At 44.2% G+C, this 67,296-nt stretch overlaps 1 protein-coding gene across 1 annotated transcript; it reads left to right on the top strand.

The window, feature by feature from the left end:
- Positions 1 to 7,161: 7,161 nt before the first annotated feature.
- On the top strand, positions 7,162 to 34,124 carry sco1 (synthesis of cytochrome C oxidase 1). The gene is made up of 7 exons (XM_078401809.1): positions 7,162 to 7,303; positions 18,507 to 18,632; positions 19,481 to 19,571; positions 21,319 to 21,516; positions 23,659 to 23,751; positions 26,927 to 27,042; positions 33,907 to 34,124. The coding sequence occupies exons 1-7, from the start codon at positions 7,172 to 7,174 to the stop codon at positions 34,036 to 34,038; spliced, it is 888 nt and encodes a 295-aa protein (XP_078257935.1). The 5' UTR covers positions 7,162 to 7,171; the 3' UTR covers positions 34,039 to 34,124.
- The last annotated feature ends 33,172 nt before the right edge of the window (positions 34,125 to 67,296 follow it).

Genomic DNA, 67,296 nt, shown 5'->3' with positions numbered 1-67,296 from the left:
TAAAGTTGTCCCATATTTTTAATTCCATAATCCTTCCATTGTGTAAAACCCCCGTCTACCCATGAAGGCTTAAACAAAGGATTATTCACAATTGGAAGAAAAAGTGATAAATTATCTAATTTTAATGTCTTTTTTAATTGTTTCCAAATTCGTATAGCACTAAATATTATAGGGTTTTCCCTATAAATTTTTTTGTTTAATTTAGACGTAGCAAATAATATCGAACCAATATCAAAAGGTAAACAATCTTCCTTTTCCATTTTTAACCAGTCTGGTTGATGATCTATTTCTTCCAACCAGAAATTCATATTTTTAATATTAACTGCCCAGAAATAAAACAAAAAATTGGGTAAAGCCAGGCCTCCATTTATTTTTGATTTACACAAGTGTCTTTTGTTTATCCTATGATTCTTATAATCCCAGATAAAATCATTAACAATAGAGTCCAATTTTTTTAAAAAGTTTTTTGTCAGATATATCGGAATTGTCTGAAAAAGGTATAATATTTGCGGTAAAAAAATCATTTTTATGGCATTAATTTTGCCAACCATTGAGATAGGGAGTGTTTTCCAATATTGAATATTCTTATGTAGTTTGTTCAGTAATGGGGGGAAATTTGCTTTAAATAATGATGTATATATCTTAGTTACATAGATACCTAGATATTTAAATTTTTCATTTACTATTTTAAATGGAAATTGTTGTATTATCTGTTTATTATGTTCCCTTATTGGCATAATTTCGCTTTTATTCCAATTTATTCTGTATCCTGAAAGTGAACCAAATTGGGTTATTAGCTTTAATAAGTTTGGAATACTAATTTCTGGTTTTGTAATGTAAATTAATACGTCATCTGCGTATAGAGAAATTTTATTCACTGTGTCCTTTGTGTTATATCCATGTATTTCCGGATGCCCCCTAACTCTTTCTGCCAGTGGCTCAATAGCAAGCGCAAATAATAATGGGGATAACGGGCATCCTTGTCTACAACCTCTAGATAGGCTAAATTTCGATGACAACCTTTGGTTTGTAAATATTCTGGCCGTGGGATTTGTATATAACAGTTTTATCCATGTACAGAATTTCTCCCCAAGCTGCATATTTTCCATCACCGAAAATAAATAAGACCATTCAACCTGATCAAGTTTACTGATGATTTTTGAGGAGGTGATGAAGGCGTGGATGAGGGTTTCTGCAGCTGTGGAGGAGAGGGATGGACGGAGACGGGCAATGTTTTTGAGGTGGAAGAAGGCTGTCTTTGTGATGTGTTTGATGTGTTTGTCGAAGGAGAGGGCTTGATCAAAGATGATTCCAAGATTCTGGATGTGAGGTGAGGTGGATACTGGGAGACCATCAATGTTGAGGATGAAGTTTTGGGTGGATTTGGTGAGCGTCTTTGGACCAATGATGATGATTTCAGATTTGTTGCAATTGAGTTTGAGGAAATTTGATTGAAGCCAAGATTTTATTTCAGTGATGCAGTTTGTCAGTGTAGAGTGTGTGGTGGGGGAGATTGACTTGGTGGAGATGAGGAGCTGGATATCATCGGCGAAGCAGTGGAAGTTGAGACCATGACGGCGGATTAATTGACCAAGGGGGAACAGGTAGAGGATGAAGAGGAGGGGGCCAAGGACTGAGCCTTGGGGGACACCTTGGGGGAGGGGAGCGGTGGGGGATTTACAGTTGTTAATGGAGATAAACTGGTGTCTGTCAGAGAGGTAAGATTTGAACCAGGATAGGGCTGTGCCGGTGATGTTAAGGGAGGTTTCAAGTCGGGTGAGGAGAATGGAGTGATTTATGGTGTCAAAGGCGGCGCTGAGGTCAAGTAGGATGAGGATGTTGAGGTTGCCAGCGTCGGAGGAGAGGAGAATGTCGTTTGTGATTTTGAGGAGCACAGTTTCAGTACAGTGGTTTGAGCGGAATCCAGATTGGAAAGTTTCATACAGGTTATTGGTAGAGAGGTGGTATTTGAGTTGGGAAGCTACAGCACGTTCCAAAACTTTGGACAGAAAGGGTAGGTTGGAGATTGGTCTGAAGTTGTTTGGGGTGTCAGGGTTTAGACCAGGTTTTTTCAGAATGGGGGTGACAGCAGCGATTTTGAGGGATGGCGGGACGATGCCAGTGGACAGGGAGGAGTAGAAAACATACAGTATACAGTAGAAAACATACTGACCGGTTGCTCATAGCCTGGTTGAGAAGCTCAAAGAACAAGAACATAGATGGGGGGTGTAGAAAGTCGTGGACATTGTCCGGTCCATCACAGGTATTGACCTCTCCTCCATCGACGAGATCTACAGGGAGCGCTACCTAAAAAAGGCAACTGGTATATCAAAGACTCACACCATCCTGGCCACGCTCTCACCCCACTGCTACGATTGGGTAGAAGATGCAGGAGCCTGCTAACTGTGACCTCCAGATTCAAGAACATCTTATAGACAATAGGTGCAGGAGGAGGCCATTTGGCCCTTTGAGCCAGCACCGCCATTCAATGTGATCATGGCTGATCATTCTCAATCAGTACCCCGTTCCTGCCTTTTCCCGATACCCCCTGACTCCGCTATCCTTAAGAGCTCTATCCAGCGCTCTCTTGAACGCATTCAGAGAATTGGCCTCCACTGCCTTCTGAGGCAGAGAATTCCACAGATTCACAACTCTCTGACTGAAAAAGTTTTTCCTCATCTCAGTTCTAAATGGCCTACCCCTTATTCTTAAACTGTGGCCCCTTGTTCTGGACTCCCCCAACATTGGGAACACGTTTCCTGCCTCTAACGTGTCCAACCCCTTAATAATCTTATACATTTCGATAAGATCTCCTCTCATCCTTCTAAATTCCAGTGTATACAAGCCTAGTCGCTCCAGTCTTTCAACATATGATAGTCCCACCATTCCGGGAATTAACCTAGTAAACCTACGCTGCACGCCCTCAATAGCAAGAATATCCTTCCTCAAGTTTGGAGACCAAAACTGCACACAGTGCTCCAGGTGCGGTCTCACTAGGGCCCTGTACAACTGCAGAAGGACCTCTTTGCTCCTATACTCAACTCCTCTTGTTATGCAGGCCAACATTCCATTGGCTTTCTTCACTGCCTGCTGTACCTGCATACGTCCCCTGTTCCTAACTTGACACCATTCAGATAATACTCTGCCTTCCTATTCTTACCACCAAAGTGGATAACCTCACACTTATCCACATTAAACTGCATCTGCCATGCATCCGCCCACTCACACAACCTGTCCAAGTCACCCTGCAACCTCAGAGCAGCTTCCTCACAGTTCACACTACCACCCAGCTTTGTATCATCTGCAAATTTGCTAATGGTACTTTTAATCCTTTCATCCAAGTCATGAATGTATATTGTAAATAGCTGCGGTCCCAGCACCGAGCCTTGCGGTACCCCACTAGTTACTGCCTGCCATTCTGAAAGGGACCCATTTATCCCCACTCTTTGCTTTCTGTCTGCCAACCAATTTTCTATCCATGTCAGTACCCTACCTCCAATACGATTTATTCACAAAATACTGGAGTAACTCAGCAGGTCAGGCAGCATCTCGGGAGAGAAGGAATGGGTGACGTTTCGGGTCGAGACCCTTCTTCAGACTGATGTCGGGGGTGGGACAAAGGAAGGATATAGGTGGAGACAGGAAGATAGAGGGAGATCTGGGAAGGAGGAGGGGAAGGGAGGGACAGAGGAGCTATCTGAAGTTGGAGAAGTCGACGTTCATACCACCGGGCCGCAAACTGCCCAGGCGAAATATGAGGTGCTGCTCCTCCAATTTCCGGCGGGCCTCACTATGGCACTGGAGGAGGCCCATGACAGAGAGGTCAGACTGGGAATGGGAGGGGGAGTTAAAGTGCTGGGCCACCGGGTGATCAGTTGCGTTAATGCGGACCGAGCGCAGGTGTTCAGCGAAGCGATCGCCGAGCCTGCGCTTGGTTTCGCCGATATAGATGAGTTGACATCTAGAGCAGCGGATGCAATAGATGAGGTTGGAGGAGGTGCAGGTGAACCTCTGTCTCACCTGGAAAGAATGTTTGGGTCCTTTGATGGAGTTGAGGGGGGAGGTAAAGGGACAGGTGTTGCATCTTGTGCGGTTGAAAGGGAAAGTTCCCGGGGTTAGGGTGGTTTGGGTAGGAAGGGACGAGTGGACCAGGGAGTTGCGGAGGGAACAGTCTCTGCGGAATGCAGAGAGGGGAGGGGATGGGAAGATATGGCCAGTGGTGGGGTCCTGTTGTCCCTACCTCCAATACCATGTGCTCTAATTTTGCCCACTAATCTCCTATGTGGAACCTTGTCAAAGGCTTTCTGAAAGTCAAGGTACACCACATCCACCGGCTCTCCCCTGTCAATTTTCCTGGTTACATCCTCCAATTCCAGAAGATTAGTCAAGCATGATTCCCCCTTCGTAAATCCATGCTGACTCGGAACGATCCTGTTACTACTATCCAAATGCTTCGCAATTTCGTCTTTTATAATTGACTCCAGCATCTTCCCCACCACTGATGTCAGACTAACTGGTGTATAATTTCCCGTTTTCTCTCTCCCTCCTTTCTTAAAAAGTGGGACAACATTAGCTACCCTTCAATCCACATGAACTGATCCTGAATCTATAGAACATTGGAAAATGATCACCAATCCGTCCACAATTTCTAGCGCCACCTCCTTAAGTACTCTGGGATGCAGACCATCAGGCCCTGGGGATTTATCAGCCTTCAGTCCCATCAGTCTACCCAACACCATTTCCTGCCTAATGTGGATTTCCTTCAATTCCTCCGTCACCCTAGGATCTCTGCCCACTAGAACATCTGGGAGATTGCTTGTATCTTCCTTAGTGAAGACAGATCCAAAGTACCGGTTCAACTCGTCTGCCATTTCCTTGTTTCCCATAATAAATTCCCCTGCTTTTGTCTTCAAGGGACCCACATTTACCTTGACTATTTTTTTCCTCTTTACATACCTAAAAAAGCTTTTACTATCCTCCTTTATATTATTGGCTAGTTTACCCTCGTACCTCATCTTTTCTCCCCGTATTGCCTTCTTAGTCATCTTCTGTTGCTCTTTAAAAGAGTCCCAATCCTCTGGCTTCCCACTCTTCTTTGCTTTGTTGTACTTCTGCTCTTTTATTTTTATGCTGTCCTTGACTTCCCTTGTCAGCCACGGGTGTCTCTTACTCCCCTTGGAATCTTTCCTCCTCTTTGGGATAAATTGATCTTGCAACTTCTGCATTATTCCCAGGAATACCTGCCATTGCTGTTCCACCGTCTTCCCTGCGAGGGCCTCCTTCCAGTCAATTCTGGCCAGCTCCTGCCTCATGCCTCTGTAATCCCCTTTGCTATACTATAATACTGACACTTCCGATTTTCCCTTCTCCCTCTCAATTTATAGATTAAAACTTATCATATTGTGATCACTGCATCCTAATGGCTCTTTTACCTCGAGTCCCCTTATCAGATCAGGTTCATTACACAACACTAAATCCAGAATTGCCTTCTCCCTAGTAGGCTCCAGTACAAGCTGTTCTAAGAATCCATCTCGGAGACACTCCACAAACTCTCTTTCCTGGAATCCATTACCAACCTGATTTTCCCAGTCTACCTGCATGTTGAAATCTCCCATAACCACCGTAGCATTACATTTGCGACATGCCAATTTTAGCTCCTCATTCAACTTGCCCCCTATGTCGAGGCTACTGTTTGGGGGCCTGTAGATAACTCCCATTAGGGTCTTTTTACCCTTACAATTCCTCATTTCTACCCATACTGATTCTACATCTCCTGATTCTATGTCACCCCTTGCAAGGGAGCGAATATCATTCCTCACCAACAGAGCGACCCCACCCCCTCTGCCCACAAGTCTGTCTTTTCTATATGTTGTTTACCCCTGAATATTCAGTTCCCAGCCCTGGTCCTCTTGTAGCCATGTCTCAGTGATTCCCACAACATCATACTTGCCAATGTCTAACTGAGCCTCAAGCTCATCCACTTTATTTCTTATACTTCGCGCATTTAAATACAACACTTTAATTTCCGTATTCACCTCCCCTCTCACACCGGTCACAATTGGCCCTGACCTTACTCTCTTATCCCTTCTAGAACTTTCCTTCCCATTCATTCGAGAGTCCTTTGCAATTTCTCCTGTATTTGCTTCCCTTTTAACTCCATCTCCATATTCCCAGTTTGTCAACCCCTCCCCCCCACTACTTAGTTTAAAGCCACACTTGTAGCACTAGCAAACCAACCTGCCAGAATGTTGGTCCCCCTGCTGTTAAGGTGTAACCCGTCCCTTTTGTACAGGGATCTTCCTTCCATCAACACTTGAATCCCACTGCCTGAGCCAAGTCACAACCCTACCCACACACTAATCTACTCTGGATTTTCTTTAGGTTACCCTACCTACTTTGGTTTGTACTATTATGGTCTGGTTACCTAGTATTACATACAATAATACAATAAATTATATTTATATCTCACAGCTGGGTCCACAAGATCAGACATGCAGGTAACTGCTGAGTAACTCCTGTTTTTTGTGCTCTATGCAAGATTCCAGCATCTGCAGTTCCTTATATTCATTTATTTGTTATGTTATTGTATTAATATGCCTGTAAAGCTGCAGTAAGTTAGAATTTGATTATTCCGTCCCAATTCATATAATAATTAAACACACACAAAATAGTTATGTTCGAAATGTGTAGGAAGGAACTGCAGATGCTGGTTTAAACAGAAGATAGACACAAAAAGCTGGAGTAACTCAGCGGGTCAGACAGGAGAAGGGTCTCGACCTGAAACGTCACCTATTCCTTTTCTCCAGAGCTGCTTCTGACCCGCTGAGTTACTCCAGCCTTTTGTGTCTATCGATAATTATATTCGGTATGGGTATATGATACAATAGAACTTTATTTATCCCAGGAGGGAAATTGATCTGCCAACAGTCATAAAAACACAAAATACATGAAACATGAAATTAAAGTGACCAGTGGAAAGAACTGGGGAGGGGAGTCAGTCTTCGTTGCTACAGTGAGCGGGGGCAGGGTATTTAAGCCTTGCTACAGGGGGCAGGGGCAGGGTATTTGAGCATTGCTACGTTGCTTGTGGCTCGGGTGTGATGAGCGTTTGCAGGAGGCGGAGTTGCTCTGTGTTACCGGATGTATTCAGGGAAGGTCAGATGCCGTTTCAATGGCGCTGCTGTTGCAGTTGTGCCGGGAGACTGTTGCAACTTTCCCCAGGGGGCTGAGCCGGGAGCTGCCGTGCGGGGCGCGGTCAATCCTCAGCCCAATCCCCGTCCGGGCGGTCACGGTCACAGCAGCGGTGAGTGGGGGGCGAGGGGTTGGGGAGTGGGGGGCGGGGGGTTGGGGAGTGGGGGGCGAGGGGTTGGGGAGTGGGGGGCGGGGGGTTGGGGAGTGGGGGGCGGGGGGCGGGGGGTTGGGGAGCGGGGGGCGAGGGGTTGGGGAGCGGGGGGCGGGGGGTTGGGGAGCGGGGGGCGGGGGGTTGGGGAGCGAGGGGTTGGGGAGCGGGGGGCGGGGGGTTGGGGAGCGGGGGGCGAGGGGTTGGGGAGCGGGGGGCGGGGGGTTGGGGAGCGGGGGGTTGGGGAGCGGGGGGCGGGGGGTTGGGGAGCGGGGGGCGGGGGGTTGGGGAGCGGGGGGCGGGGGGTTGGGGAGCGGGGGGCGGGGGGTTGGGGAGCGGGGGGCGGGGGGTTGGGGAGCGGGGGGCGGGGGGTTGGGGAGCGGGGGGCGGGGGGTTGGGGAGCGGGGGGCGGGGGGTTGGGGAGCGGGGGGCGGGGGGTTGGGGAGCGGGGGGCGGGGGGTTGGGGAGCGGGGGGCGGGGGGTTGGGGAGCGGGGGGCGGGGGGTTGGGGGGCGGGGGGTTGGGGAGCGGGGGGCGGGGGGTTGGGGAGCGGGGGGCGGGGGGTTGGGGAGCGGGGGGTTGGGGAGCGGGGGGCGGGGGGTTGGGGAGCGGGGGGCGAGGGGTTGGGGAGCGGGGGGCGGGGGGTTGGGGAGCGGGGGGCGGGGGGTTGGGGAGCGGGGGGCGGGGGGTTGGGGAGCGGGGGGCGGGGGGTTGGGGAGCGGGGGGCGGGGGGTTGGGGAGCGGGGGGCGGGGGGTTGGGGAGCGGGGGGCGGGGGGTTGGGGAGCGGGGGGCGGGGGGTTGGGGAGTGGGGGGCGGGGGGTTGGGGGGCGAGGGGTTGGGGAGCGAGGGGGCGGGGGGTTGGGGAGCGGGGGGGCGAGGGGTTGGGGAGCGGGGGGGCGGGGGGTTGGGGAGTGGGGGGCGGGGGGTTGGGGAGTGGGGGGTTGGGGGGCGAGGGGTTGGGGGGCGAGGGGTTGGGGAGTGGGGGGCGGGGGGTTGGGGGGCGAGGGGTTGGGGAGTGGGGGGCGAGGGGGTGCAGAGCGGGGGGCGGTGAGTTGTGGACTGGCAGCGCTCCCTGAACCTTGTACTGGGACACGGGACATTCCCCCACAGTCTGATGCTGCCTCGCCCGCTGCTACTCCAGCCCCTCCCTGTGTGTTCAGTGCAGGAAGGTCTCAGGTCTCAGCGGGTCGAGCAGCATCGGTGGAGGCAAGAGGTCGCGACGCGAATGCCCACCAGCCTTGTTGGGGATTTCAACACAGGTTTGTGAAAAGGCTTGAGTGGTGGTGACGACAAGGTGGCTTGTTCCTGCCAAGTGCTTTCACTAACTTTGAAAAGATGAGCCCCTAACTTTGAAGTTGGGTGCAGAATATACTGAACCCCGCAGAGTAGGTGCTCGGTTGGAGGTTTTTGAGCTTCAGTTTTCCACTAACAGGAAAAGGTTGTGCTGGAGTTCTGGAGCTGGTAATGAATTTTGTCATCCATGTCTGCCTTCACTCAGGTGGCACCAAGATATGGACCATCGTTCATGTTTTCCATAGGCCTGTTGTGTACCTTTAATTGGAGGTGGGATGTTGATGTTATGTTACTGTAGGCCTTTGTTTTGCCACTGTTTCAGACAGGCCATTGATCTTTGAATGATTTTAATTTAGTATACAGGTGGAAACAGGCCCTTTGGCCCTCTGAGTGTGTGCTGACCAACGATCTAGTTCTATGTTATCTTAATTTCACATCCTACGTACGAGGCAATTTACAGAAACCAATTATCCTACAAACTGCATGTCTTTGGAATGTGGGAAGAAACCGGAGCACCTGGAGAAACCCACACTGTCACAGGGAGAACGTACAAATTCCACGTGGACAATACCATAATCAGGATCGAACCCGGGTTTCTGGCGCTGTCAGGCAGCACCTACCTCTACCTCTGCTGCTTACCACTTGAAGAGTTGTAGGTTTTTCAGAAATGTTAGTGTTGTTCTTGTACTCAACTCTGAACAAAATTGGATTGGTCTTGCTTCTGGAGTGTACAGGTTAGAAGTTGAACCATTTCCCATTCCCCCTGTAGATTAGCTCCACTCAGTGGGGAGTTTGCAACATTACAGTGAGAGAGATTGAGAAGGGGGTTGGAACAAGAATGCCTGCCTCGTTTAATTAATCATTCATAGCCTGGAGGTGAATTTCAGAGTGCCGCTGGGATTGAGGAAGAATTTCATTGCAGCTCCATGGTCAACAGGGTTAAATGTTTTTGTAAGGCGGCTCCTTACATTTCTCTTGGGAGTTGTCAGGCAGTGAAGCTCATAGAAACATAGAAAATAGGTGCAGGAGGAGGCCATTCGACCCTTCGAGCCAGCACCGCCATTCATTGTGATCATAGCTGATCGTACCCAATCAATAACCCATGCCTGCCTTCTCCCCATATCCCTTGATTCCACTAGCCCCCAGAGCTCTACCTAACTCTCTCTTAAATCCATCCAGTGAGTTGGCTTCCACTGCCCTCTGTGGCAGAGAATTCCACAAATTCGCAACTCTCTGGGTGAAAAAGTTTTTTCTCACTTCAGTTTTAAATGACCTCCCCTTTATTCTAAGACTGTGGCTCCTGGTTCTGGACTCGCCCAACATTGGGAACATTTTTCCTGCATCTAGCTTGTCCAGTCCTTTTATAATTTTATATGTTTCTATAAGATCCCCTCTCATCCTTCTAAACTCCAGTGAATACAAGCCTAGTCTTTTCAATCTTTCCTCATATGTCTGTCCCGCCATCCCAGGGATCAATCTCGTTAACCTACGCTGCACTGCCTCAATTACAAGGATGTCCTTCCTCAAATTAGGAGACCAAAACTGTACACAATACTCCAAATGTGGTCTTACCAGGGCCCTCTACAACTGCAGAAGAACCTCTTTACTCCTATACTGAAATCCTCTTGTTATGAAGGCCAACATTCCATTAGCTTTCTTCAATGCCTGCTGTACCTGCACGCCAACTTTCAGTGACTGGTGTACAAGGACACCCAGGTCTCGCTGCACCTCCCCCTTACCTAACCTAACTCCATTGAGATAATAATCTGCCTCCTTGTTTCTGCCGCCAAAGTGGATAACCTCACATTTATCTATATTATACTGCATCTGCCACGCATCTGCCCACTCACTCAACCTGTCCAGGTCACCCTGCAACCTCCTAACATCCTCTTCACAGTTTACGTTGCCACCCAGCTTTGTGTCATCCACAAACTTGCTAGTGTTGCTTCTAATTCCCTCTTCCAAATCATTAATATATATGGTAAACAGTTGCGGCCCCAACACCGAGCCTTGCGACACTCCATTCGCCACTGCCTGCCATTCTGAAAAGGACCCGTTTATTCCTACTCTTTGCTTCCTGTCTGCCAACCAATTTTCTATCCATGTCAACACCCTACCCCAAATACCATGTGCTCTAATTTTTGTCACCAATCTCCCATGCGGGACCTTATCAAAAGCTTTCTGAAAGTCTAGATACACTACATCCACTGGCTCCCCTTCATCCATTTTACTTGTCACATCCTCAAAAAATTCCAGAAGATTAGTCAAGCATGATTTCCCTTTCATAAATCCATGCTGATTTGGACTTATCCTTTTACTGCTATCCAAATGCACCGTTATTACCTCTTTAATAATTGACTCCTGCATCTTTTCCACCACCGAAGTCAGGCTAGCTGGTCTGTAATTCCCCGTTTTCTTTCTCGCTCCTTTCTTGAAAAGTGGGATAACATTAGCTATCCTCCAATCCACAGGAACTGATCCTGAATCTATTGAACATTGGAAAATGATCACCAATGCGTCCACTATTTCTAGAGCCACCTCCCTGAGGACCCTGGGATGCAGACCATCAGGCCAAGGGGATTTATCATCCTTCAGTCCCATCGGTCTACCCAATACTATTTCTCGCCTAATGAAAATTTCTTTCAGTTCCTCTACCCCCCTAGATCCTCTGTCCTCCAGTACATCTGGGAGATTGTTTGTGCCTTCCTTAGTGAAGACAGATCCGAAGTACCTGTTCAACTCTTCTGCCATTTCCTTGTTACCCATAATAATTTCACCCGTGTCTGCCTTCAAGGGACCCACATTTGACTTTGCTACTCTTTTTCTCTTAACATATCTAAAGAAGCTTTTACTGTCCTTTATATTCTTGACCAATCTCCCCTCGTACTTCATCTTTTCAGGCCATATTGCACGTTTTGTTACCTTCTGTTGTCCAATGAAAGTTTCCCAATCCTCTGGCTTCCGGCTATTCTTTTCTGTGTTATACATCTTTGCTTTTAGTTTTATTCCATCCCTAACTTCCCTTGTCAGCCACGGTTGCCTCCTACTCCCCTTAGAATCTTTCTTCCTTTTTGGAATGAAATGATCCTGCATCTTCCGGATTATGCCCAGAAATTCCTGCCATTGCTGTTCCACCGTCAATCCTGCTAGAATCCCTTTCCAGTCTACCTTGGCCAGCTCCTCTCTCATGCCTTCATAGTCCCCTTTGTTCAACTGCAACACTGACACTTCCGATTTAACCTTCTCCTTCTCAAATTCCAGATTAAAACTAATCATATTATGATCACTACCTCCAAGTGGTTCCTTTACCTCGAGTTCTCTTATCAAATCTGGTTCATTGGACAACACTAAATCTAGAATTGCCTTTTCTCTGGTAGGCTCCCACACAAGCTGCTCTAAGAATCCATCTCGGAGGCACTCTGCAAACTCTCTTTCTTGGGGTCCAGAACCAACATGATTTTCCCAGTCTACCTGCATATTGAGATCCCCCATCACCACAGTGGCATTACCTTTCTTACATGCCAGTTATTACTCCTGCTGCATCTTACACCCTACATCCGGGCTACTATTTGGGGGTCTGTAGATAACTCCAATTAGTGTCTTCTTGCCTTTACATTTCCTCAACTCAATCCACAGTGACTCTACCTCGTTAGTCCCTATGTCTTCCCTCGCAAGGGACTGAATTTCATCCCTCACCAGCAGAGCTACCCCACCGCCTCTGCCCACCTGCCTGTCCTTTCTATAGGATGTATAACCCTGAATATTAAGTTCCCAGGCCCGATCCTCCTGCCGCCATGTCTGTAATCGATAGACAATAGGTGCAGGAGGAGGCCATTCGGCCCTTCGAGCCAGCACCGCCATTCAATGTGATCATGGCTGATCATTCTCAATCAGTACCCCGTTCCTCCCTTCTCCCCATACCCCCTGACTCCGCTATCCTTAAGAGCTCTATCTAGCTCTCTCTTGAATGCATTCAGAGAATTGGCCTCCACTGCCTTCTGAGGCAGAGAATTCCACAGATTCACAACTCTCTGACTGAAAATGTTTTTCCTCATCTCAGTTCTAAATGGCCTACCCCTTATTCTTAAACTGTGGCCCCTGGTTCTGGACTCCCCCAACATTGGGAACATGTTTCCTGCCTCTAACGTGTCCAACCCCTTAATAATCTTATACGTTTCGATAAGATCTCCTCTCATCCTTCTAAATTCCAGTGTATACAAGCCTAGTCGCTCCAGTCTTTCAACATATGACAGTCCTGCCATTCCGGGAATTAACCTAGTAAACCTACGCTGCAAGCCCTCAATAGCAAGAATATCCTTCTTCAAATTTGGAGACCAAAACTGCACACAGGTGAGGTCTCACTTGGGCCCTGTACAACTGCAGAAGGACCTCTTTGCTCCTATACTCAACTCCCCTTGTTATGAAGGCCAACATTCCATTGGCTTTCTTCGCTGCCTGCTGTACCTGCATGCTTCCTTTCAGTGACTGATGCACTAGGACACCCAGATCTCGTTGTACGTCCCCTTTTCCTAACTTGACACCATTCAGATAATACTCTGCCTTCCTATTCTTACCACCAAAGTGGATAACTTCACACTTATCCACATTAAACTGCATCTGCCATGCACCCGCCCACTCACACAACCTGTCCAAGTCACCCTGCAACCTCATAGCATCTTCCTCGCAGTTCACACTACCACCCAGCTTTGTATCATCCAAGTCATTATTGTATATTGTAAATAGCTGCGGTCCCAGCACCGAGCCTTGCGGTACCACACTAGTTACTGCCTGCCATTCTGAAAAGGACCCATTTATCCCCACTCTTTGCTTTCTGCCTGTCAACCAATTTTCTATCCATGTCGGTACCCTACCTCCAATACCATGTGCACTAATTTTGCCCACTAATCTCGTATGTGGAACCTTGTCAAAGGCTTTCTGAAAGTCAAGGTACACCACATCCACCGGCTCTCCCCTGTCAATTTTCCTAGTTACATCCTCAAAGAATTCCAGAAGATTAGTCAAGCATGATTTCCCCTTCGTAAATCCATGCTGACTCGGAACAATCCTGTTACTACTATCCAAATGCTCTGCAATTTCGTCTTTTATAATTGACTCCAGCATCTTCCCCACCTCTGATGTCAGACTAACTGGTCTATAATTTCCCGTTTTCTCTCTTCCCTCCTTTCTTAAATAGTGGTACAACAGTAACTACCCTCCAATCCACAGGAACTGATCCTGAATCTATAGAACATTGGAAAATGATCACCAATACATCCACAATTTCTAGAGCCACCTCCTTAAGTACTGTGGGATGCAGACCATCAGGCCCTGGGAATTTATCAGCCTTCAGTTCCATCAGTCGACCCAACACCATTTCCTGCCTAATGTGGATTTCCTTCAGTTCCTCCGGCACCCTAGGATCTCTGACCACTAGAACATCTGGGAGATTGCTTGTATCTTCCTTAGTGAAGACAGATCCAAAGTACCGGTTCAACTCGTCTGCCATTTCCTTGTTCCCCATTATAAATTCCCCCGCTTCTGTCTTCAAGGGACCCACATTTGCCTTGACTATTTTTTTCCTCTTTACATACGTAAAAAGCTTTTACTATCCTCCTTTATATTATTGGCTAGTTTACCCTCGTACCTCGTCTTTTCTACCCGTATTGCCTTCTTAGTCATCTTCTGTTGCTCTTTAAAAGAGTCCCAATCCTCTGGCTTCCCACTCTTCTTTGCTTAATCCCCAAAATGTCATATCTACCAACCTCTAACTGAGCCTCAAGCTCATCTACTTTACTTCTTATACTTCGCGCATTCATATACAGTACTTTTAATTCCTTACTCATCTCACCCTTCACATCAATCCCTATTACACTTGGCCATACTCTCCTATCCCTTTGTGAGCCTTCTTTCCCGTTAATTCTGGGGTTATTAACTATCCCGTTACTCTCTTTCCATTTAACTCCATCCATGACTATGCCATTCCCCCCCCTCCCCCATTATTTATTTTAAAACCACACATGTAGCTGCCAGAATGCTGGTCCCCCACCTGTTAAGGTGCATCCATCCCTTTTGTACAATTCCACCTTACCCCAAAACAGATCCCAGTGATCTAAGAATCTAAATCCCTGCCTCCTGCACCATTTCCTCAGCCACACATTCAGGTCCTGTATCTCCCTGTTCCTGCTCTCGCCAGCACGAGGAATTTGAAGCAAACCGGAGATAACCACCCTGGAGGTCCTGCTTTATAGCATTTTTCCGAGCTCTCTAAAGTCACGCTGTTTGTTATGTTTGTTATGTTTGTTATGTTTGTTATGTTTATTATGTTGGTTTTGTTGGTTTTGTTTTGTTATGTGCCTTGATAAATGGAAGCGAGAGTGTGACTTGGAGAGCAGCTCTTCAGCAAGAGTACCCTGGAGATTTGCGGGACTGTGGGGAGATTGCCCTTTAGTTACCACTATAATTTTCTACCTAGCATTTATTTTGAGAGGACTAGAATAGAAAAACAGGGATGTAATGCTGATGTTTTATAATGCACTGGTCAGACCACATTTGGAGTATTGTGAGCAATTTTTTAGAGATACAGCGCAGAAACAGGCCCTTCGGCCCACCGGGTCCGTGCCGCCCAGCGATCCCCACACACTAACACTATCCTACACACACTAGGGACAATTTATTTTACATTTGCCCAGCCAATTAACCTACATACCGGTACGTCTTTGGAGTGTGGGAGGAAACCAAAGATCTCGGAGAAAACCCACGCAGGTCACGGGGAGAACGTACAAACTCCGTACAGACAGCGCCCATAGTCAGGATCGAACCTGAGTCTCCGGTGCTGCGTTCGCTGTAAGGCAGCAACTCTACCGCCGCGCCACCGTGGACCCTTTATCTGAGGAAAGATGTGCTGACACTGAAAAGGGTCTAGAGGAGGTTTACGAGAATGATCCCAGCAATGAGTCGGTTAACATACGATGAACATTCGACGATCTGGGCCTCTACTTGCTGGAGTTTAGAAGGATGAGGGGGGGGGGACCTCATTGAAACTTACCGAATAGTAAAAGGCTTGTGGATGTGGAGAGGATGTTTCCACTATTGGGAGAGTCCATGATCAGAGGTCATAGCCTCTGAATAAAAGGACGTTCCTTTGGGAAGGTGATGAGGAAGGTCAGATGGTGGTGAATCTGTGGAATTCATTCACACATAGACCCAAGTCAATGGATATTTTTGACAGATTCTTGATTAGTGCGGGTGTCAGGTGTTATGGGATGAAGGAAGGAGAATGGGGATGAGAGGCAAAGATAGATCAGCCATGATTGAATGGTGGAGATTGGCTGAATGGCCTATTCTGCTCCTATCACATGAACTCTGTGCTACAAGATGTTCACAGTTATGGGATTTCTAAGGCCTGTAGCATGTTCTGTTCTTTCCAGATGAGGGAGTTAAGGCTGTAGATTTGGACTGACAATTGATCGTCAGCAAGGATACTCTATGCCCTGGGGGCTGTGTTATTTCTTGGTTGATTATGTGAATTTTGGAATCAAGGATTATGGGGATAGTACTGGAAAATGGTACGAAAGTCAAAGATCACCAACAATCTAAATGAAGATCAAGTTCAGAGAAGGAGGCATCGGTCTGAAGAAGAGTCTTGACCTGAAACATCACCCATTCCTTCTCTCCTAGATGCTGCCTGACCTGCTGAGTCACACCAGCATTTTGTGATACCATCGAGTTCAGAGAGCTCAACTTTCTGATGATCTGGGTTGTTTTGTGGTATGTGTTCGGGGACAGTCTCTCGATTAAAGCACTCTTCGAGTGCCCTTGACAATGGGTGCTGACTGCATTGCTGTCTTCTTTTGGTGATCATTCAGATGGGACATGGAAGTTTGGGCCAGAGATGGTCTTGACAGCATTGTATAATTATCACGTTTTGCTGAATATTCTGCGCTCTCTCCACCCACTATTTGTTCTTTTAAAGCACAGATTTTTTTGTTTAAGAATTATGATCAGGACACTGGGGTCTCTGAACTTGATCTTCCTTTAGATTGTTGGTGATCTTTGACTTTCGTACCATTTTCCAGTACTATCCCCATAATCCTTGATTCCATTCATGTCTAGAAATCTGTTGATCTTAGTGTTGAATGAACATAACAACTGAAAACCACAGCTCCCTGGAGACAGAAAATTACACTGAGAGAAGAAATATTTCCTCACCTCGGTCCTAAAACGGACTACCTGTCACTTTCAAACTTCTCGTCCTTGCCTCAGTCAGGGATGATGCCTTCCCTGCTTCTAACTATTAAACTCTTTCAAGACACAGCACTGGAGTAACCCAGTGGGTCCAGAGATGCTGCTTAACCTGCAGAGTAAACCAGCATCTGCAGTTCCTTGTTTCTGCAAGCCCTTTTCAAGAATTTTGTAAAGTTCCAATGAGATCTTCTCTTGTTCTAACCGTTAAAGAATGCAGTCTACTCAAACTATTCTCACCTGGAAACCCACCAGCTCTGGAACCAGTCTAGTGAATGTTTGTTGCACTTAGACAATAGACAATAGGTGTAGGAGGAGGCCATTCGGCCCTTCGAGCCAGCACCACCATTCAACGTGATCATGGCTGATCATTCTCAATCAGTACCCCGTTCCTGCCTTCTCCCCGTACCCCCTGACTCCGCTATCCTTAAGAGCTCTATCTAGCTCTCTCTTGAATGCATTCAGAGAACTGGCCTCCACTGCCTTCTGAGGCAGAGAATTCCACAGATTTACAACTCTGACTGAAAAAGTTTTTCCTCATCTCAGTTCTAAATGGCCTACCGCTTATTCTTAAACTGTGGCCCCTGGTTCTGGACTCCCCCAACATTGGGAACATGTTTCCTGCCTCTAACGTGTCCAACCCCTTAATAATCTTGTATGTTTTAATAAGATCTTCTCTCATCCTTCTAAATTCCACCTATGCCAAGTGCATATTTTCTTGGATATATGAAAACTAAAACTATACAGAGTTGTCAGCATGCAGACTCACAAAGACCCTTCACAACTAACCTAAAACGTCCTTTGTTTTGTATGCAAACACTCTTTTAATAAAACATAACATACCATTTGTCCTCAATCACTTGTTTTATTTGCATTTTGCCCTTCATCTGGGTCCTTTTGAATATCGTCACTTCCCAATTTACTATTTAGCAAATAGTCTGCTTTTTTAGTGTATCTAAGTGAATGACCTCGTATTTCTCCACAACATACATCAGGTTCTTTCCCACCCGGTCAGCTTGTCCAAATGCCCTTCGAGTCTTTTTGCCTCCACCACTGTACTCTCAATCCCACATAGTTTACTGTTGTCAGCAAATTTGGGAAAATGGCATTTTATCCACTTGGCCAAATAATTGATTTGGAAGTGAGCATCAGGTTCCCAAGCCCAGACACAGACACACTGCACTCAACACCAGGTGACCATCTGAGAAAGATCCATTCATTCCCACGTTGCCAATAACTAATTCCCAGTTCTTGTTGGCCTTCTCCCATGGGTTCTTGCAGAACATTTTCCTTTAGCTGGATCCAGATCACCTGATTATTCTCCTCTAAGCAAAAATTGCACAGCTGCTATCTCTTGCAGCTATCTCTTGCAGTTTGCAAGGTTCAAACTGAAGCCCAGTCTTTCTGGTAAAGTGAATGGGAATGGTTTTCAATGCACTCTTTGCAAAATCATTCACTCGGTGTCTTCACATTTAAAATAGTTAACACCCTGTCCTTTCGTAGGATTGAATAACCGCGTTTGAATGCAGAACAGTAAGAACTTAATTTCAAAGTAATTTATTGATGGTGTTTTACTGAGTATATGAATGCCGCTGACTAATTGTATGTTTGTGTTTGTTTTGTGTTGGAACAGTTCAGAAGTCATCTTTGCCCATTATGGAAGCACATAAAATACCCCATTTGCAGTCTGCATCATTTCAGTACAATGCCTCCACCTCCAACTGCAGGGAAAAAGACCCCCCGGGCTAAAAAGGATGGGGTAAGTAATTTAATCTTGGTGGGTAAGGTAGGAATGTTCTGCTAATAACACACAATGAGGCCTTTGATTCCATCAGGTCCATGCCAGGTCCCAGGGAAGCAATCTCACAAGTCCCATTTTCCCCCTATATTTTCGTGCCTTTGGCATTTTATTCTCTCATACACATGCCCATTAACTGTTTGGTTCTTATTCCACAAACCTCCTGGTGGTCAATAAACCTACCAATGCATCTTTGGTTTATGGGAGTACTTGGAAAGCCCAGAGTTGGAGAACAGCACCTGAGTTCATGATGAAGCTGGGTCCCTGGAGATGAGAGACAGTAGTGTTCATTGCCGGCTACCATGCTATATGTATATTAGCAGTCAAATAATCCTGTAGACTAGGTGGTAGGTTGCACTGTACCTGCCCAGGTCCACTCCTTGCCTACCAACATCTCCCTCTCTAATAAGACCAAACAATTCAAGGTGTCTTTTGCCAATGCAAAAAAGACACCTTCACATGTTGTGTAAGGTCTGGCTATTTCATAATGTTGTTAGAGTGGAAGTTATCAAATATTTGAAAGAAACGGTTTATCCATTGATTAAGATCTGATGAGCAAATATTTTTGGGAAGGTGTGAAACAAAACATTAGCAGTTTTCCATATTACTATTAAATTACAGAAAAATCAAAAATAGGCACCTGCTCTTGGTTCTAAGTGAACCTTAAGAAATAACTTCTACTTTCCAATGCTTGATGTTTAATAGCATTTACCATTACATGTTTTACAGAAACAATTTAAAAAATGGTTTGTTATTTTTAATTTGTTAATGTTTGTTTTATCTAAGGCCCTTTTTCTCTTTCTTAGTAGCCTGTCACATGGAAGTCTTTAGCGATCACCTTTGCTGTAGGAGGAGCACTGCTCGTCGTCATGAAATACTTTAAGAAGGAAAAAGAAGAAAGTAAGCCTTTGCATGCAACATACTTATATAACCATATAACCATATAACAACTACAGCACGGAAACAGGCCCGTTCGGCCCTACCAGTCCATGCCGACCACTCTCTCTGACCTAGTCTCATCTACCTGCTCTCAGACCATAACCCTCCAATCCCCTCTTATCCATATACCTATCCAATTTACTCTTAAATAATAAAATCGAGCCTGCCTCCACCACTTCCACCGGAAGCCCATTCCACACAGCCACCACCCTCTGAGTAAATCAGGGCACTTCTAGAATGGTGGGGATAAAAGAGACAGCGGAGGTGGGAAGAGACAAGGTCTGTGCACAAAAGACATTAAATGACCATGGGTATATGCAGAAATTAATCAAATGATTAATGGAATAGTACATTTTATGTGAACCAGTTAGCTTAATCCTATCACACTTTGTTCAGTTCTGAGCACTACACTTGAAGGGGGACGGTATTCATCTTGGAGAGATTGGACCATAGGATTTAGTGTCAGGGGTTATGGGGAGAAGGCAGGAGAATGGGGTTAGGAGAGAAAGATCAGCCATGATTGAATGGCGGAGTAGACTTGATGGGCCAAATGGCCTAATTCTTCTGCTATCACTTATGAGGTGAGTAGAATGATGCATGGAGGCAAAAGTTTAAATTATATGTAGCGATCACTTAATTAGTGTGTAGGAAAATAACTGCAGATGCTGGTACAAATCGAAGGTATCACAAAATGCTGGAATAATTTTCAGCAGGTCAGGCAGCATCTAGGAGAGAGGGAATGGGTGACATTTCGGGTCAAGACCCTTCAGACTTAATTGGTGTTGGTCGGTATTGGTTTACTTTTGTCAAGTTGGTTTACAGAAATACGGTGAAAAACGTTTATATTTTGCGTGCTATCCAGGCAAATAAGGATCCTGTGCCTGAAAATTCAAGTTAAAAATGACTCGAGTTTCTAACTGAGAGAATTATTTCTGGTGGCGGCAAAGTATATGCTGGGGACATAATCTGGGGATTACAATGCAAACTTCCAGGGATGAAGTAACGCACCAGCTCTTCCCTGAACAGGCGGTGGACAAAGGGAACCCTTTTGCAAATGGTAATTCACACTAGGTCAATGCTTGCATGTAAATCCATGGATGATAGACTTTTGTCCACCAGAGGGATTAAGATATTTGATGGATTTAGAGGTGGATGCCAAGACCCCATTGACATATGCAACGTAAAGTCTCACATTGAATGCATTTCAGCATCACAAATTAGAACAGAAGAAATGACAATTTTTCTGGCGATACGGATTTGATAGCACGTGGGAAGTTGGCTGTCTCAATCAAACATGTTAGAGACCTGAGATTGACTGCTTCAGCCGAATAATGTGACCAGGTATTGTAGTGAAGCCCAGTGTTGAACATGCAGCTTTGTTGTGAAGTTAAATTCCTTGTCTTGTACACCTTCAAATATTGCAATGCTGAGAATACACTTGACCCACTGCATAGAAAACATTCCTGTTGAATGCTCAGTGCTGTGTGATGTAAAGGTGTAAACGTCTTCAGCCTTACAGAGAATTGTCTAGAAATCTATCTATCTCAAATGTTTTTGTTTTGTTTGCTAATACATTAATTATATTAGTAATTTCAAAACAATTCTCTTTAGATAAATTGTAATGAAAATGTATAAACTTGACAAAGACCTTTTGAAGTTATGAGATGTATATAAAGCTGTTGACGGTTCTCCGATTGACTTTGTTTAGAGATTGAGAAGGAGCGGACGCGTAGCCTTGGAAAGGCAGCACTTGGAGGACCCTTTTCATTAATTGATCACAGAGGGCAGCCCAAGACAGACAAAGACTTCCTTGGACAGTGGGTCTTGATATACTTTGGATTCACACACTGTCCAGACATTTGTCCCGAAGAAGTGGAGAAAATGATTGCCGTTGTGGATGAAATTGGTAAAACATTTAAACAATGCAAAATAATTTAACATGTATATCAGAGTCTGAAAAAAGTCTCTGCAGTTCCAAGTGATTTTATTTTATTTGCTGATGCTATTCCATGAAGAATGATTTTGCAATTCCACTGTTGTTCAAACTTGCTTTCTAGATCGCCTTCAGATTGACATAAATAATTGGTATTTAACTATTCTGCTCTTGCTGTATTTTATTGTTTTTATTGATAAGTTTGCCTGGGAAAGTTGCTATAATGTACAGTTCTGCTTTCCTCTTTTCAAATGGACTCTTTTGGCTTTGTTTGGTGTTGGTCTAGACATCTGATTCATTCACCGACTATGTGTAATTAAAAACTAGCTGATTCACAATGCTCAGTAGGATATGGGAGATATTTGTGTCCGACTAACATTAATGCATCATTGCAGGTTTACATTGCTGCACAGTGAATCCGTAAATAATAGTTGCCAAGAATTTATTGAGCATACTATTTGGAGGACTTCTCTAGTTAACAAGTTATTACGTTCCTTAAGATAGAGGATTATTAAATATAGATTCAGATAATGTATATCCTGTTACGACAAAGAAGGAAGAGTCAGGAGTGTTTAATTGTCGTATGTACTGACAATGGAAACATAACCACAATAATACCAAAAAAAAATCAAAGTCCTCAGTGCAACCCAAGACAGTCAATAGAAGTTGATAGTTGAGGTTTGTATCGTGTAGTGTTCAAATCTTGATGTGAAGAACCTCTTCTTGCACCTGGTGGTTACAGTTTTTAGACTCCTGCACCACCTGGTGAATGGTGGGAGTGAGATGAGTGGATGGCATGGGTAATGGCGGCCTTCGACGACTGGCTGCCTTTTTCAGGCAGCGTCCCATGGATGCCTTCAATACTTGAATCGTAAATAGAAAATGCTGGAAACACTCAGCAGGTCAGGTAGCATCTGTGGAAAAAGAAGCACAGTTAGTATTTTGGGTTGAAGAACTGACTTGAGTCTGATAATTTTTATTGAGGTCAAGAAAGGTGGTACAGGCAGTCTGTTTCTAGGAGACCAATCTCACAATTTAATAGGATAATGAGGCTGGAAGAGTCTGATTAAATTGGCATTGCATATTATGCTATTACTGGCTAGGTTTGTGAGGCTTCACTTCAGCAGGCGTGGTAGGCAGTGGGGCTTGGTGGAGGTGAGAACATTAATAGCACTCCTTGCAGACCCTGAATGATGGGATCACCTGCAACATCTCTCAGACTTCATCTACCCCCAGCCAGGGTGGGAATTTTTCTTCAGTCGTTCCTCCTTGCCATGAGCCTGTCTGTGTGTTATCAGGACTAGAAGTTTTAATTGGCAATCAGGTGCTGGTCCTGTCTGAGTCAAAGCACGTGTCCTTTCCAAGCCGTCTGATTCCCACTATTATCTCCGCCCATGATTTGATGATACTTCATTGTCACTTGCACCTGGGTGCAGTGTTTATTTTTTAATACAATACGTAGAGTACACAATGAGTCGCCATGCATGTGGCACCAACAAGATGACAAAAGTAGTCATTAGAGTCGCGCTGGTCCCTCTTTGTTCCCGGCGTCACGTGTGCCTCTCCCTCTCGCACGGTTCGCCAGCAAGCCATCCCTCTCCTTTCCAGTCCATCGGGGGGAGGGGGGTGGGCATGAGGTTGGCCTTTGGTTCTTGATTCCCCTACTCTGGGTAAAAGTGCATTCATCCTATCTATTCCCCTCGTGATTTTGTACACCTCTGCAAGATCATCGCAGATCCTCCTGCTCTCCAAGGAATAAAGTCCTAACGTACGCAACCTCTCCCTATAGCAGCTGACATTGAAGGAAGGTTAGCCCCCTCCTACCTGCCCTCCATCTGGTTCCAGGTCTTTTTGGGGAGTGGGGGGAGGGGGGTGGGTGCGAGCAGGAGATGAGGTTCGGACCTACTCCAGGCAGGTTCGGCGGTTGACTGCTAGTTGGGGTTTGGCAACTGCCCGCACAGCCCTGTATCAGTGGGTGCCGGTGGCTTGGGGCCGAGTTTGGAGGCGGTTCTCTCGATGGGCTGCGGCCCGATTGTCCTCTATCTTTCTTAACCAAATAAAAGGCACTTCAGTTTACTTTGCAGTGATCTTATCTTTTTCTATTGTACCTTACAGACAAAATCCCCTCTTTATCAAATCTGACGCCTCTTTTGATCACAATTGATCCAGAACGGGATAATACCGAAGCCATGGCAAGATATGTCCAAGGTAGGATGGTTAAAACATGAAGAAATTAAAATCATTATTGAACAAACCAGTCTAATATTCTGATATTAACTCTTCTCTTTACAAGAGGACTGTGATCCAAACACTTGTCCCATTTTCTGATTCCACAAACTTGCTAGGTTTTTCTTTGTACCTGACTGATTTGCTACTTTGGAAAATCAATAATAAAATCTACACAATCTATAAAATCTGCCATAAAGCAAGAGATCTAAAAAAATAACTGCAGATGCTCATAATCTTAAATAAAAACAGAAGATGCAAGAAACACTCAGTGGATCAGGCAGCATCTGTGAATAGGCAAACAGTTAATGTTTCTGGTCTGAGCCCTTTGACAGAACAGGAAAGGAGAACGAGCAAGGTGGTTTTCAGTCGTAGTGAAGATATTGGTGAGAAGGGTAGAATATCTCTGATAGGAGGAGCCCAAATAAGTTAATATCTATATATTACTAAAACTCCTGGTTTGTTTGTGTGTATATGTTTGTGTTTATGAGTGTACCATGCCCTCTACACAGCCAAAGCGGTACATGATAGCGCAACAATTTTAGGCTCACCTTCCTCACCATTGTCCTGGGGACCCTTTAAAACAAGCTTCATTCAAATTGGTGTTATATTTTTAAAGTTAGAGAGATTTTAAAGTTTAAAAATTACCGTTACCATGATTTCATTACGATCTTCAGCGTGTGGCGTCACAATGGGATCCGCACGAGTGCCAGCCAATGAGGGTGGGGGGCCAGGGAGTCACGGCCAATAAACTGACTTTAACAAATGAGCTCTCCCCCCCCCCTCAGAAGACCAACGGGAGGACCGCCGCCCGTCCCAGCATGCCTCGCGCCTGACCTTCCCCAAAGAAGATGGCCTCTGGCAGGACGGTCGCTTTCCTGCTGCTGGCCACTGCGATGGCCGCCCAGGGCCGGTGTGACTTCCTCCCTCTCCCCTTTCCTCTCCCCCCTCGCCCGCACCCGGCCTCGGGGGAGATTCCAAGCAGAAGGCAGATGGTGGTCATCCCTGTCGTCTCATCGTTCGCCTCCGCCTCCTCCAGCGCCCACTTCAACCGACGGCGTCGTCGAGTCCCCGCTCCCGCCCAGGGCCAGTGCCCTGGACCATCACTGGACTAAAACCCCCCAGCGGGCAGCTTCTCCTCCTCCTCCTGCCTCTCCTCCACCGCCCGCTTCGAACACTCCAACAAAAATGGCGGCCACTCTCCTCCTACTCCTCCTGCTCCGCCATCTTGTGCGAGCCTCCCGCTGCCCGCTGGGAGGTGTAGTCCCAGCTCCCCCCCACCCCCTACCCCAGCGCACCCGGACAGTCACCGGACTACAACCCCACCACACGCACGCGCACACACACACGCGCACACACACACACACACACACACTAATAATATAAAAATCACAATTATAATACTTAAAATATAATAATGTAAGAATATTAAATGTTATATTGTATATCTTTCAATGTATATTAATCTCTTGCAGGGGAGGGCGATGTGGGGGGTCTGACTGATACCCAGGTTGAGGGATGGGAGTGGGGTGGGGGAGGGGAGGGTGGGGGAGGGGAGGGAGGGGGGGGAGCGGGGTGGGAGGGAGGGGGGAGCGGGGTGGGAGGGAGGGGGGAGTGAAGGTGGTGGAGGGGGAATAGGGGGGAGGGGAATGTGGGAGGGGAATGGGGGTGGGCTGTGGGGTGGAGTGCGTGGGTAGGGGAGAGGAAAGGGAAGATAAGGGGGATTGAGTGGAAGGGGTGAGGGTGCTACACCAATACAGGAGAGGCTTTGGGTCCACGGCTCACTCCGGCTGCAGCGCTGGTGCCAGGGGGCTGAGGTCGGTGTCACCCTCTCCCCTTCCCTGTCCCCCCTCTACGAGGAATGGGCCCAACGGGCCATTAAAATCCAAATATGATTTTAACTTGCATTAATTCATTTGTTCTCATGTGATCTGTTTTGTTACACCCATCCCACCCCAAACTTGTTCTTTTCCTTCCTAGTTTTGCAGTGGCCCAGACATTGTGCATTAATTGTTTCTCATTCCACATGTGGTGCCTGACCTGCTGAGTGTCCAGCATTTTCTGTTTTCTTTTTATTGCATAAAGTATGCCATCTGATTCTTCGTTCCACGAGGGCAATGGTGATCAAATCCCTGGTCTTATTTCATGCTGTTCTTGTGCAATTACTGTAGGAATTCTTAATACTGTAAATTAACTGGAGAGTAGAGAACCTGTAATGTGGAGGTATTGTGTGCTGGTTGGAGTTAACTGGTACACTAAAAGGGCTCCTGGTAAACTTTGATTATGCTGTCTAGAGTTTGGTGAAAGAAGGAAAAGAGATTGCTGCTATTGTGCCCCACGTGACAAACCATTTCTCTTGTGTTGAGGTTTCATGGAAAATGTAGACTTGCCCTGCAAGAAGTTCCATAGTGTAAAACTATAGAATGAGCTCTGAGTTAAATTATGTATAACATTCTACTAAATGCCAAGCTTCAAGTGTAATACTTTAAGTTTCTAAATTTTCTTTCAACTGAACACTAAGGATCTGAAAGAACAATTGCTTCCCATAAATAGGAGTTATTGATGAATTATCTTCTGCAAATGTATTACAGATGCAAATCATTAAGTCTTATTTATATTGAGATGCTGATTGTGTATTGTAGCATTCTCTGCTCCAACTTTGGGTACATTGTGGTCCACTCTTGTAAGAACAGGTTGGTTTCTCAACATTTACAGTATCTCTAAAGTCATGATCGAATTTTAAAAGAAAGCATTTTGGAGAATAAAGGGGAGGCCATTTAAAACTGAGGTGAGAAAAAACGTTTTCACCCAGTGAGTTGTGAATTTGTGGAATTCTCTGCCACAGAAGGCAGTGGAGGCCAATTCACTGGATTAATTTAAAAGAGTTAGATCGAGCTCTAGGGGCTAATGGAATCAAGGGATATGGGGAGAAGGCAGGTACAGGTTACTGATTGTGGATGATCATCCTTGATCATAATGAATGGCGGTGCTGGCTCTAAGGGGAAAATGGCCTCCTCCTGCACCTATTTTCTATGTTTCTATGGGTTATACCTGTTGATATGAATAGCACTGTATAAGTACAAGTTCCTCGTTTCAATTTGCTAGCTTTTTTGAATTTTGTTTTGTGGTACAAATAAATATTTGATTCTTTCTCTAGAGTTTTCTCCAAAATTAATCGGTCTGACAGGCACGCAAGAGCAAATAAACCAGGTATCGAAGGCATACAGAGTCTATTATAGCCAAGGACCCAAAGATGATGACAATGATTACATTGTAAGTACATTTATTGCTACGTGCTGGCGTTTGAAATGTTTTGTTGTAAATGATGATAAAATCATGAGTAGATGTTCTCTGTGCCCAGTCGCCATCGTTAGCTGGGAACCAGACACCCAACTGACAGTGGGGGGCATGGAGGAGGAGTTGCATCTTGCTTCTGCCATGTTCCTCCTGCTCCCTGTTTCTTTCCTGGATGACATCAGAAGACAGTTGTTTTAAGAAGTCGGGCTGTCCCAGAAACTGTCGGCATGCAGAACGGCCAACCTGGGTGCAAAATGTCCACAGCCACCAGAAGTGAAATCCTTTGCCACAGAAGGCTGTGGAGGCCAAGTCAGTGGATATTTTTAAGACAGAGATAGATAGATTCTTGATTAGCACAGATGTCAGAGGTTATGGGGAGAAGGAAGGAGAATGGGGTTAGGAGGGAGAGATAGATCAGCCATGATTGAATGGCAGACTAGACTTGATGGGCCAAATGGCCTAATTCTACTCCTATTCCTTATGACCTTATGAAGCACTGCTGGAATGAAGTGTTTTTGGTTTGCATGGACTCATTCTGCTAGTCAAATAAAGTTTACACCAGAGCTTCACAGGCCTGGAGTGACAGTCACTGCCGCTAAGGCCTGTCCGTCTGTAGTTTCAGCACTTTCTCAGTATATCTCCTTTATCTCCCACTGCCAAAGAATAAACAGCAGCAAGGTGGTGCAGCGTAAGAGATGCTGCTTTACTGCACCAGAAACCCAGGTTTGATCCTGACTACATTTGCTGTGTGTTCGGAGTTTGTATGTTCTCAATGTGAACTGCGTGGATTTACTCCAGGAAGCCCTGGGTTTCTCCTACACTCCAAAGACGTACAGGTTTGTAGGTTGAGTGAAGAAGGGTCTCGACTCGAAACGTCACCCATTCCTTCTCTCCTGAGATACTGCCTGTCCCGCTGAGTTACTCGAGCTTTTTGTGTCTATTTTCAGGTTTATAGGTTAATTGACTTGGTGTAAATGTAAAATTGTCCCTGATGTGTGTAGGCCAGTGTTAGGGTGTGGGGATCGCTGGTCGGCACAGACTCAGTGGGCTAAAGCACCTGTTTCCTAGGTGTATCTCTAAACTAAACTAAAACCTTTGGTTACTTAATGGGGAAAGCAGCGTCTTTTTCTGAAATTTTTTTTTGGTTCGTCAGCTGAGACCTCTTTAGTTTGATTTTTCCCTCTGACCTTGATGGATGTTTACTTAGATACAAAACAAAACTGTGCCAACAGGAAAAGAAAGAAAGCCATCTCTGGGTAATGGGTCAACTCCTCAACTTGAATAATGCTGAAGTCATAAAACAATTCATTTCCTGTGCTATTCTTGCACATCTGCTTCACTCAAATGGACCCTTCACAAAATTAATTTTGACTATGGTGTAATTCATACTGCTGTCCAAATAATTTTAAATTATTTATTTTATTATTGCAGAGATAATATACTCATCTAGATTTTCCAATACTTTTTACTTTGCTCATTATGATCTGGGCATTGTTGGCAAGACCTGCAATTATTCCCTGGTCTGAATAGCCCTTGAGTGGGTGGAAGTAAGACTATTCTTGAAATGTTCCAATCCCACAGTATTTACTGAGTAGGAAGTTTAAGGACTTAGCCCCAGTGATGATCACGAACAGTGATGTATTTCCAAGCCATACTATGGCAATGGTAATGGTGTCGGTGAAGAAATGAATTCTGAGAGCAGTGGATAGTTGCCAATCAAGCTGGCTGCTTTACCCTGGATGGTATTGAGCTTCTTGAGTGCTGAAGTTGCGATACTCACTTTCTATTCCTCATAAGCCCCAGTTGATGCCTCCTTCTTAAAACTGACACGTGCTTTCTTCCTGACAAACCTGAGGAGGGATAAGAGTGACACGGTGGCGCAGCGGTAGAGTTGCTACCTTACAGCGAATGCAGCGCCGTAGACCCTGGTTCGATCCCGACTACGGGTGCTGTCTGTGCGGAGTTTGTACGTTCTCACCATGACCTGCGTGGGTTTTCTCCAAGATCTTCAGTTTCCTTCCACACTCCAAAGACGTGCAGGTATGTAGGTAATTTGGCTTGGTAAATGTAAAAATTGTCCCTAGTGAGTGTAGGATAGTGTTAATGTGTGGGGATCGCTGGTCGGCACGGACCCGGTGGGACGAAGGGCCTGTTTCCGCGCTGTATCTCTAAACGAAAAAATAAACTAAACCTCCCTCGTCATTCACGGTGCCCTTGTCTTGCCACCTTTATCCCTCCTCACAGGAACGTGCTGATCCTGCACTTTGATCAGATGGCCTTTAAACGACTCCCACATGTCTTCTGTTGATTTACCCAATAACAACTGCTCCCAATCAACCCTCCGTAGTTTATGCCTAATGACATTGTAATCTGCCTTGCCCCAATTAAGTACCTTCCCTCAACATCCAGACCTGCCCCTTCTCAAAACAATCTTAAAACTTGTGGAATTGTGATCGCTATCCCCAAATTATTCTTCAACCGCAACACCAGACAAGGCTCGTTTCCCAATACAATGTCCATTCTGGTCCCACCCCAAGTTGGACTATCCACATACTGTTTAAGGAAACCTCCTTAGATGCTTCGTACAAATTTTGCCCCATCTCATCCTCTTGCCCAGTCTATGATGCAGAAGTTAAAAGTCACCCACTACAACAGTCCTGTGGTTCTTGCACCCTTCCATAATCTGTGTACACATCTAACCTACCTCCTGCTGGCTATTCGGTGGCCTTTAACATGATCCCATTAAAGTAATTGGTCCTTTCTTACTTTTTAGCTCAACCCATAATGCCTCAGTAGACTTACCCTCCAGGATGTCCTCTCTGAGTACCACTGTGACATTCTCCCTGATTATTAAAGCAACCCCTCCACCTCTTTTACCACCCCCCCCCCGCTCTATCTCATCTGAAACATCAAAAACCAGGTAGGTTGAGCTGCCAGTTGTGTCCCACTCACAACTAAGCTACTAGTATGGCCACAACACTATCATTCCAAGCACTGATCCAGGCTCTAAGTCCATCAGCCTTACCCAAAATACTTCATGCATTGAAGGAAACCTCCATTATCCCCTTATTCATGAACCTCTCTCTGCCTGTCCTTCCTTTGAGACTTCCTAACATAGAAACATACAAAATAGGTCCAGGCGTAGGCCATTCAGCCCTTCGAGCCAGCACCGCCATTCAATATGATCATGGCTGATAATCGAAAATCAGTACCCCGTTCCTGCTTTTTCCACATATTCCTTGATTCCGTTCGCCTTAAGAGCTAAATCTAACTCTCTTGAAAACATCCAGTAAATTGGCCTCCACTGCCTTCTGTGGCAGAGAATTCCACAGATTCACAACCCATTCGCACAGGTTTTTCCATATCTCAGTCCTAAATGGCCTACCCCTTATTCTTATGCTGTGACCCCTGATTCTGGACTCCCCCAACATGGGGAACATTTTTCTTGCATCTAGCCAATCCTTTAAGAATTTTATATGTTTCTATACGGTCCCCTTTCATCCTTCTAAATTCCAGTGAATATAACCCCAGTCATTCCATTCTTTCATCATATGTCAGTCCCGCCATCCCGGGAATTAACCTGGTGAACCTACGCTGCTCTCCTTCAATAGCAAGAATGTCCTTCCTCAAATTAGGAGACCAAAACTGCACACAGTATTCCAGGTGTGGTCTCACCAGGGTCCTGTATAACTGCAGTAGGACCTCATTGTTCCTATACACAAACCCTCTCGTTATGAAGGCCAACATGCCATTAGCTTTCTTCACTGCCTGCTGTACCTGCATGCTTACTTTCAGTGACTGATGTACAGGCACACCCAGGTCTCGTTGCACCTCCCCTTTTCCTAATCTGACCATTCAGATAATGAATAATAACCATTCTGAAGAAGGGTCTCGACCCGAAACATCATCCATTCTTTCTCTCCAGAGATTCTGCCTGTCCTGCTGAGTTACTCCAGCATTTTGTGTCTACCATTGAGATAATAATCTGCCTTCCTGTTCTTGCCACCAAAGTGGATAACCTCACATTTATCCACATTATACTGCATCTGCCATGTATCTGCCCACTCACCCAACCTATCCAAGTCACCCTGCAGCCTCATAGCATCCTCCTCGCAGCTCACACTGCCACCCAGCTTTGTGTCATCCGCAAACTTGGAGATGTTACATTTAATTCCCTTGTCTAAATCGTTAATATATATTGTAAATAACTGGGGTCCCAGCACCGAGCCTTGTGGCACCCCACTAGTCACGGCCTGCCATTCTGAAAAGGACCAGTTAATTCCTACTCTTTGCTTCCTGTCTGCCCACCAGTTCTCTATCCATGTCAATGCTCTACCCCAATACCATGTGTTCTAATTTTGCCCACTAATCTCACTTTATCAGAACCTCCACTTTCTCATCAGCCCTTCCATTTGCTGACCTGCTGCTCTGGTTCCCAATCATCTGCCATTCTAGTTTAAACCGTCCTGAGTAACATTAGCAAACCTTCCAACAAGGATGTTGGTGCCCCTCCAGTTCAGGTGCAACCCATCTCTCTTGTACAGATCACTTCTGCCTAAGAGATCCCACTGGTGCACCAAAAATCTGAACCCCTGTCCCCTGCACCAGCTCCTCAGCCACGCGTTCATCTGTCCTATCCTCCTATTGCTACCCTCACTAGCAAGGGGCACAGGAGGTGGTCATCTGGAGATTACTACCCGCGAGGTCCTGCAATGTAACCTTTTGCCTAACTCCCTATCTTCACTCTGCAGGACCCATTCCTTTCCCTACCTCTGTCACGTGCCGACGTGCACAATGATAAGGTTCTGGCTGCTCACCCTCCCGATTGAGAATGGTCTGTGGCCGCTGAGACATCCTGGACCCAGGCACCATGGAGGCAACAGACCGTCCTGGAGTCTCGTTTGCTGCCACAGAATCTCCTGTCTGTCCCCATCACTGTCCAGTCCCCTCTCACTGTCGCTCTGCCTGCCCCGCTGAGCCTCAGAGCCAGGGCCGGTGCCACAGACCTGGCTGCTGACGCTCCCCCTGGATGGTCATCCCATCCCCCCAACAGTATCCAGAAGGGTTTACCTGTTCCACAGGGGATGCCTGAACACTTCCTACTCCCCTTCCTGCTGGTCACCCATCTGGTCTATCTGCATTCTTGGTGTGACCACCTCTTGATATCTGCTATCTATGACTCCTCTCTCCCAGGTGAGCCTGAAGCCATCCAGCTGCAGCTCCAGTTCCCCAACCTGGTCTTTAAGCAGTGCGCCCAGACACACCTCCTGCAGATGTGGTCTTCTGGGACACTGGCCATCTTCCTGAGTCCCCACATCCCATAGGCCGGGCACTCGCTGCACCAGGTGCCTTCCCACGTACACTAGGACCAAACTGCACTCTGAAACAAACAGGAAGCAACAGGACAAACCTTATCCTGCAGTGGCCCTTGCTGCAGCCTCCTCACACTGAAGCCTCATGAGCCAAAGCCTCAATGCCCCACTCCCACTCTGTACACTCTCCCACTAGGCTCACTATTAACATATAACATATAACATATAACAACTACAGCGTGGAAACAGGCCTGTCCGGCCCTACCAGTCCACGCCGACCATTCTCCCTGACCTAGTCTCATCTACCTGCACTCAGACCATAACCCTCCAATCCCCTCCTAACCATATACCTATCCAATTTACTCTTAAATAATAAAATCGAGCCAGCCTCCACCACTTCCACCGGAAGCCCATTCCATACAGCCACCACCCTCTGAGTAAAGAAGTTCCCCCTCATGTTACCCCTAAACCTTTGTCCCTCAATTCTGAAGCTATGTCCCCTTGTTGGAATCTTCCCCACTCTCAAAGGGAAAAGCCTACCCACGTCAACTCTGTCCGTCCCTCTCAAAATTTTAAAAACCTCTATCAAGTCCCCCCTCAACCTTCTACGCTCCAAAGAATAAAGACCCAACCTATTCAACCTCTCTCTGTACCCTAAGTGCTGAAACCCAGGCAACATTCTAGTAAATCTCCTCTGTACCCTCTCCATTTTGTCGACATCCTTCCTATAATTTGGCGACCAGAACTGCACACCATACTCCAGATTCGGCCTCACCAATGCCCTGTACAATTTCAACATTACATCCCAACTTCTATACTCGATGCTCTGATTTATAAAGGCAAGCATACCAAACACCTTCTTCACCACCCTATCCACATGAGATTCCACCTTCAGGGAACAATGCACAGTTATTCCCAGATCCCTCTGTTCCACTGCATTCCTCAATTCCCTACCATTTACCCTGTACGTCCTATTTTGATTTGTCCTACCATAGTGCCGCCCTCACTATGGCTGCTTCACCTTAGTTTAGAGATACAGTATGGAAACAGGCCCCCTTGGCCTACCGAGTCTGTGCCAACAAGTGCCAACAAGAGTGTGCATCTTGCGATCCCCGCACAATAGTGGATATTTTTAAGGCAGAGATAGATAGATTTTTGATTAGTACAGGTGTCAGAGGTTATGGGGAGAAGGCAGGAGAATGGGGTTGGGAGGGAGAGATAGATCAGCCATGATTGAATGGCGGAGTAGACTTGAGGGACTGAATGGCCTATTTCTGTTCCTATCACATGACCCTACGACTATCCTACCCACTCTAGGGACAACTTACAATCTTACCAAGGCAATGGATCTACAAACCTGGACGTCTTCTAGTCTTGCCTCAAAACACGATTCTTCAAATAGTGTTGACACGAGCTTGTGCAGATGAGCAAGATCATTTTGTCCTTTTTTCTTGGCAATATTTAAGAAATAAACTTCTACGTCTGTTAAAATATTTTAAAGTGTAATTCTGTTGTCTATTTGTTTCAGGTTGACCATACAATAATCATGTATCTTATTAGCCCCAGTGGAGAATTCTTGGACTACTTTGGTCAGAACAAGAAGAGTACTGAGATTTCTGCATCTATAGCTTCATATATGAGAAAAGTTAAAAGAGGGTAGTGCAAATAAATAACTGCACAAAATACCTACCAAAGCCTGGCTGATCATTTTGGATAAAAGTGTACATTACTACAAATAAAAATAAATTGGTACAATTTTTATTGGCTGGGAATGTTTTCTTGCTGCTTCTGGCAATTGTAAATATATGTCAAAGATAAAGACTAAACAAGGACCAAGAAATTTATAAGAATTCTGAGAATACTCAACATAAGTAAAGGAAAATATTTGTTATAATGTTTAAGACATGTTCTCGTTGTTGAGACTAGGGGTCTTAAGAATATTCTTAAGAATAAGGGGTAGGCCATTTAGGACTGAGATGAAGAAAAACTTTCTCCCAGAGAGTTGTGAATCTGTGGAATTCTCTGCCACAAAAGGCAGTGGAGGCCAATCCACTGGATGTTCAAGAGTTAGATTTAGCTCTTAGGGCTAATGGAATCAAGGGATATGGGGAAAAAGCAGGAACAGGGTCCTGATTTTGGATGATCAGCCATGGTCATATTGAATGGCGGTGCTGGCTCAAAGGGCCGAATGGCCTACTCCACTATTTTCTATGTGACTCCAAATGATTACAGCTCATTTGCCTCAATAAATGTTCACCAGTGTTTCCCTCTACCTCAATATCTCCCCTTTGTCTCGCCCCCCTGACATCAGTCTGAAGAAGGGTCTCGACCCGAAACGTCACCCATTCCTTCTCTCTCTCGAGATGCTGCCTGACCTGCTGAGTTACTCCGGCATTTTGTGAATACCTCAGTATCTCATCTAGTTCCTTTCTTCATCGTTATCTGCACCATCTTGTTGCTTTGTGACCGTGGGTTCAACAGAGAATTCCCACATTCCCAATTCCATTTATGAACTGGTGCCCACTTGTTATCTCTTCAGCGAGCAGGACCTATTGCTATTTCTGTTACCTTAATCTTGAAGACACTCTGGTGGATTCCCCTTAACTCATGAAAAGATTTCATTTGAAAAACACAAAAAGCTGGAGTAACTCAGCGGGACAGGTGGCATCTCTGGAAAGAAGGAATGGGTGATGTTTCGTGTCGAGACCCTTCAGACTGAGAGTCAGGAGAGAGGGAATGAGATATGGACTGGTACAAAGAATGAAGGTGTGAAAAGAACAGATCAAAGCAGATGAGGCTCAAGGAAATGTACAATAGTTCATTGTTGGATGAGGATAAGGTGAAAAGGCATACAAACAGTAACATTAATCAGGCGGACAGTGGAACTAGTGTGGGGGAGGGATGGAAAGCAAGGGTTACGTGAAGTTAGAAATACGTATTTTCACCAACTCAGCTGGTTATTTACAGGGATTTTCTAAAGTGGCCTTGGATTGATCTCAGGAAACACCAACAATACATTAGTTTTACACCTGGGCTCCAGCATCAGATAGGTAGATCAGGTTAAACTAGAAATCGTGGATGCATTGGAATCATTTTTCAATGTACTATGGATTCAGGATCAGTTCCTGTGGATTGGAGGGTAGCTAATGTTATCCCACTTTTAAAAAAAGGAGGGAGAGAGAAAACGGAATTATAGACCAGTTAGCCTGACATCAGTGGTGGAGAAGATGCTGGAGTCAATTATAAAAGATGAAATAGCGGCACATTTGGATAGCAGTAACAGGATCAGCACAGATTTACGAAGGGGAAATCATGCTTGACTAATCTGGAATTTTTTGAGGATGTAACTAGGAAAATGGACAAGGGAGAGCTAGTGGATGTGGTGTACCTGGACTTACAGAAAACATTTGATAAGGTCCCACATAGGAGATTAGTGGGCAAAATTAGAGAGCATGGTATTGGAGTAGGGTACTGACATGGATAGAAAATTGGTTGGCAGACAGGAAACAAAGAGTAGGGATAAACGGGTCCCTTTCAGATTGGCAGGCAGTGACTAGTGGGGTACCGCAAGGCTCGGTGCTGGGCTCTAGTACATAGTATTAGATTCAACCTTCTCTGTAACAATGTATCACAGTCCCAAATTCAGAAAGATGCCCTCTGCTGGATATCCATAGAAATATCAAAGATATGCACAAAATGTTGGAGTAACTCAGCGGGCAAGGCAGCAGCATCTCTGGAGAGAAAGAATGGGTGACTATTTGGGTCAAGACCCTTCTTTAGTGATGTCTGCCTGTCCTTTTCATCTTTTTTTGTTATTTTTTGTGAGTTTTGAATTTTCCCTGGTTTGTTTTATGTGGGGGGTGGGGGAGGGGGTCGGGGAAACGTTTTTTCAATCTCTTACCTTGCCGGAGATGCGATTGTTTTCCGGGTCGTATCTCCGGTTGCTCTGCGGCCTAACATCGTGGAGCTGGAGGCCTTGCCCGGGACTGACTTTGAGCCCCCGCGGGGCATGGACTTACCATCAGAGCATGCGATTCCTTGCCTGGGATCGACGCTCCTACCATGGCCTGGGGACTTTAACAACGAAGAGCTCGCAGTCTCGGGTTGAGACCAAGGTGTGGAAGCTCCAAAGCCGCACAAAGTTCGACAAGTCCTGACCCGGGATCCGATTGCCCGGAGCGGGGGAGCTGAGAATCCCCCCCGGATGCAGGAGCTTGATCGCCCCGATGGAAAGGGCCCGATCGCCGGCTACGGGAGTCAAGATCGTCTGTCAACGGATGGTTGGAGGCCCCCGACCGCTGGAGGATGGAGAAGGGAAGAGATCGAACTTTTTTTCGCCTTCCATCACAGTGAGGAATGTGGAGGAATCACTGGTGGATGTTCATGTTAAAATGTATTTTCTGTGTTTTGTTGCTTTTTGTTGTTATGACTATGGCAAATGAAATTCATCATATGTTGCAAAACATACTTGGCTAATAAAGTATGATTATGGTTATGGTTATTATGGAAATGCACACAGTAGTCCAAGTGTGGGTCTCCCCAATGACTTGTACATCTGCATCACGATGTCTGATTTTTGTACTCTTCCCAAAGAAGGCAAGTGTGCTGACCACCTCTTCACCACATTGTCCACCTGACGAGACACAAACTGAGAGCCAAGCCCCTGCACTCCCAGATCTCTCTGTTCTGCAGGGCTCTATCATTAGTGAGTAAATCCTGCCCTAGTTTGACATACCAAAGTGCAACACCTCATACTTGTTGGAGTTAAATTCCAATTGCCATTCCTTGGGCTACTTTTCAACTGATCTAGATCCAGTTGTAAGGTTAAATATCCTTCCTCACTGTCCTCTATCCCACTAATTTTAGTGTCATTTGCAAATTTAACAACAATTTTAACTACATTGTACTGTATTCTAAATCGTTAATGTACATGACAAACAACAGTGGACCCAACACTGGCCCATGTGAGACTTCATTGGCCTCCAATCAGAAAAACAATTCTGCACAACTACACTTTGACTTCTTCCTCCAAGCCAATTTTGTATCCAATTAGTTTGCCCACCTTGGATTCCTTGCGATCAAAGTTTCTAAACTATCCTACTAGGCATGACCTTGTCAAAAGCCTTGTTAAAGTCCATATAGATAAGGCCAGGATGGCACAAAGGTTGCTTCCTTACAGTGAATCCAGCGCCAGAGACCCGGGTTCAATCCCGATTGCGGGTGCTTTCTGCTGTTTGGACGTTCACCCCGTGACCTGCGTGGGTTTTCTCCGAGATCTTTGGTTTCCTCCCACACTCCAAAGACGTACAGGTTTGTAAGTTAATTGGCTTGGTAAATGTAAAATTTGTTCCTAGTGGATGTAGGATAGTGTTAATGTGCGGGGATCGCTGGTCGAAAAGGCCTGTTTCCGCGCTGTATCTCCAAACTAAACTAAAAGCCGCTGCCCTGCGCTCATCAATCTTCTTGGTAACCACATCAAGAATTTTATCATATTTGTGAGACATGATTTTCCACATATAAACCATGCTGACTATCCTGAGATCTGTCCCTAAAAATCACCTCCAACAACTTTTACAAAACTGACATCAGGCTCACCAGTCTGTAGTTCCCTGGCTTGCTCTTGGTGACCTTTTCAAATAATGGTACAACATTAGCCACTGTCGCTGCTGCTTTTCATTCTATTCATGAGGTGCTAAACTAGGCTGAACCTAAACGCTCAGAAATCAAACTCAGTCGATGTTGCTTGGCATGGAAACAGAAAGCTGGATACACTCAGGAGGTCAGGCTGCAAAACCGGAGACAAAAGTAGAATAAACATTTCAAATCACGCTGAATATTTCCTACATTTTGTGTTTTTTATTTGAGATTTAGGTCATCTTTGTTGCTTGTGGAGATGCAGTTTGACTATTGAACAACATTAGGTCAGGAAAACCACGAGGTTGCCCGACCCAAACATCCACTACAGGCATCTCCCAGCAGGGGTCACTGGAGATCGAGTAAACATCTTTCCCAATTAAAATAAATGTTATCGCACCACAAGGCTGATCAGAAGAAACCCACAACTGAAGTTATTACAGATACAAATTTTCTTGAGAGTGCTTGGATTATGTCATTGGTGTGAGGTTGTACAAATACAGGGCATGTTGTTCAATGTTTCAATGGTGCTTTATTCTCACATGGAGCAGGGAGGTTCTACTGCAGTTGTACAGGGCCTTGGTGAGACCGCACCTGGAGTATTGTGTGCAGTTTTGGTCTCCTAATCTGAGGAAAGACGTTCTTGCCTTAGAGGGAGTACAGAGAAGGTTCACTAGATTGATCCCTGGGATGGCGGGACTTTCATATGAAGAAAGACTGGATAGACTAGGCTTGTACTCGCTGGAATTTAGAAGACTGAGAGGGGATCTCATAGAAACATAAAATTCTTAAGGGGTTGGAGAGGCTAGATGCGGGAAGATTGTTCCTGATGTTGGGGGAGTCCAGAACCAGGGGTCACAGCTTGAGGATAAGGGGGAAGTCTTTTAGGACCGAGATGAGAAAACATTTCTTCACACAGAGAGTGGTGAGTCTGTGGAATTCTCTGCCACAGAAGGTAGTTGAGGCCAGTTCATTGGCTATATTTAAGAGGGAGTTAGATGTGGCCCTTTTTGCTAAAGGGATCAGGGGGTATGGAGAGAAGGCAGGTACAGGTTACTGAGCTGGATGATCAGCCATGATCATATTGAATGGCGGTGCGTACAGGCTCGAAGGGCCGAATGGCCTACTCCTGCACCTATTTTCTATGTTTCTATGATTCTATGTGCGAAGTGCAAACGTACAGTGAAATTCTTTTCTTATAAACGGTCCAGTCGAGTATCACCAAACCATCCCTGATTACCAATTGTACAGAAATTGTCTACTGAGCCCGAATGCAAGAGGCTGCATGTTTGGCACCATTTTCCAAGTCCAGTCCACGCTCCAGTTGTTAAGAGCGTCTGATCCAGGCGAGCCCCAGGCTGCTGCTGGGTCTCCAGCCATCGTCTTCCTTGGTCGACCAGCAAATTACGTCCTCTCCTCGTCCGTCCACCTTTGTTCCCCGGGGTTGCCTCCCACAGCCGACCTACCCGGGCACGGTGGGCCAGAGTGGTTCCCACTCCTCTCCTCCCGGCCTCTCTCCTCTCCCGTTGCGTCCGTCGTCGGTGATGGTTCTGTTGTGATATTGCTAGGACTACTTTGTTGGTCACAAGGACTACTTTGTATGCCTGTGTATATAAGTGATTGGTGTGATTAGGCGGCCACTCTGGATCCAGGCGGCCTTGGAATAAACAGCCTGGAGGTAAGCTCCACCATGATAACATCTTAAACATGTGTATACGTGGTCCGTCCAGAGTCACAACAAAGGTACAACAGGTACCGGACCACAAAGTACAACATGGTGGCAGCGGTTTGGTGATTAGCCTAGAAAGGTAAAGAAAAACCCAAGCAGAAAAGGTTAACAAGTCATTAAAAAAAAATTTTTTTTAATTGAAAATACATAAATAAATAAACTAGTGCCCTAAGGGGGAAAAAAAAAAAAGAAGTAGTTTCCAGCTTCTCGACAGGGCCAATCGTGTATGTGCACTTACCTGATCAGTAGTCAGCGCTGAGCTGCCGACGGGACGTTGCAAGCTGCTGAGGGAGGTGCGTGAAGGCCCACATCGCGCCAACACCGACACCGACAGGGACCGGCGAGCCCCGACATCGCGGGGGAGTGCAGCGTCCGGTGAGACCCGACATCGCAGGGGAGTGCAGCGACCGGCGAGCCCCGACATCGCGGGGGAGTGCAGCGTCCGGAGGGACCGACAACCCACGGAGACGCGACGACCGGTAAGGCCGAGGCAGCGGCAACGCGTATTGACTGTGAGCGGAAGCGGCCGGGAGCACCAGTGGGCGGGGCCAGCGCACACCGCAGCCGAGGCCCGATCGCACCGCGGTTACAGCAGCTGGGAGCTGCATAGTGGAGCCCCGTGTTGGCAGCCCAGCGTTGGGAGCTCAGCGTTTTGCGAGCCCAGCGTTGTGAGCCAAATCATGGTGGTGGAGCATCTAGAGCCTACACTACGTTTGATCTCCACTGCAAGTCTTCTTGAGGGGAAGATATGGAACAAAATGAATATTTTGTGTTAATGATCTGTGTAATGATCAGTGTACTGAAAGCTTAATGTATTATATTTGATGCTCTGGTATATATATATGTATATATCTGTGGAGTGACCCGGAGATGAGTGACCACCCGGCGATGAGTGACCACCCGGCGATGAGTGAACTCCCGCAGAGGAGTGACCACCATGATGGCGGAAAAAGCAATTGTGTTATTGGTTTTGTTTGCAAAAAGCAATGGTGTTTTGGTTTTGTTTGTTAAATATATTTTAGCCCTCGAATGGTAAAGAAAACAATACAAAAGACAAAATGTAGACAAAACAAAATTTTATATAAGACAAGGGGGATGTTGTAATATATAAGACAAGGGGGATGTTGTGATATTGCTAGGACTACTTTGTTGGTCACAAGGACTACTTTGTATGCCTGTGTATATAAGTGATTAGTGTGATTAGGCGGCCACTCTGGTTCCAGGTGGCCACGGAATAAACAGCCTGGAGTTGAGCTCCAGCATTGTAACCTTTTACACACGTGTACTTGTGGTCCGTCCAGAGTCTCAACAAAGGTACAACAGGTACCGGACCACGAAGTACAACAGGTTCCATCCTCCCGGTCACTCTCTGGTCTTCGGGGGACGAGCAGCGGCGGCTCCTCCTGCAAGCTGTGGTTCGCCGGGTCTTCTAGGCGAGGGCCGGCTCGGCGGCTCCCCCTGAAGGCCGTGGTCCACCAGGTCCTCCGAGCGGGGGCCGGCACACGCCTCCCCCTTAGGGCCAACTATCCCGTATATTGGCCTAAATTGGTTTGTCCCGTATGGGACTGCCCTTGTCCTGTATTAGGCCCAAGGAGCATTATAGGCCCGGACGCTGTAGGTTCGGACAGTGTAGGTCCAGACAGTGTAGTAGGAAAAATACTGAAGATGCTGATTAACATCTGTGTCCACCTTCGGGACAGTGTAGGTCCGGAGGCCCAGGCGCCACCTAACGGAAGCTGCGTTGCAAACCTCCTCCCGGCCCGGGCGGCCGCCATTGGTGGAGCGGGAGCACGTGGCCGCTGGCTGGGTGAGGTCACGTGGGGCGCGGGGTGGTGACGTCACTTTGTCCCTTATTTGGGAGTGAGATAGTTGGCAACCCTACTCCCCCTTCAGGCCACGGTATGCCAGGCCTACAAGGGAGGGCTCGGTTGTATTGTCTTGGTTTGGATGGCTTGGCACACAATACCTCTGCATTTGTTTCAGCAGATACAAGAAAAGTGGGCAAACGCATTTGTTTTCTCACTACTGTAATAGGCTTTAATGGATTTTTAACTGTTTTTGCCAGCAGGTCTGTGTGGAATTACTGGCATTTCTCAGCTAAAATCTCCCTGAGATTAGTTTTAGGTTAGTTTAGTTTAGCGATACAGCACGGAAAAAGGTCCTTCAGCCCACCGGGTCCATGCCGACCAGCGATCCCCGCACTCTAACATACACTAGGCACAATTTACAATCTTTACCAAAGTCAATTAGCCTACAAACCTGGAGGTATTTGGAGTGTGGAAGGAAACCCGAGCTCCCGGAGTAAACTCACGTGGTCACTGGGAGAACATACCAACTCCAAATAGACAGCACCCGTAACCATGATGAAACCCGGGTCTCTGCCGCTGTAAGGTAAAAACTGTGCCGCTGTGCTGCCCAAGACCTCCATGAGAACGTGGAAATCTCAAACATGCCTGCTTCTGGCGGCCATGTCTCTGTCTCCAGAATCCACATGATGCCTGGAGGTGGAGCAGCAGCGGGAGAGGGGAGGGATAGAGAGGGATGGAGAAGGGAAGGAGGGAGAGGGGAGGGATAGAGAGGGATGGAGGGAGAGAGGATGGAGGGAGAGAGGAGGGAGGGAGAGGGGATGGAGGGAGAGGGGATGGAGGGAGAGTGCAGGGTGGGAGAGGGGAGCAAGGGGGGGGGGGTGGGTGGAATCAGTTTTTGGATGTTACATCAAGTTAGACCTGACACAGAATCCAAGAGCTCATTTCTTTAAATGTCATAAAGCTGTTCATAGAAAAGACTAGCATAAATCACCCTTCTTCAGACTGATTGTGATGGGCGGGGCGGAGGGAGATAGCTGGAAGAGAGGAGGGGCATGCCAAAGTCACTGAAGGTAAGCATGCAGGTTCAGCAGGCAGTGAAGATAACTAATGGAGAGAGGATTTGAGTTTAGGAGCAAGGAGGTCCTACTGCAGTTGTACAGGGCCCTGGTGAGACCGCACCTGGAGTATTGTGTGCAGTTTTGGTCTAATTTGAGGAAGGACATTCTTGCTATTGAGGGAGTGCAGCGAAGGTTCAGTAGGTTAATTCCCAGGATGGCTGGGCTGACATATGATGAAATAATGGGTCGACTGGGCTTGTATTCACTGGGGTTTAGGATGAGAGGGGATCTTATAGAAACATATTAAATTCTTAAAGGATTGGACAGGCTTGATGCAGGAAAAATGTTCCTGATGTTGGGGGAGTCCAGAACCAGGGGTTACAGTTTAAGAATAACTTGTGGCTATTTGTTAAGGCAATATGAATCATGAGTCCGGAACCGGGGGTCGCAGTTTAAGAATAATGGGGAGGCCATTTAGGACTGAGATGAGGAAAAGCTTTTTCACCCAGAGAGTTGTGAATCTGTGGAATTCTCTGCCCCAGAAGACAGTGGATGCCAATTCACTGGATGATTTCAAGAGAGAGTTAGATTTAGTTCTTAGGGAATCAAGGGATATGCGGGAAAAGCAGGAATCTTGGGGTACAAGATGTCAGATAAAGATTGAAGAAGTGTGAATTGTGAAGCTAGAGGAAGGAGTGTAGGTGGAAGGGGGGTGGGGGGGGGGGGGATGTAATTCAATATTGAGTCCAGAAGACTGTAATGTGGAAAACATGGCACAATTGATGGAGCTTAAATTGAGCATTGTTGTAATGATGAAGGGAGCCATAGACTGTTAGATCATACAATGAATAATTACGGCAGGTTAAGGGAACGTGAATCTGCCCTGTGGGCTGAATGCAAAGTGTTCACACAGTCTGCATTTAGTTTAATTTAGTTTAGAGATACAGCGCGGAAACAGGCCCTTCAGCCCACCGAGTCCTCACCGACCAGCGATCCCCGCACATTAACACCATCCTACACTAGGGACAAATGTTTACATTAATTCCAAGCCTATTAACCTACAAACTTGTATGTCTTTGGAATGTGGGAGGAAACTGAAGTTCTCTGAGGAAAACCCAAGCAGGTCACGGGGATAATGTACAAACTCCGTGCAGACAAGTGCCTGTTGCCAGGTTCGAGCCCGGGTCTCCGGTGCTGTAAGCGATGTAAGGCAGCAACTCTACAGCTGCACCACCATACTGCTCCAGTTGAAGGTGCCTTTGAATGGTCCCTTTGAAATACAGGGTGTGGAGGGGAAATAATCTTGTTGAAGTTGGTGGAAATCATTAAGGCCAATATGTTAAATGTGGCTAGGGTATATAAGATGAAGACAAGGAGAGCTGCGGTTTCTGTCCAGACGGAGAGTGTGTGAGAGCAGGTGTGTGGGAAGTAGATGAAATGGTCGAGGGGATGCCACAGTTCAGGAAGGATGAGGACAATTTTGGTATAATCAGCATAACATTTTCTTGCAACCTTCTGCATCAACCCCCTATGTCATTGAAGTGGGAAACCTCAAAGCAAAGGAGCTGGCACTGAGCCCAGCTAAACCCTTGTACACACAGCTTCCTTGGCAACCATTTCCTCTTTCATTGCAAACACGGATGCAATTTTGGGCTTTCATTTTTCTGATCAGCCCAAAGTGCAATATTTTCTCAAATGCTTTGTTCACAATATAACAAAAAGAGCAGTTTCCTTCATATATGCTTGCAAGTTTAATTTAGTTGAGTGTACATGTCCTTGCCTTTTTCGTTAACTTCATTAACATCGTTGTTTTGTAAGTAAACACAAAGTATTTAAAAGTTTATCCATGTCCTTCACCTTCACATTCATTTCTCTTTTGGAAGCCATTTCACCTGATCTGTGGATCCCTATGCCCAATCTCCTTGATTTCAGAGATGCTGTCTGGCCCGCTGAGTTACTCCAGCTTTTTCTGTCTATCTCCTTGATTACACTTCTGTCCGGGACATTTAATTAATAATAGCTTTATGGATATCATTGCTAGGCGTAATATTTCAGTATCACATGGAACATTAATGTGTTGACCATCTGTTATGGCACACAGATCAGACACAGGTCAATGGAACACTCTCTTCATCTGTGTTAATCTATTTATGAAACCATGCAAGTCAGCTACAAATCGTAATCTGATAATTTGCTAACTGCCAGATTGAGTCAATGATTACAAAATTGCCATCATAAAAATCTGTAAAAGAACCTATGAAATAGTCATAAACTTTTCAAAATCAGCACAGATTGGATTACACTTAGAAAGAACTACTAACACAAATTACATATTACCCATAATTTATTATTCCTTCCATGGGAGAAAGGAAAATTGCTTTTGGAGCAATTGATAATTTTGGCTTTACTGTTGAACTGTAGGAGACAATTCACCACATTTTCAAAAAAATTACAATGATTTACATTTTAATTTACTTGAAAATGTGATGAATTGTAGTCTACAGTTTAATAGTAAAATCAAAATGTAGACACAAGGAACTGTAGACGCTGAATTACAAAAAAAACACACAAAGTGCTAGAGTAATTCAGCAGGTCAGGAAGCATCTCTGGAAGACAAGGATCAAGATTTCAAGATTTCAAGATTTCAAGATTTCAAGATCAATTTATTGTCACATGTACCAATTAGGGTACAGTGAAATTTGAGCTACCATACAGCCATACTAAGTAAAAAGCAACAAGACACACAGCCACATAAAATAAAATTCAACATAAACATCCACCACAGCGGATTCCACATTCCTCACTGTGATGGAAGGTAATAGAGTTCAATCAGCTTCCTCTTTGTTAGGTGACGGTTCAAGTTGGGGCCCTTATTCAGATTCATTGTAGTGGAGGGAAGGAAGTTGGAAAGTGATCGGTAGGTAAAGGTGAGGGTGGGGGGGGGGGGGGGGGGGGGAGGGAGGGAGGGGGAGGGGGGGAGGGTGTTGATTGGCAGATGTGTGGACAAAGGTTGGAGATGAAAGAAAAAAAAGGCTGTAAGATAAGGCAAGAAGAGGAGTGAAATATGAATCCAGAGGAAGGAATATAGTTGGAAAGGCACAGGGGAAAGGTGACGGGATAGTGGGAGAAATGGGTGCACATCTAGGCGGGACACAGGGAAGACAGGGGGGAGAAAGGAGAAGGGGGATTAAGTTGTTACCTAAAATTGGAGAGTTCACTATTCATTCTGTGGGTTGTAAGCTACCCAAGTGAAATATGAGGTGCTGTTTCTTCAGGTTGCATATGGTCTCAGACTGGCAATGGAGGAAGTCTTGCACAGAATGGTCGGTATAGGAAAGGGAGTTAAAATGATTTGCAACTGGGAGATCCTGCAGGCGTTAGCGGCCAGAGCACGTGGCCCAGTCAATGCTTGATGTCGTTGGTGTAAAGGAGGCCACATTGGGAGCACCAAATGCAGCAGATGAGGTTGGAGGAGGTGCATGTGGATCGCTGTCTCACCTGAAAGGACTGCTGGCGTTCCTCATGGGTGTAAGGGTTAGGAGTGCCAACAATTTCACTCCCAAATAAAGGACAAGGTGAAGTCACCGCCCCACGCCCCATGTGACCTCACCCAGCCAGCGCCCACGTGCTCCCGCTCCGCTAATGGCGGCTGCCCGGGCCGGGAGGCGGGTTGCTACGCAATCTCTGTTAGGTGACTCCCGGGCCTCTGGACCTACACTGTCCGGACCTACACTGTCCGGAAGGTAGGCACAGATTTTAACCAGTGTTGTGAGGCAAATGAAAATTCCAATTTACTTAAACTTTATTTAAGCTTTAAGCAACTCATTTCTGTAATACACATCTTCAAAGCGTCTGGAAATTATTGCTGATTCCACAGGCCTCGCCCGCCCGAGAGTCCTGCACATGCACGTGCGCACACTTCAACCAGTATCTGCAGTTTTTTTCCTACTACATTGTCTGGACCTACACTGTCGGGACCTACAGCGTCCGGACCTACAGCGTCTTGACCTACAGCGTCCGGACCTACAGCGTCCCCCCGGGCCTAATACGGGACAAGGGCGGTCCCATACGGGACAAACCAATTTAGCCCAAAATACGGGATGTCCCAGCTAATACAGGACAGTTGGCAACCCTAGTGAGGGATGAAGTGGGGGGGGGGGGGGGGGGGCAGGTGTTTCTTCTCCTGCAGGTGCTGGGGAATGTACCTGGGGAGGGGGTAATTTTGGCAGGAAAGTATGAGACAGAGGTTCTTTCACTGAAAGAGACTACCAGGTGAATGGAGGACATTCAAGGTTGTTCCTGGGGCTGGGTGGAAGGATCTCACCTGCAAAACTGCTACACCCTTGGGTCGAGTGAGGTGAGGTGAATGACCATTGACCATTGAGCTGCTGCACCATGGTGTTGAGATGTCACTTGGGCCTTCTCAGAGAGGCCCTCATGGTCAACAAAATCGGCCAGCTGTGAATGCAATAAATTAATTAAATAATTCTTAAATGTCTCTGACTATTAACAAAGCGATTTCTATTTTTGGATGAAGAGATTGGAAAGTCATCCACTGATGCTGGAAACCCCTGTTCCATGATTGCCCAACTCACACATTAGCTACTGGCTCACTCCACCAGGCACCTCCTGCCTCACGTGCCAGAGGATGTGGCTTCTACATCGGTCACCTCAGAACCCATAGAACTATAGCGGAAACAAACTCAACTCAACCTCTTTGCCCCATCGAAGAAGAAAATGAGACAATTTCTAACCATCGCTGATGTAGAAATTCCTTTTGCATTCTTTCTCAGATTTGTAAGTTATTACCTTATATTAATGAGCACTTGTTTCGATTTCCCAGAAATGGTAACATTTTCTCTATATTGACCCTACTTAATCAATAATTTTAAGGACCATAAAATTATGTTATTTTAAGTAAAAGAAACCTAGCTTGTCAATCTTTTCCTGTTAGGATCACATAGGACACAGATCTTAAAACTCTGAGATTCTGTTCAGTGTTTGACTCAAAGGCTGATACATATGTTTCTTTTTTTACATTATTAATCTTAAAATAACGGCCAACTGTTTAACATTAAAACTAAATGTCCTTGTCTGGGCTCAGGTACCCAGACACAGTAATCCATAATACAGCATAAGGACTATTTGCTGGTCCTTTTGGCTCCTCATGTTCAAAGGAAGGTCTGTTCTCAAATCAAAACTTTCAAGTTTAGATAACTGCAATTAAATACTTCTTGTTATTTATATTCTATTAGTATTATTTAAGGCCGTGTTTGAAAATACAATATTGCATAATGCCAAGTATATTAGCTTTTTGCTCACAATGATGACAGCATCCATGAGATATAGTGTTTTATATTGGAATATAGCATTTAATTATTATTTAAAGGAAGATAATTTCTGAGTAAAATAAAGAAAGTGGGAAAGAAATTCTGTTTTCATCATAAATTTGGTTTTGTTTGGTTCCTGAATTGAATTGAAAATTTCCTTTTGCAGAAGTCTGAATGCAACAAATGTAAACATTTCTTCATTAAAAAAATTATTCTGAAAACAGCAACTCAACAAAAAGCCTTTTAAATTGTTATTAACCAAGGAGGTGAAATCCTTTTGCATTTTGTTAATTGTGAGATAAAATAGTTAAATTCGTGAGTTAATAATAATCAAGTAATAATGACGTTTTGTTTACAGTCCTGAAGTCCTCTCTAAATAAATTAGTTTAAGAATTGTTGAAGCATACAATGATCTATTCATGAAATCATTGTTTGTTCAGGACATATTGAAACATTCACATTTTGGCACTAGCATTTTGTCAATGATGCCCATGTAATAGTGGCAGAGACAGGCAACTGAAGTCCAATATGGATCTTAGATGCTGGTCTGAAGAAGGGTCTCGACCTGAAAGATGCTGAGTTACACCAGCTTTTTGTGTCTATCTCCAATATGGATCTGATCTGAGAAGAAAAGAGAGATTTCAGTTCACAGATCGTTTTCCAAAATTTAGGAATTTTGGAGAAGGAGCAGCAGCAATAAAAACTAAGGTATTAGCAAAGTATGCAAATGTAGGAGGAAAAACAATGTTCATTAATATCCCAAGCAGTATCTCTACTGCAGTCAGTCAAGTAGGTGGCTGCACACTGATTAAGGTTATTGAAAGAGAATTGAAGAGATCCATGTCTCTTGGATGGCCACTCCTAAAGGTTATTTTCATCGATAGGCTGGAAAGACAGTGTTAAAACATGGGGAAAGAGTGTATTCCGAAATAGATCATGATAAAAATTGCCTATGAAAATGATCTTATCTACAAACATCAATGTCGACTACAGTGTTGGGAAAAATCAAATTGTTTTATAAAGTTTTCATGCAGCTTTTTATTAACTTTTTATTACTAACATTGTGTAGGTCATGGCATTTTCAACAAAAAAAAAAGAGATATATCATATCATATCATATATATACAGCCGGAAACAGGCCTTTTCGGCCCTCCAAGTCCGTGCCGCCCAGCGATCCCCGTACATTAACACTATCCTACACCCACTAGGGACAATTTTTACATTTACCCAGCCAATTAACCTACATACCTGTACGTCTTTGGAGTGTGGGAGGAAACCGAAGATCTCGGAGAAAACCCACGCAGGTCACGGGGAGAACGTACAAACTCCTTACAGTGCAGCACCCGTAGTCAGGATCGAACCTGAGTCTCCGGCGCTGCATTCGCTGTAAAGCAGCAACTCTACCACTGCGCTACCGTGCCGCCCAAGATTCATTGGCTTCATCCATCATTGGTTTTCTTTGGAGATTTTAACTATAATTGAAGTCTAAAATCCTTTGCCAAATGCTTGTCATGTTGAAGCATTAGAATGGAATATTGACAGGATAGTAGATACATGTTTCAGGGTAATATGAGACTGCAAGTTGAATGGTATTCAACAACATTTTTCAGCCATGTATCTGACATTAATCCTCAAGCCAATGCAAAGATGGTCTAAAATTATGAACATAAGCTTAAAAGTATTTTGAGATAGTCACGAAGCATGCATTTTCTGTTAAGAGAATGAATTATGTTTATATGACACCCTCGGTGAGTTCAAATCTCAATGACAAAATTCCCAAATCTGAGACTGTTGGATTTTTGTTTCTCAAGAAAAAAGGATCTAAACTCTTGTCCCTTTGTCCTTTTATCAATTTAGTTTTTAGTTTAGTTGTAGTTTATTAGTTTAGAGATACAGCGTTGAAACAGGCCCTTCAGCCCACCAAATCTGCACTGACCAACCATACAACAATTTTATCTTACATACTAGGGACAATTTACAGAAGCCAATTAACCTACAAACCTGCATGTCTTTGGAGTGTGGGAGGAAACCAGAGCACACGGAGAAAACTCACGCGGTCACAGGGAGAACATACAAACTCCGCAGAGACAACACCTATAGTCAGGATCGAAACTGGGTCGCTGGTGCTGCAAGGCAGCAACTCCACCGATGCACAACAGTATCACCCCAATTTGAAGTGTCGCCATTATTTTAACATTGAAAGTGCAACAACAAATTTATGCACATAAGGTTCCACAAAATACAATGTGATAATATTCAGATAATTAGTTATACAGTAGTGTTGTTAAATATGGGCTAGGACATCTAGAGAATCCCCTGGTATGGATAACACAGCAAGATGAAACCTTTTATGGTCCTCCTGATGGATGGAAGAGACTTCATTCAAACATAATAGCTGCCAGCATTGCTACCTCTAAGTACTAAGATGAAATGTCAGCCTAGTTCTAGCCTTAGAGGGAGTACAGAGAAGGTTCACCAGATTGATCCCTGGGATGGCAGGACTTTCATATGAAGAAAGACTGGATAGACTAGGCTTATACTCGCTGGAATTTAGAAGACTGAGGGAGGATCTTATTGAAACATATAAAATTCTTAAGGGGTTGGAGAGGCTAGATGCGGGAAGATTGTTCCCGATGTTGGGGAAGTCCAGAACCAGGGGTCAGAGCTTAAGGATAATGGGGAAGTCTTTTAGGACCGAGATGAGAAAACATTTCTTCACACAGAGAGTGGTGAGTCTGTGGAATTCTCTGCCACAGAAGGTAGTTGAGGCCAGTTCATTGGCTATATTTAAGAGGGAGTTAGATGTGGCCCTTATGGCTAGAGGGATCAGGGGGTATGGAGAGAAGGCAGGTACAGGTTACTGAGCTGGATGATCAGCCATGATCATATTGAATGGCGGTGCAGGCTCGAAGGGCCGAATGGCCTACTCCTGCACCTATTTTCTATGTTTCTATGTTTCTATGTTTCTAGTTAAATAATATTTTAGTGTGCCCTGCTAAATTATTTTTCAATATTCAGTGGTCAGGCATTAAGATAGATTCAGATATTAAATGCACATGCAATGTACTCATCATTAATATTCTCGCAAAAGTAAATTATTTGAAAGTTCGAGTGAGAAAAGTTAAGAAATTCCATTTCCATATTTCAAGAGCAGTATTAATCATTTTATTTCAACATGTTAATGCCTGTGTTAAAACAGCAATCAAAAAAGATTTTATGTAATTGTCTTTCTTAAGCAGTCTCTTCGAGTCAAGGATAACTTGCATGTACCTCCGTTCCATGACGCAGAAGACTTCTGTAGGTGTTTATTTTGTTCTGGTGTCAAATACTTGGAAAGTGAAATGGATTACCTTAATACCACGGGTAAAACGTGGACTTTTAGATGACCTTTACTTCAAGACCGGGCTTAATGCCTCTGACTGTATTAATGAATGCATGTTTCTTATAGTAAATGGGAGCAAAGCACAGATTCCACATCTTTCTGAAAATGTTAGTCTTAAACATAAATATCTACTTTTTAATTGTCATCAGCATATTGTGAGACTGAGGCAGTGTTGCAGTGCTAGTTTTTTAGGTGCCGGAGCTGTGCAGCTGTTAAATTCCCCACTCGTTAAAATTCCCCGCTGTTTATTTAGTTTTTTTTTACAGAGGTGTCGGAGCTGTGCTCCGGTGAGCTCTGGCAGCAGTGTACCCCTGGACTGAGGATGCTAAAAGCCTGAGAACACACAAAATGTCAACGATCCTTCGGAATATGCTGGGAGCAGGGAAGATGAGAGTACGGGATAAGAGTACAAATGCAAAAATCCTAAGTAATCGGTTTGATGAGGTGGACACTAATAATAACCTTTAAGTGATGCCATCTATAGAAAATGCAGACATGATTGGATTCCTTCTGTTTTCTCTGATATTATTCCTTCCCTCATCCCCTTTTCAAATTTCGAATTTTCAGTTTGAACAAGTCCTTGAGAGTTTAAAGATAATATTTCTATTGTGAGCTCCAGTTATCAAATACCTACACCAGCAATAAAGAAAGGAAGGTTTTTAGTATCCAAGCTAATATCTTTTTGATATCTTGGACTATCCCATTTTTTGCCGATCATTAAGTGCTGCATTTTTTATAGCAAAAGTAGGCCCTTTGACCACTTGAGTCTGCATCAAACTAATATTGGTCAAAGCAGTTTGCAACTGTTGGGGTGGCATGGTGGTGCAGTGGTAGAGTTCCTGCCTTACAGCTCCAGAGGCATGGGTTTGATCCTGACTACGCGTACAGTTTGTACGGAGTTTGCACGTTCTCCCCGTGACTGCGTGGGGTCTCTCCAGGTGCTCTGGTATCCTCCCACACTCCAAAGACGTGCAGGTTTGTAGGTTAATTGGCTTCGATAAAAATTATAAATTGTTCCTAGCGTGTAGGATAATATTAATGTACGGGGATTGCTGGTTGGTGCAGACTCGATGGGCTGAAGGGCCTATTTCTGCACTGTATCTTTGAATTAAACTAAAACTTTATCTTTTTTTCAGTTCTGCTGAAAGCTTAAACTGAGATATTGGGGTAAATCTTGATTGGGCCATCTGCCTGGAATATCTGTTGTCCTGATTCAGAAAGATTTTCACCCAACCACCTAGGAACGAGTAGCTAGGCTGTGTGCTAAGACAGCTCTCACTCAATCCTGAACTCAGGGACTAGGTGACAAGATGCAGCCAGGCCTCAAAGTTGAATACACATTGGGCAATGTACTTCTGAAGGCTTGTCTCTGGGAAACTATGACAGTCCTTGTCTAAAGCCAAAGCTCCTATCAAAGCTTTCTTTACAGTTTTAAAAGATATCTGATATTCAGAGACATTCATTGTGAATAAACATTACCAAAGTAAAAATCTGAAAAATGAAAAAAGTTATTGAAAAATACAAATAATTTAAAATATGAAACTGAAATCAAATGTTGTATTGAAAAATGTCCCCAGCCTTCCTGATTCTCCAGGCCAAAAATCACTACTGACATGCATAGAGATTCCAATCCTGCGGCAACATTGTAATAACTGTTGTAATGTTGAGGAGTCTATCTACAGGGTGTTGTGGCACATGCATGCACCCATCATGAATGTCATGAATTTGGAGCAGATTCGTTCAAGTCCAGGTCTAGTCCTATAAAGTCAGTAAACAGCCGGACAATGGTGGCTCCCTTCGGAATATCTGGCTGCACCCACCAAGACATCCCATGAGCTCTGCTCCTCTTTCCTCAAATGCTGATAGATCTGTTAAATATTTTCCCAATTTATTGTGTTTTATGTCTTCAAAGCCTTTGTACCCACCCTGTGATCGGGTGATCGGAAAATAATCACAATGTAATGTATCTGAGCGGAGATACAGCTGTATGCAGCTCGATGTTGCTCTTAAAGAAGTCATGGAATTCCAGTCCTGAGAGCAGAGGAATTGATGAAAGAAAAAGCCTTTCAATTAAATAAGTCACAGGTCAATGATTGCAAACCAGATACTTTAGCAAAGAGAAAGTATTGGAGGAGCTCAGTCCAAGTGTTCAGAAGCCATAAATGGGAGACTTCCAACATAATGTATGAAGCACAAGCCCTCAGCTTCTCTTGATCTCACGTGCGCTGAATAGCATGAGGTTATGTGGTGTGAGAGGAAGAAAAACAGCAGAAACAAATCAGGTTAGGTCCTGACCTTCAGTAGTGCAGACGTTCCCTCTCAATGCAAGGGTTTCCTCCACGCACTCCAGTATCCTCTCACAACCCAACATTACAGGGATGGTGGGTTAATTGGCTGTCCTTGGAGTGTTGGTGAATGGTAGAATCTGAGGGGAGTTGACAGAAATGTGGGGAGAATAAAATTGCATTATTATGGAATTAAAAATTATTATAAATGGGTTGACAGTCAGTGTGGACTCTGGAGTCCTCCTTTTGCACTGATAACTCTATGACTCTACTGTCTCACTGGATCTTTGCCATCCCTTGCCTATTAACTTTACATTTTGGATAACATTCAAACATTCAAGCAATGATAAATGCAATTTCATGGCACATCTGCAAATCTGCCCCCATGCTGCTGCTGACAAGTATTTTGTTCACAGAATGAAATCTCTAGCTAATTACCAGCCTTGTAGTTTACAATTGTATCTTTGGAAAAAAAAAAAAAAATAAATACAACACAAACGTTTGGATATGTTCCAATATTTGTAGTAAACCAATGTTTTCCACGCAAAACATTGCAAATCTGATCGATTTTGAAGTGTGGTTTCTTTTTCTCCTCCAACTAAAGTTGAAACCATCCTGAAATCAGATCATTTTACTCCAGTACAGTAAATTAAACCAACTGGTACATCTGGCCCTTTAATTCTTAGAGAGATTAATACAAAGGGGGGGGGGGGGGGGGCAGTGTGGGGGAAGGGGGAGCGAGGTGGGGGAGGGGGGGTCCATGTGGTGGGGGGTTTGGAAACTCTAGTTTAGAATCCTCTGCCCAGGGGATAAGTCTGTGTTCTTATTTACATCGGCGAAACCAAGCGCAGGCTCAGCGATCGCTTCGCTGAACACCTGCGCTCGGTCCGCATTAATCAAACTGATCTCCCGGTGGCCGAGCACTTCAACTCCCCCTCCCATTCCCAGTCTGACCTTTCTGTCATGGGCCTCCTCCAGTGCCATAGTGAGGCCCACCGGAAATTGGAGGAACAGCACCTCATACTTCGCCTGGGCAGTTTGCAGCCCAGTGGTATGAACATCGACTTCTCCAACTTTAGATAGTTCCTCTGTCCCTCCTGTCCCCTCCTCCTTCCCAGATCTCCCTCTATCTTCCTGTCTCCACCTATATCCTTCCTTTGTCCCGCCCCCCTGACATCAGTCTGAAGAAGGGTCTCGACCCGAAACGTCACCCATTCCTTCTCTCCCGAGATGCTGCCTGACCTGCTGAGTTACTCCATCATTTTGTGAATAAAAACCTTCGATTTGTACCAGCATCTGCAGTTATCTTCTTATACGATAAGTCTGTGTTCGTTTGTTTGTTCGTTCAGCTTTTTTCCGGTTTAGCCGCTGTGCACACGGCAACAGTCAACAGTCAATAATAACCAACAGCCAACAGTCTTTGTCTTTTTCTTTTTGTTTTCACTTTTAATTTCAAGTTTTCGTGTACCTTGTGTGTTGTGACTGTCGGCAGACCAATTTCCCTCCGGGGATGAATAAAGTTTTATCGTATCGTATCGTACATAACTTTATATGTGAAATTATAATCGGTTTAGTTAATAATTTAATATTACATTGGTGATTCCAAAGAAAATTATACATTTCTACCTTATCTATAGAAAGAAAAAGATAACTAAAATAGGTACAATCTTCTCATGAATTAGTATTTTACGCTATTGTGCATGAAAATTAAATTTCCATTGAATTTGCAAGAAATTATTTTTCCATTTAAATGATTTTGTCACCTACAATGTTAATTCAACTCTACCAAAATACAATAAAGACTTTGATGGAAACTGTCCATGTTCATTATAGATACAGTAACTTATGGAATATGACTGGATGGAGAATGTTTGGATGGAGAATGTAGAATTTAGAAATGTAGAAATGTAAATGTAGAAATCCCGAAGATGATATTAACTATGTAGGAAAAAAACTGGTTTAAATCGAAGGTACGCACAAAATGCTGGCGTAACTCAGTGGATCAGGCAGCATCTCTGGAGAGAAGGAATGGGTGACATTTCGGGTCGAGACCCTTCTTCAGACTGATGTCAGGGGAGGAGGCGGTCCCACCGATAGAGATCGCTTGGATTTTAGGTGGAGCTTTCACTAAGGTCATCGGTGAGTATTATTGCTCAGTTGGTGATCATGGGAACCATGCCAATGTTACCCAAATAAAGAGTCTGCTGTGACAGTCCTGTTTTATAGGCTGACCAATAAAAGCATGCAAAGTTATTATTGTAAGAAGATGAATTAATTAAGGACTCACTAACAACAACTCCACAGGTAGTATTTTTAAATGTATTAGGTCATCCCAAGGTGCATGAGATTAACAGTGATTGAGTTATGTGGATTTATGACTGGCTTACGGGTAGAAGACAGAGGGGTGGGTGGAAGGACACTATTCAGACTGGGAGACTGTGACCATTGGAGTTCTGCAGGGATCTGTGCTGGGACTTGTGTTGTTTGTGATATCCATAAATGACCTGGATATAAATACATAAGGGTTGGTGAGTAAATTTGCAGATGATACCAAGGTTGTTGGGGTCGCAGACTGAGAGGAAGCTGTCAAAGTATAAAGCAGGACATAGATCAGTGAGAGAAATGGGCAGATAAATGGCACATGGCATTTAATCTGAGCAAGTGTGAGGTGTTGCACTTTGGGAGGTCTAAAGTAAGGGGGAAAAAAAACAATTAATGGCAAGTTCCTTAACAGCATTGATGTACAGAGGGATCTTGGGGTACAAATCCATAGCTCCCTGAAAGTGGCAACACAAATAGATAGAGCGGTAAAGAAGGCACATGGTTTGCTTGCATTCAGTGGTCAGGGGATTGAGTAAAGGGACTTAAAAAGGGTGCAGGGGAGATTTATCAGAATAATGCCTGCTATAGGGGGTACTAGCTACAAGGAGAGGTTGGACAGACTTGGATTGTTTTCTCTGGAACACCAGAGGTTGAGGGGAGACGTTAGATATATAGAGAATTATGAGAGGCGTAGAGAGGGTTGACAATTAGAACCATTTTCCCATGGTGGAAATGTCAAAGACTGGAGGGCATAGCTTTAAGGTGAGTGAGGCAACGTTTAAAGGAGATGTGTGGGACAAGGTTTTTTACATGGAGGTTGGTGAGTGCCTGGAATGCACTGCCAGGTTTGGGGGTGGAGGTAGATATGATAGTAGCATTTAAGAGACTATTGGATAGATAAATGGATATGTAGAGAATAGAAAAATATGGATTGTGTGCAGGCAGACAAGAACTGGTCTTGGCATCATGTTCAACATGGGCATTATGGGCTGAAGGGCCTATTGCAGTGTTATACTGTTCTATGTTCAATTAACTTTATCACATAAAGAAAATGACCCATCCCAGTCAAGGATGACCAAAATTGTGATTAGTCTCATCTCAAATGGCAAAAAAGGTTATAGCAAGATTTAAAGAATTGTGCTCAGACTTTTGGACATTTATAGGCTGGAGTTTAGTGTGATAGGGAGTAGGAACAAATATTGGAAAGTGCCTTTAAATATATTAACTGGAGTCTAAAGTTATATTGCAAGCAAAGCAAGCTAAGATGAACAACCCTGAATGCTAGAAAACATAGCTCAAAAACATCTTGGCTCAATTAGATTATTGAAAATAAATAGTATTAGAGGCTTCTGTGGTACTAATGTTTGTAAGTATTGATGTAGTGAAATGCTACTTTGTGTTTATTTAAAGTTTTAACACAATTAATTGGATAAAATCTCAAATAATCTGTCTATATTTTGGAGTCACTGAAGTATTAATTTCTTACATTTAGTTCTAGCTGCAATCAGTGAATGCTATTATTAATAATCTTTTATATATAACATATTTCAAAGACCAGTGATTTTTTTTAACATACTGCTCATTTTACATTCATTTGTTCCTACAGGTATTAAATAAAAAATGTGATAATATAAATGGGGGGAAAAACATAGCCTTTAAACATCTGCAGTATTTTTATTTACTTTGTTTTAATTTGCAAGAACAGCTCTTATTGGCAATTGAAATAAAGGTATTCCTTTAGGAGGGCCTAAATATCAAAATTCGGTTAACCAAATTCTTCATATTGACGTGCTCAGTTAAAATTAAGTTTACAGTCTAAAGGTAAAATTTATATTGAGATAGATTTTCGGTAATAATGCCACAAAGGTTACTTTTATGGAAAGGCAGGGAAGAGAAGAGGGGGCAAAGAAGAGTTATCCACTGTGGGAAGAGTGGCTAGGTCTAGCCTCTCAGTGAAAGAGTTAATGGCTATTAAGTTTGCATGATGGGATGCTTGGCCATTGTCTGCAAACCTACTTGTATGCCTTTGGGGCTTCTATATTGTTGAAAGTGGAGGAATGCTAATTCCTCATAAGGATGTGTCTGGTAGCTGAAACTTACAATCCTTGGAAACCACAGAAATAATAAAATTGTAGAATGAATGAACAGGATGAGCCTGAACTTTGGGTCCTGAATAGCTGATGTTTGCAAAATTGCACCAGGCAGGATACAACTATGTGATTCCTAAAGCCTGTAGAGCGGTATATCCTGTAATGTCTGGAAAAGATGATGGACAATGCTCTCGCTGAGTTTAGGATGTGGTTAACTGTTGACTATTTGTGGGAGTGTGTAAACAAGACCTTCTGTGGTATGATAAGGATCCTTACCTTCGACTAATGACTTATTGTGTGGAATAGTTTATGACTGTAGGGTGACAAGTATATTGTGTTCCAATACAATGTGATTGATTTGAAGGAAATGTTGTGTTAAACATTCGCTGCAAATTGTGTATAAAAATGCTGTGAAAATGCTGTATCTTTGAGTGGAAGCAAGGGGAGTGCTGAGTATGGTCATACACCCCACTCCCGTCTGACGATAATTAAAGCTTTGCTTGGTTTACCTTTAACTGTTTGTGTTGCTGTCTGTTTTAAGAACCAAACTTTAACATCAATTTGCAACACAGGTTGAGTATCTATTAAAGAGAAATTACTTGAACCATAGTCAACCATATTTGGTTCCTTTCTTCTGTGCAATTAATACATATTGGAATTGATTGCATATGTACAAAAGGAAATGAATAGGGACAGTTTGCTGGGACATTCTAGACCAGCCCAGAATGCCAACTGGGTCAGCATGGACAAGTTGGGCTGAAGGGCCTTTTTTCCATGTTGTATCGTTTGCAAGTGGAGGCAAGTGGAGCTGATTGGCTCCACTGTTTAGTCTGTGTGGGATGATTTCAGATTGTATGCACAATAAATTCAACCCAATAAAAACTTACTAGGGTCGATTTAATATGTTTGATGAGATCAATCATGTTGACATGGGTATTGACCGTAAAATATTTTAGGGTTTTTACATTAGAAATCCGATACCGGCCGAGAGAACATGGTGATATGTTCTCTCGGCTAATGAAATTAGCGGATATTTGACCAGCTATTAATAGTGTTCGGCACAAATATGATATCTGGTTTTCTTCTTTGATAGTCGAAACCTATTTAAAACCACATATAGGTTAATTTGCTGTACGTGCACATTCATGAGATCCGACGGGACAGGTTGATAGCAAATGTAGGCACCATTTGAGAAAACAGTAGCACTGCGGCTGAGAAACACCGAGCTCATGGAACTGCCGAAGGTAAACGGAATATTTAGAGTTTAAATTCAATTTAGGGATTGGCAAATTGAATCGGGGGGGAGTGTGAGATTTTAAAGGCATGTTAAGAGTGCGTTACATTTGTCAGGGGTTTAAAACTTGGATCCACTGGTTAGTATGATGTGAATTAAAGGGCTTTCTGATGCTTGTCCAATAACATGCTCTTGTGTTTAGATTGAATAGACCCTGACGAGGTGGCAGGGCCGCCTAAACGCAACAGCCAGGTGGCTACACCAAGCCCGCAGTGCCGCACAGCTGAAGGTGGAACCAGTCTCCCGGGATATGGCTGGAAAGGTTTGAATGGAAGAGAAACTCTTTGGTAATTCCAAATCAATGAAGGGTGTGAGGTTCACTCTATTTAGACAAGTTCCCAGCTCCATCCGTACAAATTACGCGGGTACATTCGAACAGCAAATTAAATCGAATATACAATACTGCCAGTCAGTATCGTCAGTGGAAGGGGTCCAAGTGTATTGTGGACATTTCCATGATAACCAGAACGCGCATTCTGCAGCTTATGTTAGGACAAACGATGATTTCACTTCATCATTGCACTATGATGCTTAACAAAGCTAACAGTGGAATTGCGATTTTGAGCATCCTCAACAACGGCGCTGAGATATCAGTAAAATACGCAGCGATAGCTGCTGGAACTGCAGCACTTTAGTTCGCCTAAGTATTTTAATAGTTAAATTATTCGACTAGAATTTACTGTTGGCAATATTAGGAAGCACCCTATTAATGTAACATTCCTCTCGCTGCTAATTAAACGCATGTTAACCAAACTACCCAGCACTCGCCCACTAATAACAGTTTATTGGTTTCTGGTTATTTTTGAAATACTGCCAATAACAATTCGATCACACACTGGGTAATGTGCTTACATTCCTAGTAATGCAGTGAATATTCTGTGCCATCTAACGATGAAAAAGAGATATTAGTTAGAGTTTCTGATGTACTGTTTTACTATTTTGAATGACTGAACAAATAACTAGAAAACAAATAAAAATCGCAAGAGATAGATTGTGCTACAAGTTGTTATTGGAGATGGTATCTACTTATGGTGGAGAAATGTTATAGGTTGTTGCAATGCTAGCCATGTCCCCAGTATGTGAAATAGACCCTCCTCATTTGTCCTTGTCAACACGATGAAAGTTTTCCTATGTACCATCTGATTGCTAGTAACCTGGCAGAGAGTTGACTTCAATAATATGCTTTAAAAACAAAATTCAGAAGCGACATTTGAAATGTTTGCAGCTATGACATGGTTGAATGGGCAAGTTTATAACGTCTTGTTTTGCACCTGCTGTGATTATATTCCAGGCAGCGAGATATTGAAATGGTGTAAAGTTACCAAACAGAAATGGTTTCAAACCACGAGTCCTAATATACTTTCTGTGACTTCAGCACTTTTGTCTGACTTTAATGCCTGCATAAATTTCATCCTGTATTGCCAGACTGTAATATCGTTCTCAGCTAACTGAATGGAGAAAGCAAATATTATGTTTGATTTGTAAAATAATAATTTAAGTAACAGATAATTATAACAAAGTAAATTAAAGTCAATGTGTTGTCAAGAAGATTTTACTCTTCCTTCAAGCTTTCTTGTTCTTTAAACCTAAAACATTTGCATTAAGGTAATTCTTTCCCAGCTGGATTTGGTTAAAAGATCTTCTTCAAGAATTGGGAATGGATGCAATGCAAAGGTGATGTGGATTTAAGTGAAGCATCTGATGGCATGGCCATGGATAGACCCCCAGGTTGATGTAGTTATCCTCTCAGGAAAGGTCATGGAGGATGGGCCTATGCTCTTTAGAGTATCGAAGAACGAGAGGTGATCTCAATGACACATGCAAAATCTTTACAAGGCCTGACAAGGTAAATGCAGGAAAAATATTTCTCCTGGTTGGGGTGTCTCTGGAGTCAGGGGACCCAGTCATGTCTCCTCCTCACCCATGTAAGGGGTCAATCATTCAGGACTGAGGTGACAAAACATTTCTTCAGCCATCTATTCCTGAACCATTGGAATTCTTATGTTCATAAGTGATACAATACAATATAATACAATACAATATATCTTTATTGTCATTGTACAGGGGTACAACGAGATTGGGAATGTGCCTTCCATACGATGCAATAAATTAATTAGCTAATAAGTATAAATTTATACAACCCAGTGAAACAAAATTAGAAACAGTTTTAAAACAGTATAAAGTTCAAGTAGGTCTGTGCCGGTTCACTGTGCGATGTGACCATCCGGCTCAGCAGGACTGGTTCATAGCAGCTATGGCCCTGGGGATGAAGCTGTTCCTGAGTCTGGAGGTGCAGGTGTAGAAGGCCTTGTAGCATCTGCCCGATGGTAGAATTTCGAAGACTTTTGCAGGGGTGTGAGGAGTCTTTGTGAATGCTGGTGGCTTTTCGTGTGTTGTAGATGCCCTCCAAGGCTGGTAGCTGTGTTCCGATAGTCTTCTGAGCTCTATGGACTACCCGCTGAAGAGCTCTCCTCTCTGCCTCCGTGCAGCTGAGGTACCACATAGGGATGCCATGCGTTAGGATGCTCTCTACGGTGCAGTGGTATAAGGTCGTCAGCAGCTGTTGGGGCAGACCAGACTTTTTCAGTGTTCTCAGGTAGAACAGTCGTTGCTGCGCCTTCTTGACCAGCACAGCGGTGTTAGTGGACCATGTGAGATCGTCCAAAATGTGAGTGCCCAGAAACTTGAAGCTGGACACTTCAGAATTAGGCAATTCGACCTATCAAGTCTTCTCCGCCATTCAATCATGGCTGATCTAACTCTCACCCTCAACCACATTCTCATGCCTTCTCCCCATAACCCCTGATACCCTGTTCTGCTAATGAAGGTGATGGAAGCTCATTCATTTAAGGTATTCAAAGTTGAGATTGGCAGGGTTTGGGACTGGAAACAGGTGAGAAAGTGAAGTTGCCAAACTAGATTAGACACATTCATATTGATTGACAAAAAACACACGAGGGGCTGGCTATATAATCTACTCTTACTCCTATTTCTTATGTTTCAATTATTTTACCAAAGTGTTTCTGCAGATTGGGAATAGGTGTCATTGATGTCTAATCCAGATTTGCAGAGCTAAGTGTCTGCATGACTGAATGCTTTAACACTATTAATGGAATTGGAGGCAAAGGATTTCCAAAGTTTCCCTTTGTTCTTCTACCTCTGTACAAGTTGGAAAAAGGCCAAAAGATGCAGCAGAGGAGAGAGGACATCAAATTACACCTCCTACCCATCATCAAAGTTCACAACTTACACATCTATAACATCATTTGATCTGCTTGTTATCCCATTAGAAACAGGGAATTCAAAACAATTGTTTAATAACCTTGGGTGAGAACAGAATCAGGCCATGTTGCCACAGTGTAAATCCATGGCTTCCGATGGACGAGAATACATGGACCAGTATATAAAAACAGGGATGTAATGCTGTGGCTTTATATGGCATTAGTCAGACTGCATTTGGAGTATTGTGAGCAGTTTTGGGCCACATATTTGAGGAGGGATGTGCTGGCATTGAAAAGGTTCCAGAGGAGATTTACGAGAATGATCCCGGGGATGATTGGGTTAACGTACGATGAGCATTTGACAGCTCTGGGCCTCTATTCACTGGAGTTTAGATGGATAAGGGGGGACCTCATTGAAACATACCAAATAGTGAAAGGCATGGATAGCGCTGATGTGGAGAGGATGTTTCCACTACTGGGAGGATCTAGGACCAGAGGGAACAGCCTCAGAATAAAAGGAGATGAGGTGGAATTTCTTTAGATTGACACAAAAAAACTGGAGTAACTCAGTGGGTCAGACAGCATCTCTGGAGAAAAGGAATAGGTGATGTTTCGGGTGTAGACAGAGGGTGGTGAATCTGTGGAATTCACTGCCACAGACGGCTGCAGAGGCTAAGATATATATTTAAATCAGAGTTTAAAAGTTTTATGATTAGTACAGGTGTCAAAAGTTATGGGGATATGTAGGAGAATGGGATTGAGAGGGAAATATAGATCAGTCATGATTGAATGGCAGAGTAGACTGAATGGGCCAAATGGCCTAATTCTGCTGCTGTGACCTATGAACATGGTGATTGGTAGTGTATGCAACATGAATCAAGTCCAGGATGAAATAGAGCAACAGAGTTCAGTTCTGTGAACACTCAAGGAACTGCAGTTACTGAAATCTGGAGGAAAACATAAAGTGCTAAGTCTAAAGAAAGGTCCCGACCCAAAATATTGCCTGTGCATTCCCTCCACAGATGCTGCCCGACTCGCTGAGTTACTCCAACATTTGTGTTTTACTCATTGTTCAATTCTCTCTGTTTCTGTAGTTGATTTCCAGCCCCAATAGATTTTTGACTTTTACAGCTATGGCAATACATTCAAATGGGCTCATTGCGTACAGAGGAGCTTTTGACTTCAACTTTTCCGTTTTTCTGGATTCTCTGTTTATTTGCTGATCATCATTAATAGGTGCGTAAATGAGAAAATAGTTGTGAGATTATTGATGTACAAATGAGATGTGGAAACTGATGTGCGTTAGTCAGAAAAACACAAATTGCTTTCTGAGATACCCTGGTCCTCTGTGATGTTTTGCAGTGTGATTTCCCCACATATATGCAACGTAAAAGCTTCAGTACTTGCATGTTGCATACAAATTAAAAACAGAAAGCAAAGTTAGGGCCTGTATTTTTCAGCATGAGTAACCTTTTCTTGGGTTTTTAACCTTTTTAATTGGTCGAGATTTTAAAATGATTCTTTTCATGTTGTGTTTTCCTCTTTAAATCAAATCTTTCTTTGCCTATTTTAATTTTCTAAACCCGATTTAATACAAAATTCTACTTTCCTTTTCGTGCTTCAGATTCTGCACTGTTCAATCCTCAGTCTCTTTGAATGAGGATTGGCCAATGCACAGATACAAGTCGTCCTGTAGAGGGTGCTCTCTGGATAACTTGCAGTCAATAAGGTTTTATTCCCAGGAATTCGATAGAGTAACACATGTTCTTGTGGTAACACATGGCCCAATTTCAACAAAGAAAGAATGTCGATAAAAATCAAGGATTTGCAGATTTTACTGTGACGCCTACAGTTTTCCTTCTGTTTTCCAACGTGTAATGCACAACAGACCTTAAATATGTGCAATGTTCTCTAATATCATCGTATAAAAAAAAATCTAGATGTTGGAAATCTGAAATAAAACCCAAAGGTGCCAGTGACACTCTGCAGGTTAGGTCGCATCTGTGGAAAGAGAAACCGAGTTAATGTTTCAGGTTGAATATCTTTCATCAGGACTGTGAAAGGAAGAAATTGAGTTACTATTAAGTTGAAGATATATCGGAACGGGAGAGTTTCTGATAGGGCGACGTTGTTGAAGAAACCTTCGGATTAGAAACATAGAAACATAGAAACATAGAAAATAGGTGCAGGAGTAGGCCATTCGGCCCTTCGAGCCTGCACCGCCATTTAATATGATCATGGCTGATCATCCAACTCAGTATCCCGTACCTGCCTTCTCTCCATACCCCCTGATCCCTTTAGCCACAAGGGCCACATCTAACTCCCTCTTAAATATAGCCAATGAACTGGCCTCAACTACCTTCTGTGGCAGAGAATTCCAAAGATTCACCACTCTCTGATAGATTAATGAGGCCAATTCGACTTTGTCAATTTCAAATCATTATTTTCCAAGGCTGGGTTTCTTTATCTCCCACATAACTTCTCCAACTGTAATATACAGTTTTCTTGAAGTAAACCTTATCATCATATGCTCATTATTTCCCTGCTTTAAGATCTCTGTATTTTGCTTCAACTTAGCGTTAACTTCTGTACAACTCTAATTTTCTGGATGGGTTTTTATGTAAAATAAAATCTAATTTCTCCCAATGTCTCCGCTAATGAAGACAGCAACAGCTTGGTCTGTGTTGATTCCTGGGTTCAGCATCTAATTGGTTAACTTGGTGCAGATCTGATTATTCAGACATATGAGTTTAATCCTGTCACACCAACATTCACATAATTCAATAAATCAGGGACAAAATGCCACGATTGTATTCTAAAAACCGATGTGCATCGTTAATGCCTTTCGGGAAAGGAAATGTACTAATCTGCGTGTGACTTGAAATCCTCAGCATTTTGTTTGGCCCTTTTATTTTCCCCAGACATTGTTTCTGTTGTAATGGATCACCACAACCTGCACAGGTATTTTATCCAACTATTTTCTGCAAATAATGTAACAGATCCTGCCACAATAAAAATCCCATCTTTTTATTTACTGCCCTTATTTTAATTTTAAAGACTTTTATTTCACAGATACAGATAGAGAGATACAGCACAGTATCTCGGTGGTCCTTCAGCCCACCGAGTCCAGGCCGACCAGTGATCACCCCGCACCCCAACTTACACACTAGGGACAATTTACAACTTTTACCAAAGCAAATTAATCTACAAATCTGTACGTATACGGGATGTGGGAGAAAGCCCTCGTGGTCACAGGGAGAACATACAAACTCCGTACAGACAGCACCCGTAATCAGGGTTGAACCTGGGTCTCTGGTGCAGTAAGGCAGCAAATCCACCACTGTGCCACAGCGCCTGTTTAGTCTCCTCACTGTTTATCTCAGTGACTCTTCCACAAACAACAGAGAAAGAAGGTGCAGAGTTTATGTTTGCGACACAGCATGATAGTTCTCATTGGGATGACTCACATACTGTAAACTCCGATTATTTGCTGACCAGATGCGTTGGCACCTGGTTAATTAGGTGAAGTCCCATGCACTCCCTTCTTACTCACTGGGGTCCTGGTTCCATACTTGCATTTGATTCACTGGGGCTTCAGTTTCTTCGAGCCAGCCACATTGATTCAATGTGATCATGGCTGACCATCCCCGTTCCTGCCTTCTCCCCATACCCCCTGACTCCGCTATCTTTAAGAGCTCTATCTAGTTATCTCTTGAAAGCACCCAGAGAATTGGCCTCCACTGCCTTCTGAGGCAGAGAATTCCACAGATTTACAACTCTGACTGAAAAAGTTTTTCCTCATTCACTGAGAAATATATTACAGTACGGTGTAACATCCTAAAATAGTCAATTTAATGTAGCCGAGGAACTAATTGTAATAACATAATGACCCAGAAAATCTGCTTGTTTGGTAATTTGATATTATCAGTGTAATCTATAATGTAAAATAGAATATAAATTATGATGATAGACTATTTTAGAATAATGTCTTTTTTTTAAAAACTTCTGAGGGAGTTTTCTCTTATTAAAGAGGTGCAAATGCAAAGATTCTCATCTTCCCAATTGCAGGTGAAAACGCGGCCCTCTCCTATGTGTTTCGTATGTACATCACGCAGCCTTAGCTTTTGTTTGGTGTATCAAATCATTTGCATTCCTCCACTGTCAGCATTGCAATTTCTGCTGCAGCAGCAGGATAGATTCCTAAGCTTCACAAATAATCTAATGCATATTTCTAATAAGAATACTAACTTGCAAATGGACTATAGCGAAGTGATAAACCCTGAATGTATAGCAACAAATAATCTGCTGGAGGATCTCAGCCGATCGAACAGCATCGAAGGGAAATGGGTGGTGGGGAGGAATTGTCAGTGTTTCGGATCAAGTGCTTGTATCACGATTTAATTGAGGGTCTCAACTCAAAACATCAACAATTCCTATTCCCCACCCAGATGCCCTTGACTTGCTGAGTTCCTCCAGCAGATTGTTTGTTACTCCAGATTCCAGCCTCTTGTGTCTCCACAGCTAAACAAATGTAGCTGACCGAAATTTATAAAAGTACATCTGGATTTTCTTGCTTGATAATTGCGTGTTCTTGATCATGTTTAGCATATTTATTTGCTTTGAAATTATGTGCTCCTCTAGGTCTATGATTTGCAACAATTTTTATTTGATAATGAATGTAATAGTCTTCTCAATTTTGTGTTGAATGCAATTAATGTGGCAATTGTGTTTAGTATGCAGATTTGTGCACTATCTGCACAAGGCA

Source organism: Rhinoraja longicauda, chromosome 6 (assembly GCF_053455715.1).
Source record: "Rhinoraja longicauda isolate Sanriku21f chromosome 6, sRhiLon1.1, whole genome shotgun sequence".
Taxonomy (NCBI): domain Eukaryota; kingdom Metazoa; phylum Chordata; class Chondrichthyes; order Rajiformes; family Arhynchobatidae; genus Rhinoraja; species Rhinoraja longicauda.
Note: the sequence above shows the minus strand (reverse complement) of the source record. Positions and strands in the feature narration are given on the sequence as shown.

Bases quoted from the DNA above. Each gene is read 5' to 3' on its own strand.
- sco1 (XM_078401809.1), top strand. From the start codon at position 7,172: ATGGCGCTGCTGTTGCAGTTGTGCCGGGAGACTGTTGCAACTTTCCCC. The intron at 7,304-18,506 runs GTGAGTGGGGGG...GTGTTGGAACAG, and splicing joins CGGTCACGGTCACAGCAGCG to TTCAGAAGTCATCTTTGCCC. The intron at 27,043-33,906 runs GTAAGTACATTT...TATTTGTTTCAG, and splicing joins ATGATGACAATGATTACATT to GTTGACCATACAATAATCAT.